We start from the raw sequence: 72,089 nt of genomic DNA on the forward strand, positions 1-72,089 counted from the left end.
ATGTAAGAAATGAAAATTGTATTTTCAGTAATTAAATGCTAAATGTGGGTTGACCTATTTTATAGGAATATATATGAATTTTATTGTTAAATTGTGTGGCATGAGATTCTGTACAAATATATGTTAAATGTATGAGATGCAGGTTAAGTAAGTAATGCATTGAGAATAAAGTATGATATGAACTATGTTGCTTGTGTGTGTCAACCATGTAAACAACTGAAAGATGCTGAGTAAAACAACTGAAAAATGCTGGGTAAAATAACTGAAAAATGTTAGGTAAAACTGTAATGACCCGAATAATAATGAGATTTAAATAATAAAAATAAAGGGAAATGGAAACCGAAAACAAAAGGAGGAAGTCGACAACATTGCATGTTGGAAGGAAAAACTAAAGGGGATCATTAGGGCTTCGTCGACGAATCCCCTGTATTCGTTGACGAAGGCTTAAGAAAATTCATCGACGAAGACAAAATTTCGTCGACGAGAAAATACTGAGTGGGGTTTTGGCCATTCTGAATTTCGTCGACGAATACAGGGTTTCGTCGACGAATTTAATGAAGGATTCGTCGACGAGGTGATGTGTCTCATCGACGAAATCCCCTGTCTATAAATAGAAAAATCTGGATTTTTAACTTACAAATGAAGCTACCTCTTCCCTCTCTCTCTCCCCTTCGGTTTTCTCTCTCTCTCTCTCTCTCTCTCTCTCTCTCTCTCTCTCTCTCTTTCTCTCTCTCTCTCATCATTTTTGGGCCAAATCTTCGTCGGATCGACATTCCCAAGCTACCACAACGCTCCTGGTGAAGTTCTCCACAAGTTTGCCAGAGCGGATCGTCAGTGGGGCTAAAGTGGAAACCATTCCAAATCCAGGGTAAGGCTTTTTACTCAATATTTGGATTTGTGATAGTTGTAAAAAGTGTTATACGCTTAGAAATATTGAACTTTAATTCTAGGCAATGTCGTTTTCAGGGTGTTGAGTTTGAAACCCTGCGGGTGTGGCGCAGATTTCTTAGGGGCTTTTTTTTTCAGGAATCAGATAAGGTGATAAACTAAGCTAGTCTTTATGAGAAAATGTATGTATATATGTATAGCATCTAATTTTTGAAAAATAAATATGTTTATATGAATCTATGATTTATGTTTTAGGATGATACTGTTGAAATAACGATATGTTGAATATGCGGAAAATCAATTTAGTGTGGCATGAGTATAAATGTTGTGAAATACTGTTTTCTGGGATGAGATTATGATATGGGTTTATAATGGAAAACCGACATATAGGCCGAGATTTTATATATGTGGTTGTCGGTGTACGGGCCGTGCTATGTTGTGATTTGCCAGCGTATGGGCTGTGCTATGATGTGGTTTGCCGCCGTATGGGTTGTGCTATGTTGTGATTTTCCGGCATACGGGCCGTGCTATGATATGATTTGTCAACGTATGACCTGTACTATGATGTGATTTTTTGGCGTACGGGTCGTGCTATGATAAATGTGTAATTCCGGCGTATGGGTCGATGATTTTCATGAGATATGTATATATGAAAAATGATATGTTTGATGTGGAAATTAATGATATAAAATATCCATGTATCACAGTTTCAATATACCTTATATGATATCAGAACTTTGTTGGTTTGGTCTAGGCTAGCACTTGCGCGGTACCATTGCTATGTGTCCATGGTCTTCGCGATCATGATATTTGTGTTAACGCTGCTGTATGGAGTGGTGTGAGATTGGATGGTCGATGTGACTTTTAAGAAGTGTGTGTGATCACCCCTGGTGTACGGACTAGGTCAGGCAGGCCCATCAGACTTACAGACTGTATGTTTGACTTGGCAGTGATCGGCCAACCATTGTCAGGTCCCGCCTTCGGGCCACACAACCCAGTCATGTGGGGGTAATACATGACAACAGCTAGCTAACCTATCAGGAATGTTTTTATGTTATTATTATCATACGAGATGAGATTTGTTTATGAAAATGCAATATGTTCTACCATGATTTAATATATGTATGTTTTCCCAGATTTGACAAAACAGTTATTGAATATAAATATGTATGGTATATATATGACACGGAATACTCATGTTGCCACACATTGGTATTAATTTATTTCCCTTACTGAAAAATACTGGATAAAACAGTTGAAAGATGTTAGGTAAAATAGCTGAAAGATGTTGGGTATGTAATGAAATGAAATAAAAATGGAAACGAATGAAACGAAAATGAAATCTGAAATGTGAACAACGAAAAATGGGAAAGAGTCACTTAAAGTGAAATGAAATGGAATGTTAAAGTTATGAATATGAACGTATGTGAATGGTTGAGTAATGACAAAAAGAACAATGTATTATGATACTAGAAGTATCTATGCTTGTAGAACATGTTACGATTAGGCGGGGCATACTCTTCGCCTAAGGGTTTGCTGAGAAAGGCGAGTGCGCTAGTAACTTCAGATGTGGCAATAACTGCATAACGTACTAGGGCAGAGGGAACCTACTTGTATGGGCGGGTAGATTTCCCTATTCTTGGGAGTCTTCACTGGTAAACTTTTGTATGAACTGTGTGAGTACGAGATTAATTTCTCACTTGATGGCTTACTGAGTAAGGTGAGTGCCCTGGTATGCTTTAGCTGTGACCTTTGGGTTGCCTAAGTATCAGAGCAGAGGGGTGCTACTTGTATGGGCAGGTAATCACCCCTATCTTTGGGTAATCTTGTGGGTTAAACATGTGCATATGATTGTTTAAATTCAGAGAATGATTTCAATGTTTAAAAAAATGCTTTACAAATGTTATTAAAATGATATTTATACACCTCATGTTAGCCACACATTGTTTTAATATATTGTTTCTTCCCTTACTGAGATGTGTCTCATCTGAATATGAATTTATCTTTTTCAGGATTTCCTCGATATCGAGCTTAGGGAGCTCGAGGGTTTTAGTCTTTTTGAGAATCATAAAAGAAAAATGGTATATAATGATAATAATTTGGGAAATGTAAATATTTATGTTTTATGTCTTTATGTTTTAAGTCTGTTGAGAAAGGAATGATTGTGAATACTGAAATGTTTTGGGAGTTATGTAGATTTATGGAAATGCAGGTGATATATGATTACTATGAATTATAGATAGGAATTAGTAAATTCTGGTATTATGATATTATATGTATGAAAATTATATTTATGTTTTCGACTGCGTATATATTAATTATGGATTATCAGGTATAACACGCCGGACACAGGTTTAAGGGTTCGGGGCGTTACAAAGTTGGAGTTCAAGAATTTGAACTTGCAGCTTGATGCAGAAGACTAGAATCAGAGCAGAATTGAAGGATTGACGACTAGCTTGAAGAAAGAAAGAGTTTGAAGACAAAGGTTGGTGTTTATCATTTTCAAATTTTGTCTAATTTTGTCTCAAATTGCAAAAGTTAAGGAAAAGTCAAAGTCTCGTGGCTGATAAAGATTTAATTTAGTTTAAATCAGGATTTTGACCTGAACCCAATCCATTAATCTGGCCCATTGACTCGAATCCAATCCATTGAATTGGATTTGACTCGTTGACTCAATGACCGGAAAGCCCAGATCCGCTAACTTTTGGTCTAAGGACCCAAGACCCAAGTCAATTTGGATCAAGGTCCATTGACCATTAACATAACACTTAGCCCAATACCCAAATTGAGTTGGGCCCAACCCAGTTAATTAGCCTAAGCTCAATATCCCAAACTGAGTTGAATCCGTCCACTTAATTAGTTCAAGCCCAATACCCAAATTAAGTTTAGTTCAGCCCAATTAGCTAACACCCACTAAATAAAAAAAGCCCAAGTCCATTTGGATGAAGTTCATTCGATTGAGCTAGTTAGAGCCCATTTTAAGCCCTGTTCATTAGGCCCAATTAATTGGCTTTGGGGTTAAATCCAAATTCAAATTAAATTCATGTCTTTTATGTATTGAAATACACAATTGATTTTTTATAAATCCAATTTTACTCTTTAGAAACTAAAGACATACAATTATTTATAACTAGACTCCTTAAAGTAAAGTGTAATTTTATTTTTATTTTTACATAAAAAAACTAATGGTCTGTTTGGTATTGTTTCAATTTTTTTTTCCATTTTCATTATTGTAAAGTAATATATATATATATATATATATATATATTATGTTTTCTCTTCTTTGGCAACCTGTTGCCAAAATATTTTAGTATCCATAACTAACTTTTTTTATTAGATAATTAATTTTATCTATAAATTTTTAATTAAAATTAAAATAAAATTATCGTATGAATTTAAAATATGACTAAAATAATAAATGTCCATAATTTTTTTTAAATAATGAAATTCATTTACAAAATATTTTTACTATATTTTAGTTGTCATATACAACAATATTGTTCCTTTAAAGTGAAGTTTGAGATATAGTAATTAAAAAAATAATATAATAATTTATACCTTTTTTAAATTTATATTATTTTGTACTTTTATCATTTTAATCATATTCTGTAATTGTTCTTTGATTCAAAAAATGAAAATTAACACTTGTTTAATCAAATTATAAGTTGTTTTAGTTTTGCAAATATTTACCAAACAAGCTTTTAGTTTTCAATTTTTAGCTACCATGTCTAGTTTTTAGTTTTCATTTTTGATTTTTGGTTTCATAAATTTTGACAATTATGCTTGAAAAAAAATCATAATTTAGCAAGTTAAATAGTAATTAGGGCAATAGTTGCATCTTTTTCAATTATAACTTTAATAAGTTATCTACAACACCAAATTGTCAAAAAATAAAGTTATTAGGATGTATGATCCATAATTTAAAGGCTCCTTTTCTGTAGGCTAACAAAATGCAACATGAGAAACAAACTCTCACATAAAAATAACTTCTAATTATGAATATGAGGGTCTAAGCATCTTGATGTGAGTTTGGACAAGGCCACTCCTTATGATATATCCCTACATAATCACTTTCACATTTGCTCCTTGAAGATAGGGGTGAGCATAATTAGGTGAAAACCGAATTAACCGGCCGAAATTAGCCAGTTCGGTTTGGGTAAAAATCCTGAGTCGGTCAGTTCAGTTATAATTCTACAAAATTTCGGTTAATCGGTTTCGGTTCGGTTAAGGGTAAAAAAAATTTTGGTTAACCGAGTAACCGAATTACTAATTAATTAGATTTTAAATATAAATTTTGCTTATGCAAGTGCATTAAGGAGTTTAATTAAGCTTGCTTATACTCGACATTATTATTATTATTTTTTGTCGTTGTTTTTCTTGTTTTGGATTCTTTGTTTTATGGTAAAATATTATTTTCATTAATAAAATTAATATATAAGGTATTTAATTAAGCTGGATTTAGTTTTAATTTTTTTTTTATATTTGTATTCTGCTTCTAGCAATTAATTTTAAATGATTTCGGTTAAAATCGGTTAAACTTATTATCCAAATGGGCAATTTAGTCGGAGTCGATTCGGTGTCCTTCGTCAATTCGGTTAATTCGGTTAGTTCGGTTAGTGGTATTATTTAACCGAATTTTTCGATTAATTCGGTTAATTACCCGAATTTAACCAAACCGACCATTTGCTCACCCCTACTTGAAACCACTATGGGGAGGTGAAACAATGATATCTTGCTCCATCGTTGATGCCTCCTTAAGCGCCTCCACTCCCATCTACATTTTCTTGATCATTCTCCTCTTTTCATACAATTCTCTCAAGAAAACTTTTTGACTTTTTAGAGCTTCCATTTTTATTTTTTTTTGTGTCTATTCCCCCATATCTCTTAAAATTCCACCAAGTTTCAATCTATCATGGATGTTTTTCAATTGAATTGCCAACTTTGGACCTATATATCCAAAGAAGGCCATTGTCAGGATATACTGAGTGACATTTCTTACAAACGTTGATCATTACAAGTTCTATTTGGGTATGACAGATAAGCTATGGAATCAACTAGACAATTATATAAAAAGAAAGTAAGAATCTATTTGGGTTGCCTTTAATCTTCATTTAATATGTTAAGAGCATGAGGCATTAGCTCACATAAGTATCACAATTACACTATTGATATCATAAATGTATTTTAGAAATTGATGGCTTATGTCTTTAAAATTTGTAATGATTCATTTGATGGTAGTGAGATATTATATATATTTATGTATGATAAATTATTAAAAATGCTTATACTGTGATTGTTTTAGTTTGAGGGTATTGTGTAATTGAGTTAGTTTCTTGCATTAACCGTTGGGTTTTCAAAATTAAAATCATATACTATATTTGTACGTATGCTCTCAATATTTAAATACACAAACCCATTGCTTTCTACAATAAAGTGCTAAATAATACATCTTAAAACAATGATATCGGTTTTTGGGAAATGAGTTTAATTAGTTGGTGCATAATTTTGGATCATGCATGAACCACTCATTTAGGTTGATTAATTGACAAATTATGTCATGCCATTATTTTCATTGTCACTTGCTATACCTACAACTCTTTTTATTGATTTATTTTATTTTATTTAATTTGATTAATTGACACACTATGTTATGCCATTAGTCTCATTGTCAGCTGCATTCCTCTTTCAATATCAAATAAAAATTTTAGTCACTCAAACAATATTGTCTGTATCTTTATGCCTCTCTTAGTTAAATTTTATTAACCAATGCATGATAAGAAACCTTCTTTTTTTCTCTACTTATAAGCAGGAACATGAATTTTCGATATTGAATTTAAATTTGTATAAATTTGGATAAAATTAGTATATTTTTAAATTATATTTTATTTAAATTCACATAAATTAATATTTTTGAATTATATATATATATATTTATTGGAGATTATATCCGTAAAAATAAAACAAAATTTTCATTTCATTTCATTTATGCTTGACCTAAGGCGCGAATGGGTACGCCCGAATCGGATCGCTGTTTTGGGGGAGATGGAGACCCGGGTAACTGTGAGTCAAACACGGCTTTTTCAAGTATTTATCATAAGGGAAACTTTGTTGTTTCTGAGTGCTCTCCGACGGAGACGGAGGCTAAGCTCTCAACTTGAAAAAGCGATCATCGCCGGTGCATTCGTTGCTGTGTTAAGCCTCTGATCTTCTCCGATACCAGTCGTTTTCACGACCTCGAATTTCGCAGGTTAGTACTAGGACATTTATTTTATTTCCTCGTTTATCAGGTTCATCTTGTTTTACTTTCTATGTAAATCCATGTTCACTCGAGGTAGATAGAGCAGCCTTTAATTTAATCGTCTGAGTTTGTATTTCGAAAGTTTGATTCTTTCGGGATGTTGTATTTAACACCTTTCCATGTAATTTTTCTTTTTCTTTTTTTATTTTGAATCAGTTTACGCACCAACAAACGCGTTAGAAAAAAAAACCTAGAAAAATTAGAAATATGCTGTGGAAGATCATCTGTTTATTTTTTGCTCGACCGGGTCTGAACACATTTATCCATGCGTCTTTGTTATAAATTCGTCCTTGTTTGAATTAACTGGGCCTGAAAACAGAACAACATAAACAAAAACAGCAAGGTGCACAAGCGCTTTTCATATTTCTGATTTGTCAGTGTACAAAAACAAAAATAGAAAATAGAAATAGATGATCCGTATGATGTCTCCTCTATTGACAAAAACTTCAGAGAGTTAGCCTTAGGTAATATTTGGATGCATGGATTTGGAACTGACTTGGAATTACAAATACATGAATTTGTATTTGAATTCCGCAGAATTCCAAATTCATGGTTTGGTCAAATTTTAGGATGAAAATGGAATTTCAAAGCAAATCCAAATATATTGTTTGGATCAACTTAAGCATGAGATTTGGATTTTGATATGTATAACTTAATTTCTAACCATCTTGCGATGTACACATAACTGTTGGTTCTTACCATGTAACAAATGTTGAAAATAACCACCATATTTTGGCATTTTAATAATGGTTTTTCTTGTAATTATTATATATGCATTATAATTAGTACTAACGACCACTAGTATACTCTTCGATGATGTTTTGAATTTTTAGGTGTTCTATATACTAACAGCTAATATTTTTCTGTCGCTACAACACCAACAACAATAATAACAAGCCTTAAGTTTCATTAGGTGGGGTTGGCTACATGAATTGTTTTTTGTCAATTCACTCAATTTAGAGCATTTTCCTATATTAGATTAAGTGCTATTAAATCTTTCCTCACTACTTCATGTATTTTAGGCCTACCCCTATGGTCCTATCCCTTTTCATGTTAGAAATCATAACTAACTCACTCCTCTTTATGGGTGCTTTACTAGGCTTACGTTTCTAATGCCCAAATCATCGAAGTAGCCTCTCCCTTATATTGTTCTCAATTGGTGCTTGCCTAAATTTTTCGCATGTGCTTATTTTTTACTTTATCTTTTAATGTTAAACCACGTATCTATCTTAACTTACGCATCTTAGCAACTTTCATTTTTTGTATATGTTGTTTCTTAGTTGCTTAGCACTTTGAATCATAAAGCATAATTGACCTTATAGTCGTCGTATGACATTTTCCTTTTAATTTTAAGGGTATTTTACGATCACACAACACACCTGACTCACATTCCATTGTACCCAACCTGCCTTGATTTTATGTACTACATCTTTTTCAATTTCTCCTTCACCTTACATAATAGATCCAAGATATTTAAATCTATCCGTGCTATTAATTTCTTGATTATTCAATTTAATCTTCTCTCTGTTGCTACTTCTTATATTACTGAAGTTACGTTTCATATATTTTATCTTATTCCTCCTTATCCTAAAACCTTTAGACTCTGATGTAGCTCTCCAAAGTTCTAGCTTAGATTCCATTCTGCTTCTACTATCATCAATTAACACGATATCATCTGCAAACAACATACACCAAGGGATCTTATTTTGGATATTTCTAGTAATTTCATAAATTACTGATGTAGGACGGGAGAGGGTGGCCTAATCCTACTGATTCAACCCTCACAAGCAGGCATACACACTCAAAACACTTTAAATTAAGAATTCATTTATCCAAGCATAAACACAATAAATCATGCTATATTTCATGTTGTTAAATTTTTAAACGGTGTATGATGCTGTCCATAAAATAAGGTCCAAGAGTTCTTTCACAAAGGAATCAAGTTAAATGCGAAAAAGATGATATTTCAATATTTCAAGAATGAAAGTTCTATGTTTAGCACAATATTATTCCCATAATTGATTTTAAAACTAGCAAGTAATAATATTGCAATCAATGGATTCAAATGCTATTCAAGTTTTGGAATTTAGAATTTCAGGCAAAGGGTTTATTGAATATGAAAGTGCAGAATTTGAAACTAAGGTTTAGTAATAGCAGGGGTTGTAAGATATAACAGGGGTTCGAACAGAAATTGAAGTTACCACGAGAATATATGGATGCTTGATGTTGTTCAACACAAGTCTTAGACCACGCTAGAAAATTCCTTGGAATAAGCTTTGAAACACCGAGATGAACGCAACAATGTAATGGAGGGGAAGTGGCCGTGTGGGGGGTTATTTTGGTGTGGCCGTGTGGATGATAGTGAGAACTCGTCTAAAGTTCTTCGTGCACACTTTGAAATATGGATATGTATGCAACAAATGAAATGATGGATTGGCGGCCTTGGGGTGTAACTTGGTGATCGCGAAGTAGTGAAGGTGGGACAGGGATGGAGTCGCTGGATAGAATAATGGTCTCTCACCACCTGATCTGTAAGGAGAACGACGTAGCCTCTCACTACACAATCACGAGGATTGGACAAAGCTTAACAAGTTTCAACAAAGGAATTTCCTTTCAATATCAATACTTTTCCTCTACATAGTTCTTACAGTGAAGGGGTATGTATATAACTAGCATGGGGGGACAAAACATTAATAAGCTTAGCTAGCATGGGGGGATAAAGACATTAAACAACTAACAATTTCCACACAAGCATCGGGAGGTTGTCCACGTGTCACAACATCTGAAAATGACATAGGTAGGGCATGTTGATCCCCATCATCTCTCCGAGGCTCAAAAGAATTCTTCTCTGAAGAATTAAAAGTGTTGTACTGGGAATATAGTCCCGGGTTAAGATGAAGGAGGTCTTCTTTAAAATTCCAGCTCCTCTCGGGAATTGGCTTACCTCTCCACTTGACCATGAACTTCCGGTATGATCCTGCTTGTGTGAACTTGGCCTTGTCATCCAAGATTACATTAAGGTTCTTGGGCATGGGTAAGGGTAGAGGCAAAGATAATTTCAGTTTTTTAGGTTCAAGAGGAGTGGGAATTGGAGTGGGGTCACCTATAGGGATAGAATTTGAAGGTTCTACAAAAGAAGATGGTACAAGAAATGGGGTTAGATTTTCAACATTAAAAACATTGCTTATGCTAAAATCAACAGGAATATTAAGTATGTAAGTATTAGAACTAGTTTTCTTTAAAATTTTGAAATGATCCATCTTGTTAGCATGTAACTTCCTTACCTTTCCTACAGGAATCTGCCTAGGACGAATAAGGACTATAACCATATCATCCTTTAAAAATTCTTTCAACATGCAATGTATATCAGCATGAGATTTACAATGTTCAAAATTCAAATTAACTTTCATTCTTATTTCAGAGTGTAGATTGTGTATATGCTTTGCAAAAGCATCAGTCGGCTCGCTCACTCTAGATTTAAGTGATAGTGGAATAAGATATACTTGCTTCCTAAGACTATATCATGTGATAACTTGAAATGGGCTCAGTATTGCGGTCCTATCCATTGAACTACTGAATGAAAAATTGACCACATGAAGACATAAATCCCAAGTTAGGATATTCTCAACTACCTTACCTCTCAATAGGTCCCTAAGGCTCCTATTCACTACTTCAACTTGCCAAGCAGTCTACGGATGATATGCACAAAAATACGAGCCTAACATTGTCCACAAGGCTTTCAAGAAGTAACCTATGAGCTGTACATCTCTATTGGAAACAATGGTTTTGAGAAACCTATTTTCGATGACAATCTTGTTGGTTGCTCTATTATCGATGCATGTGCTATAAGTGTAATCTTCCTTGGGATTAGGGAAAGTAGGGCAGGCAAGTGGACCTAAAATCTTCTGAACAAAGTCATGTTCCTTCAATTCATTCACTTATTTCAGCTCCTTACGTTTTATCGGGTTCACTCTATGATGTAGTAAATGAGGCACAGATGAATAAGGAACAAGGTCAGTGACATGTTGATTGTCTCTCATGGAAAATGACTAACTAGGTGGCTCTGAGATGACATCCTTAAACTCAGAAGGTAAGGATGATACTTCTAGGGGTGTTTCTTTATCAGGAAGGGGTATTTCAGTCTCCTTAGTAACAACCTCATTCATTACCTGAGCATCTTGACTCTCTTGTTCAAATTGATTTTTACTTATGATAGTCAAGGATTCTCCACTAATTTATTTCTTTTCCTTCTTTTTCGCACCATCTTCCCTATCAAGCGCCAAGTTCCTGGTGGGACATTGTTTGGAAAAGTGTCCTTGTTTATGGCACCTAAAGTACGCTGCACTGCCAGAACTCTAGTGAGAGGATCCAGTCATGGGTGCTTTTCCTTTGTCCATAGGTAGTTGGACTGTGGAATTGCTCTCTCGAGAGGTAACTTGACTTGATTGCGTTGGTCGGGACTTGTCATAACTCTGTTTCTTTCGAGAGTATGACTCATTTGAAGAGGTATCAAATCGTTTTCCCATGGACCCTTTAGTCATTTGCTCAAAGTCATGAGCTAAATTATAGGTTTGTTCAAAGGACTTAATGTGATGGGGGAACAATTTTCTCCTTAGTTTAGGCTTTAATCTTAAGCGAAATCGGGAGATTTGTTGACTAACAGTCTCATAGACATCACATCTTATATACAACTCATCGAATTGACTCATGCATTCTGAAACAGTCATGCTACCTTGACGCAAGCTGTAAAGTTGATCTATAAGTTGTTCTCTATAACTAACGGGTACATACTTCTCCCTTAACCTATCCTTCATTAGATCCCAATGCTCAATGGGTCTATGATCTAACCTTGCTTTCTGCCTCTTGACAATCATCCAATGGAGCTTGGCTTGCCCCGTTAACTTCATTTTTGCAAACTTAACCCGATAAGGGTCAGTCATCTTACACCAATCAAAATAGGAATCCATTCCAGTCAACCAATCTTGGAAGACTTTAGGATCCATCTGCCCATCATAGGTTGGGGCTTCTATCCTCATTACAACCTTGTAAGGATCACGATGGTCCCTTCGGAAAGATTTCCTAACATGAAGTTCATCAACGTCATAGTCCTCATCATTCCAACGTTGGGCACAGGGCTCAGGATGTGAGGATTTCCTAACAGAGTTATCTTGGCGATTCACTCGCCTTTGTGGAGGGAGGGAAGGTCTTTCTCTAGGAGGCATAGGTGGCTCTCTCTCAACATTAATCCTATGACCTCGTTAAGGATTCCTGACTTGAGTAGACATCCTAGAGGTTGGGGAAGGATTCGGACACACTAGGGAAGCCCTTGGAATGGTGTTTGGTCACACAAAGTAGGGTCAAGTGTAAACCTAACCAAACTAAGTTCCAAATATCGAAAATTCAGAATATAAGTGGGCTGTTCTGGGCAAAATCCTGCGGCTGTTTCAGTCTGAAACTAAAATCCTGCTGGCTAAGGAAATGGGACTTTGAGGGTTTAGCCTATTCTAACCTAGGCTTTGATAACAAGATGATGTAGGACGGGAGAGGGTGGCCTAGTCCTACTGATTCAACCCTTACAAGCAAGCATACACGCTCAAACACTTTAAATTAAGAATTTAGTTATTTTTAACATAAACACAATAAATCATGCTATATTTCATATTGTTAAATTTTTAAACGGTATATAATGCTGTCTAGAAAATAAGTTCCAAGAGTTCTTTCACAAAGGAATCAAGTTAAATGCAGAAAAGATGATATTTCAATATTTCAAGAATGAAAGTTCTATGTATAGCACACCAATATTCCCAGAATTTATTTTAAAACTAGCAAGTAATAATATTGCAATCAATGGATTCAAATGCTATTCAAGTTTTGGAATTCAGAATTTCAGGCAAAGGATTTATTGAATGTGAAAGTGCAGATTTTGAAACTAAGGTTTAGTAATAGCAGGGGCTGTAAGATATAACAGGGGTTCGAACAGAAACTGAAGTTATCACGAGAATCTATGGATGCTTGATATTGTTCAACACAAGTCTTAGACCACGCTAGAAAATTCCTTGGAACAAGCTTTGAAATACCGAGACAAACGCAGCAATGTAATGGAGGGGAATTGGCCGTGTGGGGGGGGGGGGGGTGGTATTTTGGTGTGGTTGTGTTGATGCGTTGGAGGATAGTTAGAACTCATTTGAAGTTCTTCGTGCACACTTTGAAATATGGATATGTATGCAACAAATGAAATGATGGATTGGCGGCCTTGGGGTGTAACTTGGTGATGGCCGTGTGGGTGATGGAGGGAAGTCGTGAAGGTGGGATAAGGATGGAATCGCTGGATAGAATAGTGGTCTCTCACCACCTGATCTCCGAGGAGAACGACGTAGTCTCTCACTACACAATCACAAGGATTGGACAAAGCTTAACAAGTTTCAACAAAGGAATTTCCTTTCAAGATCAATACTTTTCTCTCTACATAGTTCTTACAATGAAGGGGCATATATATAACTAGCATGGGGGGACAAAGCATTAATAAGCTTAGCTAGCATGGGGGGACAAAGACATTAAACAACTAACAATTTCCACACAAGCATGGGAGACACAAATAATAAAAACACCAACTTACTAGACACATTAATTACTCTTACAAGTTATTGACACAATAAATATTAAGCACAACTTATTAACACTCCAACTCACTAGACATACTCACACAATATCCTAACATACATATGCAAGCAAGTTGTCTTGCATGTTTACAAATTAAATACAAACAAAAGTCAAAGGGAGGCCTAGTTTGTGTGGGCCCAATGGAGCATTTTGGGGCCCACAAGATTGTGTGGGGCCCACATGGGTCTTGAACTTGGACTTGCTTCGGCATCTCTGGTCGGGTCTTTCTCACATTGAAACGTCTTCAAAACAAGTCTTCAAATAATCCTTTCAAAATCTACAAACAATTATGAACCGATGTGGACATTGGGAGGTCATCCACGTGTCATCATGTCGGCAAAGGAAATGTGGACATCAGGAGGCCGTCCACGTGTCACAACATCTGAAAATGACATAGGTAGGGCATGTTGATCCCCATCAATTACTCAAGTAAAAAGATAAAAACTCAAAGTAGAACCTTGATGTACACCTATTGTGATTGGAAACTCTCTAGAATCTCCTCCTATAGTCCTAGCTTTAGTCACTACTCTATCATACATATCCTTAATGACCTCCGTATATCTACTGTAAACTCACTTATTTTCTAATACGTAGCAAAGTACTTCCCTAACTACTCTATCATAAGCTAACAACATACACCAAGGGATCTTATTTTCTATATTCCTAGTAATTTCATAAATTACTAAAGTTAAAAGATAAAAACTCAAAGTAGAACCTTGATGTACACCTATTGCAATTGGAAGCTCTCTAGAATCTACTCCTATAGTCCTAATGTTAGTCACTATTCTATCATACATATCCTTAATGACCTCCATATATCTACTACAAACTCCCTTCTTTTCTACTACCTAGCAAAGCACTTCTCTAAGTACTCTATCATAAGCTTTTTAGGTCAATAAGAATCATATGCAAGTCCTTTTTTCTAAACTTTTTCATTAAATTTCTTAAAAGATAAATAGCTTTTATTGTTGCTTTCCTAAGCATAAAACCAAATTGATTTTTTGAAATATTCGTTTCTAATCTTATTCTATGTTCAATTACCCTTTCCCATAATTTTATCGTATGACTCGTAATCTTAATTCCACGATAGTTTTTACAGTTTTGAATATCGCCTTTGTTTTTATACAAAGGCACTAACATACTTTTCCTCTATTCTTTTGGAATTTTCTTTTATAATATTATTGAATAGATTAGTTAACCAAATAATTCCTTTATCCTTTAAACATTTCCAAACTTCAATTCGTAATTTACCTGGTCCTATAGATTTCTTACTCTTCATTTTTTTTAATGTTATTTTAACTTCAAGGACTCTAATTTTGCGAATAAATCTCCTATTTTTAATCTACTCTTCATTTATCACTTCTAAGTTCAATCTACATTTTTTTTTTTAAACAACTTATCAAAGTATCTCCAACACCTCTATTTTATGTCTTATTCTCTAATTAAGATATTATCATTCTTGTCCTTATACATTGTACATCACCTAATTCTTTGCATTTTCTTTCTTTAGCCCTAGTAAACCTATATATATATTTTTCTCCTTCTTTTGTATCTAGTTTAGTATATAAAGTATCATAAGCTTTATGTTTAGCTTCATTGATTGTATTTTTTGCATTTTTTCTCGCTTCTTTATATTTTGCAAGATTTTTTATATTTCTACAATTTTGCCATATTTTATACCAATTTCTTTTTGTCTTAACAGTTTTTTGGATTTCTTGATCCCACCAGCAACTTTCTTTACTACCCATGTATCTTCCTTGAGACTCATCTAAAACCTTTTTTGCTATCCTTACGATGGAATTTACCATTTTATTCCAAACAATATTTGCTGAAACCTTATCCCCTAGTGTCCAATCACACTCTTTGTTCATTTTATATTTAAATTTTACTATATTATTTCCCTTCAAGTTTCACCATCTAGTCCTCCTGTGTTGATTTGTACTACTACTTCTTTTCTATTTTTTAATATGTATATCGAATACTAAGACTTGATGTTGTGTTGCCAAAATTTTGCCTAGACTAACTTTACAGTCCTTACAAGATATACCGTCCTTGTTCTTAGTTAAGAAGAAATCTATTTGGCTTTTGTTGTACCCACTCTTGAAAGTTGTTAAGTGTTCTGTTCTTTTTATAAAGCAAGTATTCAATATAACCAAATCGTAAGACAACAAAATCTAAAATTGTATCACTAGCCTCATTTTTATCTCCAAAGTGACCATTCAAATCAGCTCCTATGAATGCCTTTTTAGACATTGGTATACGTTGTAAAATACTACCCATACCTTCCCAAAATTATCTTTTCAGATTTTCTGCAAAGCCTATTTGGGTAGCAGGTAGCATATGGGTAGCATATGTGCTAATGATGTTCACTATCTCCGGGCCTAAAACTATCGTGGTTTTAATGATCCTATCCCCCATTCTTTTAACATCCACTACATTATCTTTTAGGTCACTAAAAATACATAATAACAATAAATAATATTTGTCTTTATCAATAAAATAATTCAATTTTAAATTTGCGTTGATGTTATATATACAAATTTCATGCATGGTTCTCTCTTTTCATATTGACATGAACACACTGATAAAAAACAACTGTCAAAAAATTAATTTTAAATATAATGAGTTAAATAACTAAGAATCATTATTCTATCCATAATAATAATTATTCAAGTTCATATCATAATCAAATCATACACATTTATTTAAAAAAAATTACAACTCATATAACTAATACTGTTTACAATAAATCCCAAATGTATCCATTAATTGCTGACATCGTCATACAAAACTTTCATCCATAATTGCTGCCCCAACTGAAAATTGCATAAAAAAGCTAATAAATAATCATAATAAATATATATTATAAATAATAAAAAAATACATGACTTTATACTAAAAAACTATAACAGCAAGAAAACGTTAGGGCTCAAAAGAAGAACCTTAATCTAATCATATGTGCATAGAAAAAGGAAAGAAAAGAACATTAGAGTCCTCTTGTGTTGATTTATACTACTTCTTTCCATTTTTTAATATGTATATTGAATACTAAGACTCCATGTTGTGTAACCAAACTTTCGCCTGGAACAACTTTACAATCCTTACAAGATAGACAATTTCCATTCTTAGTTAAGAAGAAATCTATTTGACTTTTATTATACTCACTTTTGAAAGTTATTAAGTGTTCTTCTCTTTTTATAAAGCAAGTATTCAATATAACCAAATCATAAGACATGATAAAATCTAAAATTGTATCACCTGCCTCATTTTTATTTCCATATCCATGGCCTCCATGTATCCTCTCATATCCTATATTATTCTTGCTAATGTTACCATTCAAATCAGTTCATATGAATGTCTTTTTTGACATTGGTATCCCTTCTAAAATACTACCCATATCTCAAAATTGTCTTTTTAGACTTTCTGCTAAGTGTCACGGACCCCCAAAATGGGACTCAAGCAAGGGCCGTGTGGCACTCGTTGAGAGCTCTACCTCGACAAGTCAGCCAACTCTCACACGTTCAAGCCTGCAAGCACGAGCACCAGGTGAGTCTCAATACTCAAGGAAAACAAGAAACAATAGGATTTCACATGAGCAATATATTCTTATACACCGAATAAGACTATAACAATCAGAGACATCATAATCCAAGGCAACAGAACACCACAATGAAAAGAACTACTTGTATTATTCATCTACAAGAGAATCACCATACAAGCGATAACACAGATATTCATATATTCATTCCAAATCCCTGAAGAATACAATTATAGTAGTATCTCACTCCCCCATTTTCCCCATTACATTGTCACACCCTAACATCCTCCCCCACTCAATTTATCGACGTCCTCGTCGATGTGTTGTAGACGGCCTTCTCACTCTTCTGATGTCGATGTAGATGTCGTTGACTACGAATTTCTGAAATCTTCGATCTTCTGTATGGCATGCTGAAGGTTGTCTGCTGTTTCCCAACTATTCTTTTCTTCCCCCAGTCCTAACCACTGAACCAGAAATTGTTGTTGTTGACGACCTTCTAGATTGACGACTCTGTCTGCAATGATCTCCTGGACTTCTTTGGTGACAGGATGCCTTCTGGAAATTGTTGATCTCCTCAATTTTTGTCGGTGCTGATCTGCTTCATCTATGTGGAATGGCTTTAAATTGCTTACATGAAACACGGGATGAACTGGACGTCTGTGGCTTTTCATCCACTCGGGTTGCTCAAGCCGATAAGATGCATGTCCCACCTTTTCGATTACTCTGATTGGACCTTCGTAACGACGTAACAGCCTTTTATCCTTGCCACGAAGAAAGCGAAATGTCTCCGGCGGCACTTTTACAAGAACCAGATCTCCAGCTTCAAATTGTTGTGGTCGTCTCCCTTTGTCAGCCCATTTCTTCATGCGCTTGGATGCTTTTCTAACTGAGCTCGAGTGACTTCGATGTTTTGCAACCAATTTTTCGTGAATTGGTAGGCTTTTGGGCAATTTCCTTTGTATGGACCATCCAGAGTGTGTGGAAGAGTCGGTTGTTGACTTGTCACAATCTCAAAAGGGCTTTTATTAGTTGCAGAAGATTTCATAGAGTTAAAACAGAATTGTGCCGTGTCTAGTAAAGTAACCCAATTCTTCTGATTGGAGTGAACAAAATGTCGCAAGTATTCTTCCAGCATCCCATTAAAACGTTCAGTTTGACCATCTGTCTGTGGGTGATAGCTCGTGGAAAGATTAAGGTTTGAACCCATCAAGCGAAAGAGTTCACCCCAAAATCCCCCCGTGAATCTAACATCCCTATCACTAATTAAGCTTTCTGGAACACCCCAATATTTCACCACATGCTTGAAGAATAACTGAGCTGTCTTCTCTGCTGAACACGGCTTCGAGACTGGTACGAAAGTTGCATACTTTGAGAACCGATCAATCACCACCAAAATTGTGTCAAACTCCTCTACTTTTGGCAACGAGGAAATAAAATCCAAAGAGACACTGTCCCATGGCCTAGCAGGAACTAGCAATGGCTCCAATAAACCTGAGGTCTTCTTTCTTTCTACCTTGTCTTGTTGACAGATCAAGCACGTTTTAGTATAACTCATCACATCATCTTGCATATTTGGCCAATAGTACCCCTGTGTAATCAAAGCATGAGTTCTTCGCCATCCCGGATGACCAGCCCACAACGTATCATGACACTCTTTCAGTAAGGTTTTCCTCGAGTTTCCAGCTTTAGGCACATAGACTCTTCTGCCTTTAGTCATTATCAGTCCATCTTCTACCCAGAATTGTCGTGTCTTCCCTTCGTCTATTAGTTTGCTTAGTGACTGCGCCTGCTGGTCTGTACTTAAATGTTCCTTGATAAGATTCTTCAAAGGTAGCGCCACCCTACTAGTTGATAGATGACTGATGATTTTCAATGCTGCCAATTCAGTTTTTCTACTTAAAGCGTCGGCCACTTCATTCGTCTTCCCCACTATATATTCAAAAGCAAAATCAAATTCAGCTAGCTTCTCCTGCCAACGGGCTTGTTTTGACGTTAGTCCAGGTTGTGACAAAAAATGAGTAACTGCTACATTATCGGTTTTTACCACAAATTTGGACCCCAAAAGATAGTGCCTCCACACCCGAAGACAATGTACCACTGCGAGAAGCTCCTTTTCTTGTGCTGTATAGCTCCGTTCGGCACCCGATAATTTTCTACTTTCAAAAGCAACTGGATGCCCTTCCTGCAAGAGAACTCCCCCTAATGCAAAGTCTGAGGCATCTACTTGCACTTCAAACGGTTTTGTCACATCAGGAAAGATTAGCACAGGATCTCCTACAATCTTTTCCTTTAATTCAACAAATGCTGATTGGCACTCTTCTGACCACCCCCATGGTACCCCCTTCCTCAATAAATTCGTTAACAATACAACTCTTCTAGAGTACCCCTCTATAAACTTTCGGTAGTAGTTGGCTAGACCCAAGAAAGATCGCAGTTCTCTAACAGATGTAGGTGCTCGCCACTCCTTGATAGTTTTTACTTTAGCTGAATCCATCCGAATCTGGCCCTCCTCAATGATATGCCCCAAGAATTTGATACGCTTTTGAGCGAAAGCACACTTCTCCCCTTTTACATATAACTGATTTTCTTTGAGTTTTTGAAAAACCTTTCGAAGATGAACTTTATGTTCTTCTAAGGATGCGTTGAAAACCAGTATGTCATCAAGGTAAACAACCACAAACTGATCAAGGTAGTCTCGAAAAACCTGATTCATTAGAGAACAAAAGGTAGCGGGTGCATTTGTTAGCCCAAAAGGCATGACAAGGAATTCAAATGCTCCATACCGTGTGACACAAGTGGTCTTGGGTTCATCTCCCTCAACAATGCGCACTTGATGATATCCCGACCTCAAGTCCAGTTTCGTGAAATATCTAGCTGTACTTAACTGGTCAAAAATATCAGCAATCAGTGGAATAGGATACTTGTTGCGCACGGTCACCTTATTAAGAGCCCGATAATCTATACACAAGCGCAAACTACCATCTTGTTTCTTCTGAAATAACACTGGGGCCCCAAAAGGTGCTTTTGAAGGCCGGATGAACCCTGCTGCAATAAGATCATTCAGTTGCCTTCTAAGTTCAGCTAACTTAGGCGGCGCCATTCGATAAGGGGCACGTGCTGGCGGCTTTACTCCTGGCAAAAGTTCAATTTCGTGGTCAATCTGTCGTCGAGGTGGTAAAACCCTGGGTAGCTGTTCCGGGATCACCTCCTTGAACTTTTCTAGAACTTCCTTAATCTCAAGTGGATATTTCCCTACTTCTGCATCTTCTGAGACTATTGGTAGAACCACGAAAGAAGATTCTCCCCTTTTTACTCCCTTTTTGAATTGGAGGGCTGAGAGCAACTTCCTCTCATCAAAATTGTTGTAGGCTGCGGGGACCGCACAAGGTGCACTTCCCATTATCACAAGACAATCCGCAGCTGGGATCGGCATTGAGCGTGTCACTTTAAGAAAATCCATCCCCAATACCACATCAAAGTCGTCAAGGGGTGCCACAGTGAAATCAACTGTTCCAGACCATGATCCCATTTGGCATGCCACTTTAGGTACCACCCCCACCGTGGTTAATGCTGGAGAATTCACTGCTTTTATCTTGCCCACGTCTTTATCTACTTGCAATTCTAACCGTTGAGCTTCAGAATCAGCAATGAAATTATGGGTGGCCCCTGTATCAATCATGGCCCTGATTTTCTTTCCATTCAAAAGTAGATCCACATACATTAGTCCCTTCTCCTGAGACTTGTTGTGAATTACTTGACGCTCTAATGTTCCCAAAAATCTCAAGGCTTCCACCATATTTGGTTGTTCTTCTGGGATTGCTGTCGAGGTTTCGGTTTCCCCTCGAAGGGCCTTCATAGCATTCAAAGCCTTACGATCGGGGCACTCCGCCACTCGATGTGGTCCATTGCAAAGAAAACAAGAGATCGGTCGACGCTCTCCACCCCCTGTTCGTCCGCCCCTCCACTCCCTATTCATGGGCGCTCTTTTATCTTTCCAAGAACTATTTGTCTCCTTATCCCTTCCCCCATTTGTGGGCTTATACACTTTGTTGGGACGGGAATCATTATTTGCGAATGTAGGGAAATTTCGCTTCCCAGAAGTATCTGAAAAATCATCCAACCGTTCAGCAGCAGCGAGGGCGGAAGAGAGATCACCAGCACCTTGCCGACGTATTTCATTTCTTGGCCATGTCTTCAAACCCCGAAGAAAATGAATCAGTTTATCCGATTCAGTCATGTCTACAATGTCCAACATCAAGGCTTGGTATTCCCTTACATAACTCCTTAACGAGCCCGTCTGTTGCAATTCCATTACTTTACACTTTGCTATATACTCCACATTTTCTGGATAGAATTGGGCCTTCAACGCATGTTTCAACCCCTCCCATGTGTTAATGACACATCTATTGTGTTGAATATCATTCCATTTAGTTCTCCACCACAATTTTGCATCCCCAACCAGGTATACCGTTGCCATATTGACCCGGTCCACTTCTAAATCCACTCGGGAGCACGTGAAGTAGTGTTCCATATCAAAGAAGAAATTGTCTAGCTCCTTTGCATCTCGTGTACCCCCAAAACTTTTAGGTTCCGGTACCTTCCATCGAGAAGTCTCATTTGGATGTGCAACTGGCCATCGGGCTAACTGTGCCACTGCATTCACTTTCGCAGTGATCTCTTGTAAATCCCTCTGGACTTGGACCACCGCACTTTGGACATTGCCCATCTCCTTCAAATCTCCCTTCAAAGCAGTAATGGACACTTTAACATCTTCTGTAAGGAAATCAAGATTATCCGTTAGCTCCCGTAAGGAGGCCTCAAGCTCTATTGGCTCTCCCCGTTGGGACGAAAGAGATGGCAATATGCCCTCAATATGTTGTAGCCTACTCTCAAAGGCTTCCAACTGCTCGATACTCTTCTGGAAGGCCTCAAGCTCTCTTGGCCGTTTCTCCAGGGATTTCACACTTGGAATGAATTTTTCAAGTTCCTCAAGTCTCTCTACGACTTTTGATACCCCATAGAGATTTTCTCTAGGGTTTTCTTCGGCGGCCTCAAGCTCTGTTGACTCGCCTTTCTCTTTTATCAATGTTGCCACCAACCCTTGGAGGTCACCGCACGTTGTCTCCAGGGTTGCGAGTTTTGTCTCAAGCGCCTCAATGCGCTTCACTCTTCCTGACTTATTTCTCCTAATCCCACGCATGGTGCTCGCACACACTGTGCTCTGATACCAACTGTCACGGACCCCCAAAATGGGACTCAAGCAAGGGCCGTGTGGCACTCGTTGAGAGCTCTCCCTCGACAAGTCAGCCAACTCTCACACGTTCAAGCCTGCAAGCACGAGCACCAGGTGAGTCTCAATACTCAAGGAAAACAAGAAACAATAGGATTTCACATGAGCAATATATTCTTATACACCGAATAAGACTATAACAATCAGAGACATCATAATCCAAGGCAACAGAACACCACAATGAAAAGAACTACTTGTATTATTCATCTACAAGAGAATCACCATACAAGCGATAACACAGATATTCATATATTCATTCCAAATCCCTGAAGAATACAATTATAGTAGTATCTCACTCCCCCATTTTCCCCATTACATTGTCACACCCTAACACTAAGCCTATTTGGATAGCATATGTACTAATGCACTATCTCCAAGCCTAAAACTATACTGATTTTAATGATCCTATCTCTTATTCTTTTAACATCTACTACATTATCTTTTAGGACACTAAAAATACGTAATAACAATAAATAATATTTGTCCTTATCAATAAAATAATTCAATTTTAAATTTGAGTTGATGTTATACAAACAAATTTCGTGCATAATTCTCTCTTTTCATATTTACATGAACACATTGATAAAAAACAACTGTCAAAAAATTAATTTTAAATACAATGAGTTAAATAACTAAGAATTAATACTTTATTCTATCCATAATAATCATTTTTCAAATCTACAAATTATTCAAGTTCATATCATAATCAAATCTACACATTTATTTAAAACAAAAATTACAACTCATATAACTAACATTGTTTACGATAAATCCCAAATGTATCCAATAAAATAGCTTCTAGTAAGTGCTGACATCGTCATACAAAACTTTCATCCATAATTGCTGCTCCAACTGAAAATTGCATAAAAGCTAGTAAATAATCATAATAAATATATATTATAAATAATAAAAAAATACATGACTTTATATTAAAAAAATATAACAGCAAGAAAACGTTAGGGCTCAAAGGCAGATCCTTTATCTAACTATGTGTGAATTATAATTGTTATCTGCACAGCATAAGGAAAGAAAAAAACATTGAGATACAAATGTCAAGATGTTCAGATATATGAGTTGCACATGCATTAAATGAAAGGATTTTGATGTTTTGTATTTGAAGTATCTGAGATATTAATTTAAGCAACAAGTAGAATGTTAGGTTTCAAAGTAAGAGTAAGAAAATCTTTGAAAGCCGCCTTTTAACTATCAACAGAGAAAACTAGGGAATAAACTAGAAAAAACTCAAAAAATCTAACCATTTGCATCTGTTATAAAAATCCACCAGCCCATCTCAATGTAATTAGAAACAAAGGGGAATGTTGATGCATCTTATGAAATCAGTCTTTGAAGTTTAATTAAGTCCTAATTTATAACTACAATTGAAATCCTAGTTTACAAACCAAGCGTTTGGATTGGTTTAACTTTCGTGAAATTACTAGAATCATAGCCAAAGGCCCAAAGCTACAATTATCAATCTGTTCACAAAATGAATTATGAACTGCCTCTGAAAATTCCACATCTTTCCCAGCAAATCCGGCAAAACAGCATATACTTCTTGCCTAAATGCATTAAATTTTCTATCAACTCAATATCACTTTCATATTTTCCACCACCCACTCCCAACATTTTGATTTCTGACCAACTAAATCTCATCATTTTCACAAGCTGTCCGACATTTAAATTAGTTTTATAGTCAAATTTTAAATTATGAACCGTTCTTGAATCCCAAATCACAGTAAGTGACAAAGTGGCAATACAAAAAGGGAGCATCCATGATTCAGAGATCCTCTTGAGACCTAACCTTCTTGCCATTACCAACACAAAACCTCACTTGAGGAAAAGATAAAAAAATCTGAGAAATAACTTCCAAGGGTGCACAGGAGTGGCACACATGCCAGCTTAGGCATCCTAATGGATCCCATACATGCTGTCAATGACTTAATGCTAAAGGAAAAAATTATAATCACTTACCAACTAATGCAACATTCTTGGACACTGAATTTTCCAGACCTAAACCATCCCCACACTTCAGCTTGCCCAATTTATCCAAAAAACCATGTGATCCCTCTTACTCTCCCACCCCTGACCATGAGAAATCTCTCATCAAAATTTCCTCTTTTGATCAATCTGCACAAGAACTCTAATGGTTAAGAGATCTTCTTATTCTGTGGTAATTGGCATTAGTTCCATAGATACGAATTTTATATTATTCAAGAATCGGTTCTTTCTTTAGATGCTAAAGTTGCTGATTCAGTTCTGTCTAGTAAGGCTTGGTATTTGGTGCCCTCTGATGCGGCTACACTTAAGGATCTGCATAATAATACACCAGTTCTGCTTTTACCAAAATCTTCTACTGCTAATCAAGTTTACGGGGATGCAAATCCTACTCAAATACTTCAACCATTTGGGAATTTTTTTGAGTTAAAACCCCCGTGTCAATTGGTTTAAAGGTATTTGGTTCAAAAAAACAATTGTACCAAAACATGCTTTTATCTCTTTTTACATCTTTTACAGGACTCAATTTCTACATTGGTAACCTCATTAGATGAATACACAGGGTTCTACCTTCCGCATTCTGTGTAGTGATCCCCACCATGAAACCAGAAATCATCTCATCTTTAATTGCAGCTCCTCTGAGGAAATACAATTGGACATATGCACTGAGTCAAGAATTCAAGGTTGCCTGAATTTCAAAATAAACAATAAGCCATGCCTCTTTATGGTTATGTACATATTGCATTTATCTATTATCAATATCAACAGTACCAACATCATAAACATAAAACCAGTTTAATGGAGTTGGTTACCAAATTCATTTTATTTGATTACATTTTAGTTATTCACCATCTTCTGTCAAATCATGAGCCTGAAAAACATTTTACCAAAAACAACAGTTAGCACCCTTCTTCCATCCATAAAAAGAATCAGGATAGGGAAAATGCTTTCACAAGAAGTGATAAAGAAAGGTGTCTATCAGAAAGGGTGTTTTGGATAGTCCAAATCATTGCTTCCAACTCCCTGCTAAATGGCATTTATATGGCTCCATTGAACAAGAAGTATAGTTAAATAGCTGAAAATAAAATCATACCTGGAAATTGATCTCTGTAACGTGGAAGATTATTCTGAATTGGTAACTTAGGCCTCTCAAACCCAAGCAAACCCAGGTATACTCAATCTATAGAACAAACAAGGAAAATAAAATACATCACTAAAATTAATAGGATAAAAAATCTAAGGATGCATGCAAGTTGTTCCGAAATAATTTGCAATCCATCATTAACGCAGAGCTGGTTAGATGTTTAATGATAAGATCAAGACGAAAGGGGATTAAAAATGCAGTACTTCAGCAGGCTGAAATTGCTGAAAAGTCTCCTGCCGTTTTGTAGTTCTGCTAATCACTTGCTAGACATCACTGAAAAACCCATCAATCCTTACAATAAATACTTGCAAGATAGCTTAAAAAATTCATCAATCCTGTTAATATTAAAAGGAAATTGCTAAAACGAAAATCATCATGTTCTTGGGCAGGAATTTGAAATGAAATCATGAGAAAGAGGAAGAGAGAGAAAGAGAGAGATTACTGAGCAGAAAAAGAAGCTTGCCACAGCAAGATTTTGGAGCGACACACACAATTGGGAAGGAGAGAGGAGTGGAGAGGGAGATTGGAAAATTAACAGCCTTACCTCAGATGGCTGGGAAGTTCTCACTTTGCGGAGGAAGTAGATGCCCGATTTTTTCGAGGGAGCAAGAAGTTGAAGAAGCAGGTGTCAGGGGCGTCCGGGTCAAGGGTTAGAATAAAATCCAATTGGATTTGGATTTGTAAAATCCAGGCCTGGGCTTGGATTTGATTTCATGGATTTCGGCTCGCTAGGATTTGTAGTTAAAGTCCAAACTCGTCTTGTAATCCCAAACAAAGGATTTGGAACTGGGCCTCCAAATCCAAATCCAAATCCAAACCTCCAAATCCAAGGATTCAAACAGTCCCTTAGGTAGTGTGTAGGAGCATAGATTTTGGGCTTTCAATTTAGATTTGTGTGGGTTTGGACAAAATTTAATATAATTTTGTACTACTCTTTATCTAACTCTAAATAAATCCAAATCCAAGGCTTGAAACCCATGCTCCCAAACACAGGGTAAACCTTTTTTGACGAGCCCAAGCCTCCTTTATCTTGAAACCATTAACATAAATGAGATCGAAGGTTTCTGTTTGGACTTGCAACACGGCCCTAGTCCTCATTTGCTCCTCCCTTTTACCTAATGTTGAACATGATAGGAAAAGCTTTTACCCTATGTTTGGGAAACGTCTTGGATTTGGATTTGTGTGGATTTGGATAAAATGTAATATAAAATTATATTGAATTTTGTCCAAATCCACCCAAATTCAAATTCAAGACCTGAAATCCATACTCCCAAATGTAGAATTAGGGGTTGCTTCAACTCCGTTATTATTAATTATAACAAAGGTATGATGGTTGTAGAGCATTCTAGTTTGGGCCATTTTGTTTTCTGGTTTCGGGGAAGGCGCTTCTTGTTGGGGTTTTGGAGTTAATGTGATATTTGATGAATATATTGCATTGTATGTAAGTATATAAAGAATATATGGAAAAAGCAGGGTAAGGGGATAATGGTGCTAGTTGAACTTAGTTGAACCCTTATCTTGCAGGAAATGGGTCTATGGACACTACTGGAGGGCTGCCTGCTTCTTGCAAATGCATTTGCAATATTAAATGAGGACCGCTTTCTTGGGCCTAGAGGGTGGAGCTTCTCAGAATTCTCAGGGGGCAGGACAACATCAAAATCATTCAAGGGACAGTTAATGGGTATCATTTATGCAACTCAGTACATGAGAGTTCCTCTTATACTTCTAAACACCATCTGCATCGTCATAAAGTTGGTGTTTGGGTGATTTTATGTGGGGTATCTCTCTCTCTCTCTCTCTCTCTCTCAGGTGCTGTCCTGCATGCAGACATGCATGAAAGTGCTAGTTTTTTTTTCCCACCTATGTTTTTGACTGCCCTTGTCTTCCTTTTCTTTTCAGTTGGTAAAAAAATTCCTGTTGCATGTGTCTGGTTGAGTTAATGATTCAGTTTTCCCCAGCTCCGGTTAGTTCAGTGGATATGTGGTTTCACACAAAATTCACCAAATGGTTGGAGTCTGCAAAAAAGAAGGTTATTTTGAGGGTGGAAGAGTGTGGTTCTCAATATTAAGAAACTCTTGTTGTGTCATTTAGTTTTGTAAGATTGTAGTTTTAGCTGTGCAGCCTGTAGTGATTTATTTAGTGGGGATTGGCAATGTTTTGAAATTGGTCCAGTTCGATATTGGGCTTTGTATTGTAGTTTTAGCTGTGCAGCCTGTAGTGATTTATTTAGTGGGAATTTGCAATGTTTTGAATTTGGTCCAGTTTGATCTTGGGCTTTGTATTGTAGTTTTAGCTGTGCAGCCTGTAGTGATTTATTTAGTGGGGATTGGCAATGTTGTGAATTTGGTCCAGTTTGATCTTGGGCTTTGTATTGTTGAGACATGAGATAATTTGTCAATGTGCTTTCTAAAAGTTATAATTAATATATTTTTTCTGCATTTTGAACTCAAAAGACATGGATTTTTTTTTATTTTTAGATTTTGGTATGAAAGTTGATTTATTGGATTTTTATTATGTGTTTAACTGTGACACTTCAATGCAGGCAACTTTATATTCCTTGATGCATCTCGAAAATACATCTGTCCTCCATGTAAAGCATGGGAAGATTGGAATATATCTTCTTGTTTGTTGAAGCATAGTCAATTTGTTCATTATAAAATGAATCTGAGGCTACGGCCATTTGTTTCTTTTCTAATATGAAACTTGATATATTGGCTTTTTTATATTGTATATTTAGCTTTAGCATATAAATATTCAAGACTTTACATTCCTTGATTCTGATGCATCATGTTTTGCACTTTGAACTTGATGTAATTAGGGTATATATATGTGTATGTATGTATGTATGTATGTATGTACGTATTTCCTCTTGATCAATGTCATGCCCTAGTTTGAGGGTTTTGTCATGCTACTGCCGGAAGTAGACTGTCATGCACAATCCCGTGATGGATTGTGATAAATGCATTTTCATATGGCTGACATAATTTGTGATCTTGAATTGATCAGGGAATGTGTATTTCCTCTTGATAAATGTGCCACGACATGTCGATCATGTCATACTCTCAAAAGGAATATTGAATATGGGAATTGGGCTAGTGTAGCAAAGGCTGGGCATCTAATGTAACAAAGAAGGGAAAAAAATGTGTGCTTTTAAAATCATTACTAAGGGCGCACTATAACATGGATCCTTATTGAATTGAGTAGATGGATTCACGAGTCAAATTCAAATAGTTGGATAAGTATTGGAAAATTCTCTGCTATACACCATGGGTTTTTGTATGTTGCAGGTGGTTGAATTTTGAAATCAACAGGGGCTAGCAATGGATGTTAACTGCTTAGTTACTATCCAGGTCTTTATTATCATTATTATTATTTTTTAAATGTATAGTCCCTTAATTTAAAATAATTTTTGGTAATATTTGTGGATCTGCTTCAAATAGTTGGACAACAGTAAAGTAGTAATTGTTTAAACATAAATGTGATATTTTGTTACACTTTTGGCAATGTTAGCTTGTCATGAGAGCCTGAGAGGTTTCGTGAGGAACTCAAGTGGGATGCTGTTTTTGGAGTCCTTTTAGGGCACATAATGCATATTAAAGCATACATGTTTAGCCTCCATTAAATTTAATTAGATGACTTGTAATAATATGTGCATCACTAAATTTTTTGGTCTACAGAGGATATATTAGGTTACAATTTGAGTATGGTCGTATGGAGGTCTCAAATTTTAATCTTGGGAAGAGTGGGAAAAAAAGAAATTTTTTTTTTAAAATTTATTTTTGTGTTTTTTCTCGAATTTCCCTTTTCCATTTTTTTCAACACAACCCTCTCTACACCACAGAAAAAGAGGAAAAAATTATATCCACTACTTCAAATGTAGTTCTGAATTCATTTTAAGAAACACTGAGCATTTTAACTAGTAATAGGAGAGAGGGAGAACTAAAAATAAGCTGGCTAGGAGTCTTTATTGAGAGATTGAAGTCCGAATGGAAGGATGTCATTTAACAAAAAGTCAGGCATCCATCACAAATCAGCAAAGAGGCTGTAACTTTTTGAATCCACAACTATAAGCCTTAAGGCTGCAATTGCTGCTGCTACAGAGAGGAGAGCAAAGAAGCCAATGTTGAACCAGTGCCAGAGCCGCTGCACGTAAGTGAGTTTATTCTGTTTTGCCATCAGGTACATGTGGTTGCCAAGGATAAATGTGAGAGGGAATGTGCTGATTGCTCCCCCCAGGCTCATGAAGTCTCCCAAAAATGGAAGAGCAGCTGCCACCAATGTGGTTGTCGCAAGGTAACCCCCTCTTAGGATCACTCTGAATGACAAATTCTTTATGGCTACTGCACTCCCTTTGATCCCATACTTGGTGTCCAAGTACTCATACATTGGACTTGCAAATATCTGTGAATGTCCAGGGTGATTAAGCTTCATAGCTTAGCTTAGAGGAACAACAATGATCAATAATGCTGTAGAAAATTAAATTTTGAAAGCATTGAACTAATGGTAAAGAATTGAAGTAATGAATTAAGGAAAGTTACGTGCAAAGCAATGGCGGATTGAAGGAATGCAGCAAGATTGGCAGTTGTCTTAATCCACATGGGACCGGAGACGCTGCTGAGCAAATAGGAAGAGGACGATGACCCAAAAGCCCAATACCCTACAAATGTCACGGCATACATTGGCAAAACTCCTCCTGTGAACTGAAGGTGTAGAGCTTTCAGCATGTTCTCTACCACTGGCTGCTTCACTGTCGCCTGATTGATGCCAAAAGCCACATCTGAGGATGGAAGATTGAAGGGAAAACTAGAAAATGAACTAATAAAACAAACCCCCCCTCCCTCCCTTTTTCTAAATCTGGAACACCCAGTCAAGCAATTTCTTGCTGCAGGCGTGTACTAGAACACAAATTTGATATTATGAAAAAATAAAACTTAAAATGCCTCAAGTGTTCGTTTCAGGAGTCATGGGCATATATACCAATGGCTGCCCAGGCCATTCTGGCCCATGCTTTGCTGTTGGAGGGGCTATAGATTTAACTGCTGGTTTGGTATTTGCAATAATGGAATGGAATGGAATGGGATGTAATATATAATCTGTCATCATAATCTTATGTGTATCATTTAACTTTTCATTTCATTCCACTCTTATTCTGTTGCAAGAATTAGGCAAGTTTCTCCTAATTATATTCATACCTGTATCTCTGGAATCATTCCAGTATTGAAGGCGAAAAAGAGGTCGGCAATTGTCCCAATCGTTCTGAAGATTTTGCTAGTGTTGGAGCCTGGGATGCTGTAGTCCCTGGCAGGAGCTTTGATTCCTGCAAGCGCAATTAAACATAATTAATTTGTGAATGCAAATGTATTGATAGAGAGAGAGAGAGAGAGAGAGAGAGAGAGAGAGAGAGAGGAATTATTTATATATGATATTGAGAGCTTCAACTATATAATTGGGAAAATTACCGGTTTGAAAGGACAGAAGGACTGCTGAGGTGATGTATACAAGACTGAGGAATGTGGAAACTCCAAGCCAAATTCTTAGAGCAGACAAATGGGGTGTGCTGATTGCAAACAACAAGCATACGATCCCCCCCATCACTGTGAAGTACGGCAGCTTCATGGCGTCATCATCCCTGAACAGAAGATACACAGCCTGCGCACATAAAAAATTTGGTCAAAATTAATAGAAGACTCCCAAGCCAAAACAAAAGTACTAAAGGGCAATTACTACATCCATATTAATATAACCACGCAAGAGATTTTAATTGTTGATAAATATATCCATCTTATGTTTGGAAGAGATGACTGAATGTGAATTTAGATAAAATAAAATATAAATTTATATTGACTTTTATTTAAATTCATTTAAATTTGAATCCACAAAAAGTTAAGCTATAATATTTAATGGGTTAAAAAAAAGGACTTTACCTTTAGGGCCTCACCAGCCAAAATGACAAACCCAGTGTTAATTATGAAAAGATTGACGTATTGCAATGCCCAAGTAAGCCAATATGCTCTCCTACCTGCAACGGCAATACAACTCCATTACACCCAAAAATATTTATGTCTAGAACATAACTTCCCTAAAAAATAACATAACAATTTTTTCCAATAAGTTAAATACTAAAAATGTGTTAAAACCCCAAAATTATTAAAAAAAAATGTTTAAATCTACAAAACTATACCTAATTTATCTATTATTTATCAAGAAAATTACACAAACTACCTATATAGTTTGACTCAAAAATAATAGAGATACTTGCCGTAACCACTAAACTCGCTAATATCTTTTGAAGCTATATTAAATCATGATGTCATTAATTTTTATTGAAGAATGTGCTAAAAAGACCAAAATATCCACACAACAATTAATTAAATTAAGGTATTAATTAGTTTAATTAATATTCATGAAAAGTTGAAGGCTTACTTCCTCCTCACCAATTACAAACACATGAGAAATTATTACTTGATTTATATAGGCAACTTCCAAACTCATATTATGGTTAATTAAACCATAAACTTTGTATAAATTTTTTTAATTAATTTATTAATATATATACTTTTTAATAATTCGGAGGCTTCGACCACCATCTCGCCACTTTGAATACTATGGTGTGTTACAAAACCAGGGAGTCAAAGCCGCCCCTCATTTCACCCCCCTCCATTAACACATCCCTGGTAATTCACCGAGTAATGCCTTAAGGAGGAATTGATCCCGTGACCTTATAGTTTAATTAATTATTTTGTGGATATTTTGGTATTTTCATCCCTGCTTATTCATAGAAAAATAATATACTTATTATTTTATATATTTTTAAAAAATATAAGAAGGTTTTGTGATGATAATAAAATCACAACTCACAAGTACCTCCTTAATTATTTTGAAAGAATTGCAACCTGTAGAAACTGTACTGATGGAGTTTTTAGGGAGATATATGAATGCTCGTACCGTAGATGTGCCCAGCAAGGTCTCTGTATCTGATATGCCTCTTTCCCCCAACCTCATGGAGGGTGGCGATAAGGCAGTTGATGTAGAGGGATATGGCGGTGGCGGCAACTAAGCCTACAACGCCGGCCACCCAGCCTAGAGGAACCATGATCGCCGACGAATATCCCAGCACATACGCACTGTTGATCCCCGTCGTCAGCAGAAAGCCCACTTGAAACCATGTATCTGTATGAATGCAGTTCTTATTTAAAATTATATATAAAAACTCATTTTTTTAATTAGCCGACCCATCTAGCGATGTGAAAATTAATGGGGAATGATCTCAAATCTTTTCCTTCTCACGTGTTTCTTCAAATTAATGAAAACGAAACAAAGACAGAAACATTTTCTTCTTCCTCCTCCTTTCAATTTTTTTTTTTTTTCAAAACTCATTTTTTAATTGCATCGATATAAAATCAGTACGTTGTTTTGTTAGCTCTGCAGATGTTGGAGTAATTAAAATAAATATTAACAGAAGGGTAATTAAATGGAGAACCCAGTAAGTAATTATTAATGAGTAATTAATTATTATTTGATGTTACGTGTAAAAATTATGCATGGTGGGGTAGTTTTAACTGATTGTGACCTGGGCAGTCATCATGTGCACCCCAAGACGAAACAAGGTCACAGAAGCAAGGTAATATAAAAAACTTCCATGGCGTGAATTAAAAGTATTAAAAATGGTGATCCTAAACTATTTATATTAATTAAAATTCGTGACTCAGGAATCCAACATCTCACCTACTTTAAAAGAAATGAATAAAAAAAAAAAAATGAGACTACTAATTATATATATAGTTCAAACTCAATATACCTTTCAGTATATACTCAATCTGCATACCAGGGTATTATTTTTCATGCAAATAAAGACTCACTTAATTAGCCTTAGGTTTAGTAGGTTAGATTGAAAGAAAATAAAATAAAAAATTATATACAAAATTTTTTAAACTTATAAAAATTAATTTTATTTTATATCGTCCTACAGGCTACATGAAACTAATAGTTAAGCTAGAAGAGTTGCCTGAGTTTGATGCGACCAATGAAAATGATCTTTTCTGTCCACGTCATAATAATTTGCCAAAAATAATCGGTCCTTTAAAGAAAAAGGAAATTTCCTCCTATTACCAAACCCAATTAAATTAAAAGGAATCTTGCCCTCGGGAAAAAACTCCACAGCAATTAAAACAGCCTGAAAAAATGCAAATAGATCTGGAAACGAAACGAAGATCGATCGACTAGTGACTACCGCACCTTTGCTGATTTGATGAGCGGTGTCGGGAACATCGATGGCGAGCTGCAGCTCATCGTGGACCTTATGAGCACCGCCGGAATCCGTCGCGCGCCCCGACTCTGCACCTTCCATGGTTGAATCTCCACCTCCGCCGCCCAGGAGCCTCCCGGCCTCCTCCTCCTCCTCTCCAGCTTCCGATATCCATGTCGACACCGCCAGCTTCTATTTATATCTAATAAAAAAGCCTCCTGGATATATATGGATCAATCGACCAGCTGAATCAATCCCAACCAGGAAAAAATGGCAACACGAATCGTCTACCACAAATTTGGAGAATACGATGCCTTCTGCACCGACGGTCGAGCAATTAGATAGATAGATAGATGGATTTATCTTACGCTAATGGCGAATATCGGAATATCGAATCGAAGCCACCGATTTTTTCTAATCTCTCTCTCGTTTTCCTTCCTCCTCAGTCGATCAGAAAACCGTCGCAGTCGCCATGGTTGCAACCTCGCAATCCTCCACATTTAAATATAAAGATAATATAATATAATATGACTAATGGATGTATGGTTTGCTCTGGTTTTGGGTTCCATACTTGGAAGACAACGATTCGTGGAGAGTGGAGACTTTTTGCTTTTGCGGTGATGGATATTATTGGGATGGGACGGTGGAGTGATGTTCACGGGATTGCCCGCGCGTGATCATGATCGTGATCAGGGGAGCGAAGGCGATGATCTTGCGATCGGACGGATCGTGAGATGCCACGCTGGCTATTGAATGTTTGACTGGTCAGTACGGCCATTACTTCTAGCTACACTTTCAGTTACCATGAGTGGTAATAGGGCTGCAAATAAAATGAGCGCGCGCATTTTTTTTTGTTGTCTGCGAACTTTACCTATTAATTGTTTATTTTAGTTTGTTTATTAAAATATTTATTGATGAATTTGAATATTATAAATTAAAATTTATATAGTTTTAAGAAAATACATTTATTTAAAATTTAAATTTATCAAAATTTAAATTCAAAGTCTGAAATTCATGCTCTCAAATGTAGTTTAAAGGAAAATATAAATATTAAGATCACCTAATAAGAAAATTATACAAACAACCTTTCTCTCCATATTTTTTATGTGTTATTTTTTGAAATGTTAAATTTATACAAAATGGGTTCGAGTCTTTATGTTCGATATTAACAAATGTAGAACTCATTCGTCAAATGTTTAATAGCCTAAAAAAAGGTACAAGAACACATAGAGAGACAAATTCCCTCTATAATGTCTACATTTGAGGGAGGCGTTATTGACACTTTGAAAAATATTATTTGTACTTTACACATTTTCTAATGTGCTAAAATAACAGTTGTATTTTTCGATATTTGCTTTTTATACTTTGGTTTTACTTCATAAGAGGGGACAAATTTATCATTTCATTGTCTAAAAAAAAAAAATGACAGAGTATCAATAGTAATTTTTTGAGTGCCAATAATCTCATTATAAGATGAGGTTCTGTTCATAGCATATTTTAAATTGTTTAATAGTGTGATGTCTTAAAATATATCATTCTTGTATTAAATATTATACTCATTCTCATTTTGAGAATGAAGTTTAATTTATGGCACTTTTATCTTAGAAAATGACATCATGAAATTGTTGGAAATAACTTTAATTCATAAATCTAATAACCCAAAATCATCATATTATTCAATTAAGAAAACTAAAAGTGGAATAAATACTTGGATCATACTAAATGCGGAAAAAATACCTGGATCCATGGATGTGTCTGATTTGATTGTCCAACAACCTTTAACGGAGAGTTTTGATCTTCCACAGTCAAATCTTGAAGTGCCTCACTTGTGTTCTTCTCTTTAGCTGGGGAAAGAAAGAATGTGAAAAATTGTTTTTGATTTGACTTGGGGACCATAATTCTATAAAGTCTTCTTTATATATTAGGTTAAGTTGAGAAGCCCTAAGTCCTAAATTAACTTACTATTGGGCTTCTACATATTGCAAAGTTTATACCCAATAAATGTTAAAATAGCCTAATAAAATAATTTTTCTTAAATATGCGAGCCCACAATAGGAAATTAAAATTTCCTAACAATCTCCAACTTGGGCGACACATAAATATCGAAAACAATTATATTACCCAAACCTTAAGTGTATACAATATGACTATTATGTCCTTATAACATCTCCTTAATTCAATCTTGTTCATCTCATATACTAGCATGGGATCAAAGCGGCATTCGTTACACTCATATTCATAACCAAACCCATCAATGGTCACCACACTAATATACTCAATGACATAGATCGAGTATGGATGTGTAGCATGGTAATATGCATGCTCCTTAACCTTAACATGCATATCCCAACTGGTCCTACCTTAGTTTCTTAGTCCTTAACTCTTCCAAAAGGAAGATAACATTCGGAGTCACGAATACATAAAAAATGCATTCCTTTATTACTTTATTTCTGCAGAAAATAATCCGAAACAAATGTCTACAAGAAGGAACATAAAAAACAAATACAAACTCTCACTAAACCACAACATTGTCAAACAAGATGACACTCATACGAGCAGTGTGCTCATGAAACACCTTGGGCAGTAAACCCTTGGTGAGTGGATTTGCAACCATGGAGTTTGTCCCAATACGTTCTATCAGCACTTGACAACTCTAAAGCCTTTCCTTAACCACCATAAACTTGATGTCAATATGCTTTGACTTGGTCGAGCTTCTATTGTTGTTTGAATACAACACCGCAGACTTATTGTCACATTAGATCTTGAGCGATTTTTCAATCCCATCCAAGATATGCAGCCCAGTGACAAAATTCTGCAACCAAATTCCTTGATTAGATGCCTTGTAGCATGCTATAAATTATGCTACCATGGTCGAAGGTGCTAGCCTTGGTGGCTACACCATCATTGTTTAAAGTATTTTTATGATATTAACCTATATATTGTTCCTAATATTTTCTAATCTTTGCAGATCATGTTTAGTACAGAAGTGTTGGATCGAAGGCAAATATCAGACTAAGTAGACGTCAAGAAGAAAAGATCAAATGGACACGTACTCGGAAGAACCCAAGCATGACCAAAGGAAGCTTAATATAGTTTTATATGTATTTGGGGAGTGTTTGAGGTAGTCTATGTTGTAACTCTTGCAGGTGTGTTTCTTGCATGATTTTTGAGTAAGAGTTGAGCATTGCATATGCATACTAGGACACTTGATTTTATAGGATTGCATTAAAGTCACAAACTCACATTCATGGTTTTCAAAGTTAAATTCAAAGAGTTTGTAAAAAACAATCCTAAACTCAAAATATGTTTTCAAAGGGACAAGTTTTTAACATCCTAATTTTAAGAATATTTTTATACTTGGTCCCGATTTTTTCAAAGCATGGTTAATGTCCTAAAGCTTTAATAAAGTTAAGTATATTTTTGTAAAAGAACATTCTAAGTATATATAAGATACCAAATGATCTTTCAAATTGTATTTTCATAAATCAAGATATCTTATATTTGAGGAAAAGCTCACTTGGATAAGTTTTAATCTTTATTAGACTTTATATATTTTATATACTTTTGTCCAAGAATGTTTTAAGTGATTAAAAGGCTTTTTGGTTAGGTTTAAAACCTCAGTTATGCACCAATCAAATTTCCTGAACACCTTTCAGTATTTGGGGCATAACTTTTTCTAGAAAAATCCAAAAAGCACAATCTTGATGTCTATGGAAAGTTAAGAAAATATCTCACACCTTTTATGTTGATGACTTTGATGGTTTTGGAAATCCGTCAACGGTTTGCGTCAAGATCTCCGCCCCAACGGCTATAAACGACTAGTTTGCATAGTTTTTTATTATTTTAAATGTCCAATGACCATAAAATGGCTAGTAGCCCACTTTGCCTATAAATACAAGTCCTTAGACTTGTTTAACAATGGTTTTGATGATTTAAACAGGCTTATAGTGAAAAATATCCTTGATTCTAAAACCCAGCACATTACATCTTAGTTTATATTCACAAGTGTTTATCTCTCTTGTTCTCCAATCTTGTTTGATACAATTCTTGAGAGAGAAGTGTAAGGTTTGCTTTGTATTTAATATTTGCTCATTCAAGGAGCGTTCTCATTGTAATCATCTACTTTGTATAAGGTTCTTTGTGAACTATTGTGAGGGTTCTTGGTGAACCGCTTGGTAAAGGCTCTTTGTGAGCAAGTAGGGATTTGTTCCCAAGTATAGGGTTGTGTACCCGAGTTGTAAAGCTTGCTCCGCCAGAGAAGGAACTTTGATACTGGATTGTTGAATCCTTGTCTTGGTGCTAAGGCGTGGACGTAGGCTTGGAGCCGAACCACATAAAAATACCAGTATTGATTTTCTCTCCCTACTTTTTATTTTATTGTCTTGTGCATGATTTATATTTTGTATATTGTGATATAATTGCTTGCCATCTTGCCAAGACTATTGTTTTGTAGAGAGAATTTTTTAATACGCAAAAAAGAGTCAATCACCCCCCTCTGACTCTACATTGTACATTCGCTGCGGGGCATACGTATATACTCTCGGGCTACGACGTCTAACAGAAGGAGCTATGAGAGTTTGCTTAACACTCTTCCAGGAAATAGCACCTCCAACCAGTAGACACTACAAAACAAAAGGTTTTTAGTGATGAATTCAATTTCGTCACTAAAAGTGGGTATGACGATTTCAGCAACCGTCACTAATACAACACTATTAGTGACAGTTTCAACAACCGTCACTAATACAACACTATTAGTGATGGTTTTAAAATCGTCACTAATACTTTCGTCACCAAAAACTTGTTTCCTCATTCAAACTATCGCGGAAAACCATTTTTCGCGGGAAAATTATTCTGGGAAAATATTAGCGACAATTCTGGACTATTTGTGATGAATTCAATCCGTCACTAAAAGTCACTTATTAGTGACGATTAAATAAGCATCACTAATAGTATATTAATAAATAAAAATAATATAGTTAACTCTATTAGTGGCGGTTAGGGAGATTAGTCACTAATAATGCCACTAATAATATGGTATTATTGACGGTTTATATTTGTCAGTTTTAGATTTTTTTATTAAAAAAATATAGTTAACACTATTAGTCACTAATAATATGGTATTAGTGACGATTTAGATTCGTCAATAATAGATTTTTTAGTAAAAAAATATTAAAATAATATAATTAACACTATTACTGACGGTTGGGGAGATTCATCACTAATAATCTGGTATTAGTGATGGTTTAGATTCGTCAGTAATAATTTTTTTATTAAAAAAAATATAAAAATAATAAAGTTAACACTATTAGTGACGGTTGTAGAGATTCGTCACTAATAATCTAGTATTAGTGATGATTTAGATTCGTCACTAATACCCATAAATATGTTTACTCGCGCCGCTTGGTTTTCTTCGAATCTCCCTCATTTCCCTATCTGTTTCTCGCTCCTCCCCTCCCAATCCTCCTTCTTTCCCTCCTTCCTTTTCCTGATCTCTTTCCCTCCTCCCCTCCTGATCCTCCTCTCTCCGTTGCAGCCCCAGCCCCTCGCCGTCGCTGTTCATTGTAGCCCCTCACCCGTCTATTCGCAGAGCCCCTTAGCCATTGCCGTCGCAACCCCTCGTCGTTGCCGTCGTAGCCTCTCGCCGGAGATTTCAGTGCCAAACGATTCCCACAAGGTTCTTATTCCTTTTCTGCCTTTGATTTGTGCCACAAAAAAAAAGTCCTGACATTTGATTTGTGAAATACTTACACTCTTCCCCAAACTTGTCTTCTTACCAAATCTATAAGGGTCGAGTGTTTTGGCAATAAGGTCTGTAAATTTTTTAAAATTTTAGATGAGGTTTGTGTCTTTTTCTCATTAGGGAGAGGTACTGCTCATTTCTTTTGTCCTCAAACTTAATATACACAAGACAAAAAATCCTTCTAATCGCTAATGTACGGGATTTTTTTGAAAAAAAAAAGAGGGGGGGGGGGGGTGGGGTTCAATTTTGAAATAATTTCTAGAACGTATTGATGTTGTATTGTTATTGGAGCATTTGGCCTTTCTTTTGCTTTTGTTATTATTTCTCATGTATAGATTCAAATCATTACAGAAAAAAAAAAAACAAGGAATCATCGTAAATATGGAACAATAAAGAATAAATTTTAACAATTAACATTAAAATTTATGTAATAATCCTAAAAAAAATTAAAATTAAATAAAATTTAAAATTTAAAATTTTTAAATAATAAGAATAATACAAAATATTAATTAATTAATTAATTAAATAATATAATATAATAATAATAATAATAATAATATAATATTATAAATATATGTATATATATAATAACCTGAAGGATCCTGAGATCCTTCAGGATTAAGAAGAGAAATAGAGGCAGTGAACGGCGTCTCTCACGTCTCCGTCTCCTCGTCCCCTCTCTTCCACTCTCCTCCATCTCGTCTTCATTATTCGGTTGATCAAAAATCCGAAAATATCGTTGGGTTCTACTCGCCATCACCGACATTTCTACTGGAGCAGATATGTCGTAGGAGCTGCGTAGACATATCTCCTGGGGGTAAGGCCAAATCTCAAATTTACCTCAATTTCTCTTAAATTATAAGTCTCATTAACGAATGGAAATTGTCAGGAGACTCGTGGGGAGATTCTCTACAATCTAGCAGGAGCAAGTTTTCGAATTGGAGTTCTGGGGTACCAATCCTAAATTGGGGGTAAGTTTGATAATTTAGGATTTTATTAGGCTATTTAGGGTATTCAAAACCTAAGAGAATTTTAGGGAAAGTTGCTCTAGGAATTGTGACGAATAATATAGTGAAATTTGAATTTTAGGATTCATGGGTTTTTGAACATCTAGGGCGTAGGCCAGGGTGTTATTGGGCTTTTTCAAGAATCAGGTAAGCGGATTAAGTTAAATCAATAATTTTATGAAATTTGAATCAATTAAATTGTTATGTTTGTATAAATTTATTTATTTATTTATTTGGGAATTTAAAGACTATTTTAGAAGCCAACCGTTCAAAATGAATTTTACAAATTTAGGATATATAGTATGGTATTTTTGAATAAAATGAACGATGGAAAGCTTGTTTGTTTATATGGATTTTTTAAAATGTGGAAAAACGTGTGGCAGATGATTTAATTTGTATGGATTATGGTATATCTGGATTTGGGATTTTGAAACACTGAATTGTCTGTGGAATACAAAATTGTTCGAGAAATACTAGAAATGCTTGTGAAAATACTCGAACTGTTTATGAAATGCAGGAGTTTGAACTAACGGCCAATGACCGGATGTTATTTGATTGGCTAAGGGCCAGGATTATTATTTGATGGTTGAGGGCTGAGTTTTAATTGATAGCTATAAGTTGGATTGTGTTTTCTGGCTGGAGGCTAGGTTTTTGGAATAACAGGAAATATATGTGAATTAACGTTTTAAATGGTGATTTCTCTTATCTAAATTGCATGATATGCTTTAGGAACCCGGGGGACCAGTGTATTGTGAGCATGATACCGTTGCTAGTTAGACCATGTGCACCCACACTGTCTGGATATAAGTGTAAGGGGTCCAACCGACTGCCTGCGTGGGGTTGAAATAAGGGCGTCGGACCTGCAACTTTGCTGTGGATGCCTGCAGATGTGTTTGCAAAGAATGTTGTTTTTAACTTTGTTTGCGCTGATCACCCAGGCTTAGTCCAGCCTTCGGGCCGCACAACCTATGCCATGGGGATGTAAATGACGTGTTTTTCACAAAGAGTGTCTTATATGCATATCTGTTAATTTATGTGAATACGGTTAATTAATAAGATAACTTCAAGGGCTTACTAAGAAAGGTGAGTGCCCTGGTAGCAGTAATGATACTAGAGTAGAGGGAAGCTACTTGTATGGGCAAGTAATCTCCCCTATCCTCGACTAATTGTGTGTGTGAGTGTAAATTAAGAATGTTTTCATAAATGTGATTATCTGTTTAGTGAACTGATTATTTTCTATACACTAAATGCATGCTGGCCACACACTGACATTAACTTAGTTTTTCCCTTATTGAGCTGTGTCTCACCTACTTTACAAACTATCTTTTCAGGAAATCCTAGAGATCGGGTCTAGTAGGTTAGAGGAGCCGGACTAGTGGTGTAAATTTTATGTAGGTAGTGTGTAGATAGAGATTTTATTTTTGTTTAGTTTTATGAGATGTAGTTATGTGGAAATGGATATATTCGTGTATAAAGATAGTTAGAATTCTGGTAATGTAATTTGAGGATTTTATATTTTATTTCCGTTGCGTTTGTGTTTTTTTAAATTCGATGAATAAGTTATCAGGTACACTGACGTTACTAAAGTAGCACTCCGAGCCCACGTGGTGGGTCGGGGTCGTTACAATTTATGTGCCTTGTAAAGATCCGAAAAATTAAAATAATTAAAATAATTAGAAAAAAATGAATAAAATAACAGATAAATAAATAAAATGAATGGCGTGGGAAAAAGAAGAAAAAAAATTAAAATTAAATAAATTAAATTAAATTAAAATGAATTAAATAATTAAATAATTAGTTATTAAATTAAATATTTTTACATTGGATTTAAATTATATATATATATATATAATAATAAGTATAAGTTAAAGATATATATAAAGTAAAAGATAAACTAAAGAAGAAAGAAGAAAGAAGAAGAAGAAGAAGAAGTCAGTGGAGTCTGGCACGCCCCGCCCCCTCTCTACAAATTTTCTGTGTGCCGCGCCTCTCCGTCTCTGTCTCTCTCCTTTTCTCAATTTCTCAACGAGTTTATGGCGGATTAAAAAATGCAAGGTGCCGTTGGATTTCTGATTCCGCTATCGACATTTCTACTGGAGCAGATTTGTCGTGGGAACAACTTAGGCATTGCTCATGGGGAAAGGTAATTTTTCCCCATTTTCTTAATTTTGCTTTAAATATGCGGTTAAATCGACAATCGGCCACCACCACGTGGTCTTAGTCGTCGTCATCATCATTTTGGCATAGGTAATTTTCCAATTGGGGTTTTCTAGGCCCTACTCCAAAGCGAGAGTGAGATTTAGAAAATTTGGCTAAATTTAAGGAGATAATTATTTATTGGGTATTTAAGGGCCTAAGAAGTATTAAATAAATATTTTATTTAGGATTAATTTAATAGAATTAGGATTTTTGATTTAGGGTCTGGGTGAGTGCTGCAGGTATTTTTCGGAGTCCCTATTGGCGTAGTTCAAGAAACCAGGTAAGGGGAAAAATATATATTAAATCAGAATTTTTATGAATTTAATGAAAAATAAATTGTGTTATGTGTATGTGTATATGTTTTGGTATGAGTAAAATGCCAACTATTTAAATTATATTTTTTCGAGTTTAGGGTTGTTTATTAGATATGTATATGCGAATATGCGAAAATGAACTGATGAAAGTGAGAAATATTTTCAGGATAATTATATAAGAAATGAAAGGTATTTTCAGTATATAAACATTAAATGTTGGTTGACTTATTTTATAGGCAGTGTATGAATTTTATTGCTAAATTGTGTGGCATGAGTAAATAGAATGTTGTGTGGAAATATATGTTAAATGTATGAGATACAGGTTAAGTACGTAATGCATTATGAATAAAACATGACATGGACTATGTTTGTAACGACCCAGAAAATATTGATATTCAAATATTAAAGAGAGAGGAAAATAGATACAGAAACAGAAGGAGGCCGTAGACTGATGATTGTGAGCAGAGTTTTCAAGAGTTAAAGCAACGGTTAGTTTCAGCTCTAGTACTGGTTATTCCATCAGGAGAGGATGGTTTTATGATATATAGTGATGCCTCTTTGAAGGGTCTTGGATGCGTGTTGATGCAGCACGACAGGGTTATTGCATATGCGTCGAGGCAGCTTAAAGAATATGAGAAGATTATCCTGTCCATGACTTAGAGTTTGCTGCAGTGGTTTATGCTCTCAAAATCTGGAGGCATTATTTATATGGTGGGAAATGCGAAATTTTCAAGGACCACAAGAGCCTGAAATATTTCTTCACTCAGAAAGAATTAAATATGAGACAAAGAAGGTGGTTAGAGCTTATTAAAGACTATGACTGCACGATTAGCTACAACTCAGGAAAAGCGAACGTAGTAACAGATGCTTTAAGCAGGAAATCAGGGGGATCCGTGCTGCCTGGTATGGAGATTCAGCACTTGATTTTAGTGGACTTGGAGAGGATCAGTATAGAATTGGTGGAGCAGAGTCCTCAGGCAGTTATTGCCATCTTGGTGGTTCAGCCTACACTTTACGAGAGGATTAAGGCAGCTCAGGGTGATGACGTAGAGTTGGCAGCAGTGATGGCCAGAGTACGTGATGGTCAGGCTGAGGAGTTCAGCATATCAGATGACGGAGCTCTGCGATTTCGTTCTAGGCTATGTGTTCCTGCAGATATCGATATCAGGATGACTATACTGGAGGAGACTCACAGATCCCTATACACGATCCATCTCGGCAGCACTAAAATGTACAGGGATCTGCGAGAGTATTTCTGGTGGAGTGGAATGAAGAGGGAGATAGCTGAGTTTGTTCAGCAGTGCTTGACGTGTTAGCAGGTTAAAGTTGAACACTAGAGACCAGCGGGACAGTTGCAGCCATTATTTATTCCGGAGTGGAAGTGGGACCACGTTTTGATGGATTTTGTTACGGGATTACCATCGGTGCGGTAGGGATTGAATGCAATTTGAGTAGTTGTTGATCGTTTGATGAAGACTGCTCATTTCATCCCTATTAAAATTGGTTATTCCATGGACAGATTGACAGAGATATATGTTCAGGAGATAGTTCATGTTCATGGAGTACCAGTATCCATAGTCTCAGACCAAGATCCTCGGTTTACTTCACAATTCTGGAAAAGTTTTCAGGAGGCTATGGGTACGCAACTAGCTTTTAGCATTGCTTTCCATCCCCAGACTGATGGTCAGACGGAGAGGACCATTCAGATATTAGAAGATATGCTTCGTGCCTGTACGCTTGATTTTGGGGACAATTGGATTCAGTTTATGTTGTTGGTTGAGTTCGCTTACAATAATAGCTATTAGGCTAGTATCGGCATGGCTCCATACGAAGCATTGTATGGCAGGAGATGTCGTTCTCCTCTTTTCTCGGATGAGGTAGGTGAAAGGCAAGTTTTGGGTCTAGATATAGTACAATTGGCGTCCGACAAAGTTCGATTAATTAGAGAAAGAATTAAAACAACACAAAGTCGGCAGAAAAGTTATCCAGACACTCGCCGCAGAGAATTGGAATTTGATGTGGGAGATCGAGTATTTTTAAAGATAGCTCCTCTAAAAGGAGTTATGAGGTTTGGAAAGAAAGGCAAGTTGAGCCGTAGGTTTATTGGCCCTTTTGAGATACTTGAGAGAATAGGGTCAGTTGCCTACAGGCTAGCTTTGCCTCATATTCATGACGTGTTTCATGTTGTCATGTTACGAAAATACGTCCCAGACCCATCCCACATCATTAGTTATGCAGAGATAGAGCTCAAGGATTCCTTGGCATATGAAGAGGTACCGGTACAGATTTTGGACAGAAAGGCTCAGACTTTACGCACTAAAGAAATACAGTTAGTTAAAGTTTTGTGGAAGAATCATGCTATAGAGGAAGCTTCTTGGGAGCTTGAGGAGCAGATTAGACATAGATACCCGTAGTTATTCCCAGAGGTATAGAGGTACTCAGGTAAGTATAATAGTTAGATAGATTTCCTTTTTGCAGGTACATGTATAAGATTTTAGCTAGTAGATAGTTTTTAATTTTATATATGTAATCTCCCAGAACATAATATGTAACCACGGTTTTCCTCTATCACAAGTGAGGGAAGATAATAAAATAAGTAGACCCTTTTCTTCTACGAAATGATAGAGTGTACTGGTAGGGATACAAATAGTAAATTTCGAGAACGAAATTTTTTAAGGAGGGGAGAATGTAATGACTCAGAAAATATTGATATTCAAATATTAAAGAGAGGAGAAAATAGATATAGAAATAGAAGGAGGCCGTAGACTTCGTCGACGACATTGCATTTTGGAGATAATAGTAAATAATTATAGTTGCGGGAATATTGCCAAGCTTCTTCGATGAACACAGGGTCTCGTCGACGAAAGTCTTCAGAATTTCGTCGACGAACACAGGGCTTCGTCGATGAGAAAATACAGAGAGGGGTTCTGAGACAGCCTGAATTTTGTCGACGAATACAGGGTCTTGTCGATGAAATTTGTGAAGGACTTGTCAACGAAGAATGGGCTCGTCGACGAAATCCCCTGTTTATATATACAAAAATCTAGGAAATTGTTTCATTTTTAAGAAATCTCTCTCTCTCTCTCTCTCCTCTCCCTCTCTGCGACTCTCTCTCCCTTCTCTCTTCGTTTCCAGCCCCATCAGTCGCTGGATCGACGATCCGAAACTACCACGACGCTTCTAGTGGAATTCTCTAGAAGTTTGCAGGAGCGGATCGTCGAGAAAACGAAGTTGGATTTCATCCCAAATTTAGGGTAAGGTCTTTTATTGAGTTTTTGACTTCCTGAAAGTAGTAGGAAATGATGTAGACTAAAAAATACTGATATTTTGTTCTGGGATATTGTGTTTTCAGGATGTTGAGTTAGGAATCCCGCGGGTATAGAGCCAGATTTTTATAGGAGCTTTTCAAAGTTGAGGTAAGGAAAATATGTTATGTTAGGTGTAAAAACCCCAAAAATAGAGATATAAAAAATTAGTGGATTGATTTCCAAAAAATAATAATAATAATAATAAAATAAAAATAAAAAAATAATAAAAAATAAATAAATAAAAATAAAATAAAAATTTAAAAAAATTAAATTAATTAATTAATTAAACGAATTTAAAAAGAAAAAGAAAAAAAAATTAATTAAATTTTATTTTTATTTTATTTATAAAATATATTATTATTAATATTAATTAAATATATTATTATTATTATTATATTAATATATATATATATATATATATATATTTTTTTAAACCACCTGAAGCTTCTTTGAAGCTTCAGGTGGATTCCTATTTGAATTCACGCCCCCCCCCCTCTGCATTATCTTCTCCTTCTTCTTTTCTGTTCTTTTCTTTTCTTTTCTTTTAACTCTCTGCAATCTCTCTCTCTCTCCTCACATTCTCTCTCCCTCACTCCTCGATTTCGTGACGGATTTTCATCCGATCGAAAATCTGAAAATACCACTAGACTCCATTCGTTGCTGCCGTCATTTCTACCGGAGCGGATCGGTGGTAGGAGCGACGTAAGCGTATTCCCTGGGGTAAGCCATTTCCCCCTTTTTCTTTAATTTCTTGCAAAATATAAGCCCAATTGACGAACGGACACCACCACGAGAATCTTGGGATGATTCTCTACAAGTCTAGTGGGACGGAATTCTCGTGGGGGTGTCGGATCAAAACTCCAAATTTGGGGTGCGGCGATTATTAAGGGGCTTATTTTTAATTAATTAGCATTAATTTAAAAATGCTAAAATATTAAGCATCTGAGACTGAAGTAAGATTTCTGAAATTTAGGGTTCAGGTGAGCGCCGCGGGTATAATTTTAGGGCCCGCAGGAAAAATTTGAAAAATTAAGTATGGATATTAAATAATAGTTTAAATATTAATTTGAGGTATATGGAGCCTAAGGAAGGCTAGATGAGTATTATTTTGGAGAAATAGATTATTTAATCTGGAGAAAATGTAAATTGCAGGAATTAGATTTCGGGCGCCAAGGGCGTGAAATTTTGGGTCCTAAGGAATTTCTCAATAGCCAGGTTAGGGAATAAACTAAAGCAGTAATTTTTCATACAAATTATTATTGATTATTTCTAAATTTATTTTTAGAAAAGCATATGTTATATTGTGTATTACAAATAAAATGTACGATTGGGAAAATACTGCTATGATGATTAAAATGTATATGTATGTATGAGATGTAAGTAATTCACGATTTTAGAATATGAAGTATGACTTTTAACAGCATATGTGTGGCATGAATATTATTTTGTGTGAAATGTATTATGATGTGAAAGATTTTACGAACAACGCATGATTTCAGGTATTATGAAAATATGAGTTATGTTGTGATGGTTTTGACGATTATGTGATAAATGTTGTATTTTCAGTATATATATACCTGAAACGATTTTGGCGCGAGGCCATATATTTATGTTATCGGCACGAGACCGTATCTATGTTTTTGGCGCGAGGCCATATTTACTATGATTTTGGCGCGAGGCCATATGTATGATTTCGGCGCGAGGCCGTATTTATGTTTTCGGCACGAGGCCGTAATGATATTATGTATGATCATGTATTATATGTTTTCACAACCAGGATGTTAGTTTAGTTCAGACCAGGAGCTCGGTACCGTAGCTATGGGTTCATTTTGGCACGAGGCCTTATTAGTGCTACCGTCCCACGAGGGGATGGGAGATGGATAGTCGATGTGGCTTTCAGTAGAGTGTGGACGTCCACCTGGCAGTCCAGACCAGGGTGTGGCGGGCTCATCGTACTTACAGACATATTTGATTCGGCAGTGGTCGGCCAGCCATTGTCGGGTCCCGCCTTCGGGCTGCACAACCCGTCATGGGGGGTAATACATGACACCAGCTAGGTAGTCATCCTGGGTTTGTTTTCAGTACTACAGTTATAACAGATGATTTTATGTATGATATGATTTATTAACAGATGTGAAAATATATGTTTACCCAGTACGATATGATTATGTTTATAGAATTATGAAATGTACTGTATACGTACAAATGCATTAAATATTCATGTTGCCACACAGCTGTATTTAGTTTATTTTCCTTTACTGAGAAGTGTCTCATCCCCAAACTTAATTAATTTTTCAGGAGCTCCTGAGAGACGGGCGGGTCAAGGCCGCCTTTGAGCTAGTGAGATTATCCTGTGAGAAGGGTAAGATTTTGTAATAGCGTCAGAGTTATTTTGTGTTTAACCCTAGAGATATTTGGATGTATGTGAGGATGTATAGAATGCTCTGGTATTATATTTTATGACTGGATGTTTGAGATTTTATGTGTACTGCTGCTAGGTTTTCCGCTGTGTATGACAGGTGTCCCCGCTACCCACGGGTTCGGGTTGACCATTTTATTTATTATGTGATATTTTATATTAAGAAATTGAGGGACGTTACATTTGGTATCAGAGACTAGGATACTAGGTTTTGTAGACTCTAGAGTGCAGCAGTATTAATACCAGAGTATAGGATAGGGGAACTTGAGGTTTGGTTTTGTAGTCTAGATGCAGGACTTCCGTGGTGGTTTGTATGATTTTCCTGGGGTGACGATTTTAGGAAATTCATTGTAAACTATCATCGAGTTGGGTATCTAGATTTCAGGATTGAACCTTGAATTAAGATCAAGAGTGACGAGTTAATTAGGAAAATATACCATATGAGCTGAGTGATATGTATAGAGAATGAGGTTTTGAGTTAAGTTATTTCTTCTTTTAGGATGGACCATGGTGGAAATAGTGCCCACGCCAGTGGGAGTGAGGGTGCTGGACCCTCAGGCGCTGCGGGTAGTGATTCAGATGCAGTCTTACGTAGCGTAGCACAGCAGGTTATGGCAGAAATTGCCAAGAGTTCGAGAGAACAGGGTGGTCCGTCTGTAGGCCACGGTTGTACGATTGAGAAGTTCATAAAGATGAATCCTCCAGCTTTCTCAAGAGGAACGGACACTGCAGTTGCTGAGAATTGGGTGCAGGAGATGGAGAAAATATTTGCAGTACTGCAGTGTTCAGAGGAGCAGAAGGTGCTGTTTGCCACCTACAGACTGACTGGAGAGGCCGAGAGGTGGTGGTCAGCGATGAGAGTATTAGAGCAGCAGAGGACTATACCTGTAGAGATGACTTGGGAGCGATTTAGAGAAATATTCTTCAACAGGTATTTTCCAGCCTCTTCCAGGGAGGCTAAGATTACGGAGTTCCTGAATCTGAAGCAGGGACAGCTGTCAGTACAGCAGTACGCGGCGAGGTTCATCGAGCTATCTCGCTTCGCCCCGTACATTATTCCATATGAGATGAAGAAGGTACGACAGTTTGAAAGAGGCTTGAGGAGAGAAATTTACAAGCAGGTATCGATATTGAAGTTGCAGGACTTCACCGAGTTGGTCGATCGAGCCACTATAGCAGAGATTGGTGAGCGATTGGAGGCTGAGGAGCAGAGGCAGAAGAAGAGATCCATACCTTCTGATTTCTAGCAGGGAGCCGACCGTGCCGCGTGGAAGAAAGGTGGCTATTATAGGGACCGGAGACAGAGGACAGGGAATCGCGGTTTCCAGGGTGCACAGCCATCTCCCGCTTGCCCTTCTTGTAGGAAGAGACACCTGGGAGAGTGTCGTGCTGGGCGAGGTGTCTGCTACAGGTGCGGGGAGTCAGGACATATGATGAGGGAGTGTCCGACACAGATTGGTACTGTTCCTAGACTTGCACGAGGAGGTTACCAGGCACCACGAGGAGGCCAGCAGAGGAATACGGCCCCAGCCAGAGTTTTTGCTTTGACACCGGGCGATGCTGAGGCGGTAGGAGATGTGGTGATAGGTACTGTTTCAATACTGTCATTTAAAGCTACTGTTTTGTTTGATTCTGGGGCGACGCATTCATTTATTGCCTGGGATTATGTTAAATTGTGTGGGTTTAAGCCTCAGCAGTTAGAAATTAGTTTGTCTGTTGCTACGCCAACTGGGACCGTAGGTGTATGTAGGAAGGTACTCAGGGACTATCCAGTGGATATTCTAGGGAGGTATTTGTTAGCTAATTTAGTGATTTTAGACATGCATGGGTCTGAGATAATCTTGGGCATGGATTGGCTAGCTGCCCACTATGCTAGCATTGATTGCCATCAGAGAGTGGTAGTGTTTAGACCTCCAGAGGGACAGGAGTACAGATTCGTGGGATCACGTGTGCGCACCCCACCTCAGTTATTATCTGCTATTCAGGCGTGTAGATTGCTATCAGAAGGTTGTCAGGGATATTTAACCTATGTGAAGGCTATATTAGAAAGGGAATTGAGGGTGGAGGATATCCCAGTGGTGAGAGATTTTCCTTATGTATTTCCAGAGGATTTGCCGGGACTACCTCCTGATCGTGAGGTAGAGTTCGTTATTGATCTGGTTCCGGGGACAGCACCGATTTCGAAGGCCCCGTATAGAATGGCACCGGCAGAGCTGAAAGAATTGAAAGAGCAATTGCAGGAGCTGTTAGATAAGGGGTTCATTCGGCCTAGTGTGTCACCCTGGGGAGCACTAGTTTTGTTTGTGAGGAAGAAGGATGGCTCGATGAGATTATGCATCGACTATCGAGAAATCAATAAAGTAAGTATCAAGAATAAATATCCGCTCCCGCGTATTGATGATTTGTTTGACCAGTTACAGGGGAGACAGATCTTTTTGAAGATAGATTTACGCTCCGGGTATCATCAGGTGAAAGTCAGGGCCGAAGATGTTCTGAAGACGGCATTTAGAACACGGTATGGTCACTATGAATTTCTAGTTATGCCGTTTGGGTTGACGAATGCTCCTGCGGTATTTATGGATCTTATGAACAGGGTTTTTCACCAGTACTTGGATCGGTTTGTGGTAGTATTTATTGATGATATATTAGTGTATTCAAAGAGTCTAGAGGAGCATGAGGAGCATCTGAGTATAGTGTTGCAGGTATTGCGATAGAAGAAGCTATATGCGAAGCTTAAGAAGTGTGAGTTTTGGCTGGAACAGGTTACCTTCCTTGGACATGTTATATCCAAGGGTGGTATTTCTGTTGATCCGAGTAAAATTGAGGCGGTGGTTGATTGGGTACAACCAAAGAACGTGCATGAGATTAGGAGTTTCCTGGGATTGGCTGGGTACTACCGCAGGTTTGTTGAGGGCTTTTCTCGATTGTCAGGCCCATTGACCAGATTGATCAGGAAAGGAGCAAAGTTTGAGTGGTCTGATGAATGTGAGCAGAGCTGAGCCAGTCAAGTGAATGAAATAGTATTGTAGTTTTTATTTGTATAGTGTAACGTGAGATAGATAGAGTTTTTAGTTTTGAAACGTGAATGGTTTTGAGAGAATTTTGAATAGTTGTAATTTCTCAGAGCCCTCGTTGTAACCACGGTATTCCTCCGCCATAAGTGAGGGTAATCAATAAAAATTGGAAGTGTTTCGCTAAGGAAGGAAAATAGGGGAATGACAAATTTTGAGGACGAACTTTTTATAAGGAGGGGAGAATGTAAAAACCCCAAAAATAGAGATATAAAAAATTAGTGGATTGATTTCAAAAAAAAAATAATAATAAAATAAAATAAAATAAAATAAAATAAAAATAAAAAAATAATAAAAAATAAATAAATAAAAATAAAAAAAATTAAATTAATTAAAAAATATATATTAATTAATTAATTAAACGAATTTACAAAGAAAAAGAAAAAAATTAATTAAATTTTATTTTTATTTTTTTTTTATTAAATAAATATTTATTATTATTTTTATATATATATATATATATATATATATATATATATATATATATATATATTGTTAAACCACCTGAAGCTTCAAAGAAGCTTCAGGTGGATTCCTATTTGAATTCACGCCCCCCCCCCCCCCTCTGCATTATCTTCTCATTCTTCTTTTCTGTTCTTTTCTTTTCTTTTCTCTTAACTCTCTACAATCTCTCTCTCTCTCCTCACGTTCTCTCTCCCTCACTCCTCGATTTCGTGACGGATTTTCACCCGATCGAAAATCCAAAAATACCACTAGACTCCATTCGTTGTTGCCGTCATTTCTACCAGAACGGATCGGTGGTAGGAGCGACGTAAGCGTATTCCCTGGGGTAAGCCATTTCCCTCTTTTTCTTTAATTTCTTGCAAAATATAAGCCTAATTGACGAACGGACACCACCACGAGAATCTAGGGATGATTCTCTACAAGTCTAGTGGGACGGAATTCTCGTGGGGGTGTCGGGCCAAAACTCCAAATTTGGGGTGCGGCGATTATTAAGGGGCTTATTTTTAATTAATTAGCATTAATTTAAAAATGCTAAAATATTAAGCATCTGAGATTGAAGTAAGATTTCTGAAATTTAGGGTTCGGGTGAGCGCCGCGGGTATAATTTTAGGACCCGCAGGCAAAATTTGAAAAATTAAGTATGGATATTAAATAATAGTTTAAATATTAATTTGAGGTATATGGAGCCTAAGGAAGGCTAGATGAGTATTATTTTGGAGAAATAGATTATTTAATCTAGAGAAAATGTAAATTGCAGGAATTAGATTTCGGGCGCCAAGGGCGTGAAATTTTGGGTCTTAAGGAATTTCTCAATAGCCAGGTTAGGGAATAAACTAAAGCAGTAATTTTTCATACAAATTATTATTGATTATTTCTAAATTTATTATTAGAAAAGCATATGTTATATTGTGTATTACAAATAAAATGTACGATTGGGAAAATACTGCTATGATGATTAAAATGTATATGTATGTATGAGATGTAAGTAATTCACGATTTTAGAATATGAAGTATGACTTTTAACAGCATATGTGTGGCATGAATATTATTTTGTGTGAAATGTATTATGATGTGAAAGATTTTACGAACAACGCATGATTTCAGGTATTATGAAAATATGAGTTATGTTGTGATGGTTTTGACGATTATGTGATAAATGTTGTATTTTCAGTATATATATACCTGAAACGATTTTGGCGCGAGGCCATATATTTATGTTATCGGCACGAGACCGTATCTATGTTTTTGGCGCGAGGCCATATTTACTATGATTTTGGCGCGAGGCCATATGTATGATTTCGGCGCGAGGCCGTATTTATGTTTTCGGCACGAGGCCGTAATGATGTTATGTATGATCATGTATTATATGTTTTCACAACCAGGATGTTAGTTTAGTTCAGACCAGGAGCTCGGTACCGTAGCTATGGGTTCATTTTGGCACGAGGCCTTATTAGTGCTACCGTCCCACGAGGGGATGGGAGATGGATAGTCGATGTGGCTTTCAGTAGAGTGTGGACGTCCACCTGGCAGTCCGGACCAGGGTGTGGCGGGCTCATCGTACTTACAGACATATTTGATTCGGCAGTGGTCGGCCAGCCATTGTCGGGTCCCGCCTTCGGGCTGCACAACCCGTCATGGGGGGTAATACATGACACCAGCTAGGTAGTCATCCTGGGTTTGTTTTCAGTACTACAGTTATAACAGATGATTTTATGTATGATATGATTTATTAACAGATGTGAAAATATATGTTTACCCAGTACGATATGATTATGTTTATAGAATTATGAAATGTACTGTATACGTACAAATGCATTAAATATTCATGTTGCCACACAGCTGTATTTAGTTTATTTTCCCTTACTGAGAAGTGTCTCATCCCCAAACTTAATTAATTTTTCAGGAGTTCCTGAGAGACGGGCGGGTCAGGGCCGCCGTTGAGCTAGTGAGATTATCCTGTGAGAAGGGTAAGATTTTGTAATAGCGTCAGAGTTATTTTGTGTTTAACCCTAGAGATATTTGGATGTATGTGAGGATGTATAGAATGCTCTGGTATTATATTTTATGACTGGATGTTTGAGATTTTATGTGTACTGCTGCTAGGTTTTCCGCTGTGTATGACAGGTGTCCCCGCTACCCACGGGTTCGGGTTGACCATTTTATTTATTATGTGATATTTTATATTAAGAAATTGAGAGACGTTACATTAGGAATTTTTATAAAGTTATTAGAGAATTTATAAACATATATTCATATCAGTTTATTATACAGCTTGTATAGAATATGGGTTAAATGCTTGTGTGGCCTGAGTAGATTTTCATGAGATAAAAAATTTATATAGTTTTGTGATGTATCATACTATACTGAATACACAGTTATTGACAGTACATACAATTTACATAGTTTTTCCAGTATATAGATTTACACAAAATATATAGATATAAATTTATATTTACAGAGAAATTTGCATGCTTATACTGCATTTATGTGAATGGTTTCATGAAATAGATATATACATATATCCATATACATGTATATAGATATTCAGAACAGTATATATATATACAGTGTTATAGTATGCCACGTTTTCCTATTACCATAACATATAGAACATACAGCCAGAGTACATATATAGAATACATAGATAGATATATAGAGGTAGCATGAAGATGCTACAGATACAGTACACAGAGATACAGTATTTACAGTACAGAAAGATAGAGTTATGGTAATTTTGGAAACATGATGAAAAAAGTAAAAGAGTATATATGTATATAGAATCAGATTCCTGAGGAAAGATACACAGACAGATACAGATTACAGAGCACGGTACCGTTGCTAGAAACAGATAGAGTGCAACCACATATCTCAGATAGTATGTGGGTACCGTCAGCCGTGCTCAGAGAGTATGCAGCTCCCCAGTACACTGGGTTGAGGGGGCCGGTTTGACGAGGTAGTAGCCAGTCCCGAGCTTAGGAGATGATGCAGTTTGGCCGGGCTGAGGTAGTGTAGAGTATAATGACTTATCTGGAGGGCCGACCAGATAAAGTCTCACCTACGGGCCGCACAACCCTGTCATGAGGGATCAAATCATGACGTACAGAGTCCCAGGGATAAAAGCACAGTTTTATATATATATATATATATATATATATATATATATATGTTTACAGTTTTACAGTATATGATGAGTATAGTATGATATTACCAATATGAAAAGTAGAAAAACAGACGATACAATATGTTTTAAATTGTGAAAGAAAGATATGTTTTACAAATGATTTATTACATTGCAGTTCCGTTATTATTTTTAAAAGTATCCTTAACTTAGTTGCCACATACTAGTAATAGCATATTTCTACTTACTGAGCGTCGACTCACCCCATTACTCTAACATTTTTCAGGTGAGCCAGTAAGGTGAGCAAATCAGGCTCGCGAATAGAGTGTAGCTCAGATCACCCTGGTTATAAGGGTGAGTTTTTGTCATAGTAGTGTATGTTTTGGATAGATGACATTGGAGGGATATTTTTGTATGGTCTGTATATTCTGGAATCTGGTATTGTACAGTTTATGTATAAATGGTTTTATGATTTGTGTTTTCGCTGCGTAGGAATGTTTATTATATATATATTTTAAAAATAATAATAAGAATTTTGAGGTCGTTACAATGTTACTTGTGTGTGTTAATGCAACCATGTAAACAGCTGAAAGATGTTGAGTAAATGTACGACAGCTAAAAGTTGGGTTAGCAGATTCTAGCGCATTTTTATGTGGACTAACTGATGACGGCTAAAGAGCGGCTGTAGTACAAATGAATGAAATGAAATGTGAAACGTGAATGATACGAATGGGAAAAAGTCACTTAAAGTGAAATGCAATGCAATGTTAAGTTATGAATATGAACAAATGTGTATGATTGAATAATGATAGAAAGAATGAGGTATTATGATATTAAAAGTATGTATGTACGTAGAACATGTTACAATTGGGCGAGGCGTACCTTTCGCCTGAGGGCTTGTTGAGTAAGGCGAGTACACTAGTAGCTACAGATGTGGCAGTAGCCGCATAACGTACTAGGGCAGAAGGAACCTACTTGTATGAGCGGGTAGATTTCCCTATCCTTAGAGCCTTTGCCGGTAAACTTTTATATGAATTGTGTGAGTACGAGATCAATTTATCACTTGAGGGCTTACTGGGTAAGGTGAGTGCCCTGGTATGCTTTAACTGCGACCTTTGGGTTGCCTAATTATCAGAGTAGAGGGGTGCTACTTGTATGGGCGGGTAATCTGTTGGGAATTAAGAACAAATTCCCGAAACCTGTGAGAAACAAAATAGAGAAAGAATACACGCCAAAGAAAAATCAATCTCACGCACAAGACAATATTTACGTGGTTCTGCAATTTTGCCTACGTCTATGGAGTTGCAGGGATTTCAATATTATTAGGAAGAAAACACAGAGAGTGCGGCGATACAATGCTCTCCCTTTCGCTCTCTCGCAAGTACAACCACAGACCCTAATCACCTAAGAGCAATCCTTTTATATGTTGCGCATAGGGTTCCGTTCCTTACGGCCCAAGCCTTCGCTCCATGGACTAAGCCTTAGGATAGAAATCTCTTATTAAATAAAGGTCGGGTCATCCTCCAAATTTAACACAACTAGGCTCCACAAAAGCCTAACGCAATCATCCCTATCCTCGGGTAATCTCGTTCGTTAAACATTTGCATGTGTTTGATTAGGTTCAGGGAATGATTTAAGAAATTATGTTAACGATTTTCAAATGTTAAATAATATGTCATATATAAACTCATGTTGGTCACACACTGTTTTAATATATTATTTCTTCCCTTACTGAGATGTGTCTCACCCGAATATGAATTTATCTTTTTCAGAATTTCCTCAAGATCGAGCTTTAAGAGCTCGAGGTTTTTATAGCATTATTGGGAGATATAAGAAAAAGGGTATAAACATTTTAATGATGTTTTTGGAGAATGTAAATATTTAAGTTTTATGTCTTTATGTTTTAAGACTATTGAGTAAGGAATGATTGTGAAAATACTAAATTGTTTTGAGAATTATGTAGATTTATGGAAATGCAAGTGATGGATAATTTATTATGGTTGTTGGTTAGAATTAGTAAACTCTTGTATTATGTTATATGAAGATTATGATTATATTTTTCGCTGCGTATGTTATGAATTATGTTTATTAGGATATTATCAGGTATAACGCGCCGGACCCAGGTTTAAGGGTTCGGGGTGTTACATGCTTTGTCTATTAACTTACAAATATCAAATAGTTGTTACAAAGACTAAAGTAGAATCATTTCATACTCTATAAAAAACAACCGATTTCAGTTTCTCGAGACATTTGAGTTCCAATTGGGTCCTTTGTATATTGGATTTAAACAATTATTTTCTAGCTATAAAAAAGAGAATACGAGCTGCTATTTTAGTTCTTTTACTCGACACTTTTTTTAATTAAGTAGTCATAAGTTCTTACCTCATATAAAGAATTGAGAGCTAGAAATGAAGATTCCTGATACATTATTCCACTTTAGTGTTGAAGAACCAAACTTCTCAGCCAGGGCAGGACACATGCTGACACTGCACCCAATATGGTTAATATTCAACAAAAAAACATATTATTGTCTATAATCCAAAAACTCAGGCTTCAAAGTTTAATAGACTAATTGTTTTTTTATTTTTAACACCAAAAATAACACAATAGATTGGGGGTAACATAACATAGTATGACATATATTTTTTTTAGGGGGATGGGGAGATTAAATTTATTTTTCGCTTTTTATGCAGGACTTTTTTCCTGGATAATATCTTTAAGATTTCAAGATATTTTTATTTATGAAATTAGTATTTTAGTCTATTTAGGTTTCTAAAATTATTATTTTTGTTTATTTTGTCATAAAGGCCAAAGATTATGTCTCCTAATTGATGAAAGAAAATGACAATTTTTTTTTCTTCGAACCATAATACGGTATGAACTCTTTTATTTTTTATTTATTTTTTTAAAGTTTCCCCTAAATATGTGCTTGAACAATGGTGTTTGTTCAATTCAATTATTTGAAGGTTTGCTAGCCTTAGTTATATGATGAATGCTTTTGTTATTTTGTATTTTATTTCTATTTTTTTTAAGGCTTTTTTTGAAGCTTGGAAAATGTGAGGGAAATGAAAAGAAATTATGGAGGAATCTACTTTTCAGGTTTGGTTATGAAGAAAAGTATGAAAGAAAATTAAAAAAAAAACCAAATATATGAATACAATTTTAATTTTAGTAAGATTTAATTTTTTTTCAACTTCTCATTTTTAGTATTATTTTTTCTAAAAAAATAATAGAAAATAAATTTTCTACCTATTTTCCTTTTCTTTTTCCATAAAAATTCTCCATCCAAACGGATTATAAAAGAAAAGCAAGTCAAGATTTCAACTTATTTTTAAATTTCAAAAATAACTTGACGCACTATTTATTAAATTATTAATGAACTATTATGTCTCGATAATCTAACTTATAAAAAAAAGTACAAAATGGAATTAAAAATAAGTTTGTCATAAATACTGGTCTTCTATGCATGTCCATAAATCATATATATATATATATATATATATATATATATATATATATATATATCAGGGATTAATAATGGATCAATCCTCCATCAATCACATATAAAATAACTTCAATAATTGTTCACTACTCTAATATCTTCTTTCTTTTTTCTTTTCCATTCATTTTCTTTTTCTTTTTAGGTTAAACAATTAAGTACGCAATGAAGATTCCGTTATAATAAATTACATTATTATTGGTCACTATCTATCACTCAATAATATTATATATATAATATTTGACGCCCCCCTCAGAAACAAGATCATTATTTTTTTATTTTGTAACAAAGTGTTGCTCATGTTTCTCAAATTTCACTAGTGTTTCATTTAAGGAAGTACTGATAGACTCTAAATGATGTAAATGATTTCTTGAACCAAATTTTTAGTTTTAGAGAAAGATAAATTATGGGGGATTTTTCATATAAAATAGGAACTTTTTATTTTTAGAAAAAGTATTCATGAAATTATGGACCCACATGTTAGTTTTGATAGAATGCATTTACGATTCACCCACAAGGGAATGACTCACTATTTGGAAGATCCATATTGGACATAAATTCAATAAATCATAATGTTGTGCTTTGGGTATGAATTCTGGAGTTTGAATTTGAATTTACATGGATTTGGATAAATTTTAATGTAAATTTTATATTACATTTTATTTAAATTCTATACAAATCTAAATACTATACCTCCCCAAACATAGAGTCAATGTATTTCTCAACTAATAAAAAAATCAATATAAGTTTATTCTTTATCTTTTGTTTACAATATTTTAAACATATGTCTTTTATTTCTTTTACAAATTATTTAGATGTGTAAAAGAGATTAAAACAACAACTGAATTGAAGTAAAAAATTTCTATTCCCAAACTGTTGATTCTATTGTTTTCAGTGAAATTTATTTTCATTTTTCCTTTGATCTCCCCAACTCTTTAAATAATTAATTATCTTATTTTATTTTTTTGCATAAGCATGGTCTCCACCCAATCCTGCATTAACCTAGTAGTAGGCTTACGCCTTACACTCCCACCATACAATTCAATCATTCCTAGTTGTAGGTTTATGCTATCAACAACCATATTGATTTCTTTTTTTAAGGAATTATTATTAATTAGATGGCGAGACTATTTTTTCTTTGGACAAGTTGTATCATTATAGGAAAAATTTAGATTGTGTTTGATATGCTCTAAATATATCAGCTTATAAAAGGAAATTAAAATTCAATAATTACTATTTAAGTCAAATCCTCTGGTAAAAGTAATTAACTCTAATCCAATAATGAAGGGAGAGATTCAGGCTGGCGCTTTAAACTTCCGGAGTGATCCACGCCCCCGCATCATAATGACGGATCACCCTAAGGGTCAAATTTCATCACTATAAAGAAGGGTGATGCAAACAAGTCAAGGTAACTCACTCTTAACTTACTTTACTATTGCATTCAACCTCTTTGAAGCGTTCCCTCACTTAGGCATCAGAGTGATCCCTCGGAGTACACCTCAGGTCCTCCTAATCTGCTGTGTTTCCATCCTTTTCAGGTCATTGGAAGTCGGAAAGCAATGTCGCAAGTCATCACCAATTTTATCTTGCGACAATGTTATAGATTGAATTTATTTATAAAATTTATATTAAAATTTTAACATAAATTTTAAGATTTGGGATGACAATTCAAGTATTTTATAGACATTTACTCAACTTTGTATTGTGTCTAAAACCCTAAATAGCTTCATCTTGACTTGAAATATATAATAACGAATTTACTTTAAGATTAAATCATGTACTGTAATTTTTTGTCAATAAGTTCATGTTATTTTAGAACTTGAATTGAGCCAATTTGTTATATTTGGGTTTAGACAGGCCCTCTTTAGGGTTCTACACAAATTCGTATTTTGGAATCCATGTTTTTTCAATTTTCACACTTCTCTAAAGAAATAAATTTAAATTTAAAATTTTAATTGACTAATACCAAACATTAACAAACATCTTCATGAAAAATAAATCCTAAGATGATTTAGGATAGAAATGATTGTTGGTGTTAAAATTTGTTTGAGGAATTACGAGTTCAATCACCTATCAAGAATGACAAAAAAAAATGGCTTACAATATTTAGTGCTCTTTAGGGACTACTTCGATGCCTAAGTTAGGAAATTTTGAAGTATTATATAATCATAATAATGAAATAGTGAGTGAGAATAAAATGAGATGTATCTTCCTTAGAGAGTCATTTTCTATAGGTAATCAGGATAACTCCTTATTGATTTTTTTATTAATGGATATTTATTTATATTGTAGGACTCACAGTTTAGTTATAAATATGTTATTAGAGAGTAAAGATACTTCTTACTTTAATTAATGCATATTATACTTTTTTTATTTTATTGATTTTTCAATGCTTTTTGTTTGTTTTTTATATTTTTATATAAGTTAATATTAAATTTAATGATTATATATATATATATATATATATATATATATAAGTGATAATGCTTCAGTTTTAATATTCAAAAGAGCACTTTGAAATAGAAGTCATCCCCTACCTACAAGACTTGTGACAAAATAAGATATGCTTTAAAAAGGAGACTAAAACAGAGAGTTGATTGGTGAACAGAATTTGGCAGAGATGGGAAGAATGGCCATAAAATTTCAGAATGCCCCTTTTCCACTCCAGCATAAAGCTGGTCAATACTATTACCATTCATTGAATCATCATACAAATATATATATATATATATATATATATATATATATATTCCCTTTGTCAACAGCTTTATCTTTTCCTTGTTTTCTAAGCAGCATGACTTCATCTTTGCTTCCAATCCCAATTTGCGAATAATATATGTATCTTTTATTCCTATAAATGGCACAATGACAGGAGGAGGATGGACTTCGGCCTCATACTTTTAATTAATGTAACCAAAAGAAGAAAAAAGAGGATCAAGTAGTATTACATTATTTTGATTCAATGCTTGCCGCTCTTTGAGTTCTTTTCTTAAAGAGGAAATCTTTTGTGCCCACTACCTCGTCTTTGCAGTCTACCTATTTTGTTTTGCTTTATTTTTCTTCTTCTTCTTATATATTTTTGTGAGTCAAAAAATAAAGAATGGTTAAATAATCGGTTCTCATTTAACTATTTGATGATAAAATAACAAAGTTAGATATAATCTATGAGTGTCATAGAAATCAAATAATTAATAATACTTATATATATATATTTATTTATTTGAAATTTTAAGGGAGATAATTGTTTTTCCTCACTTCTTGAATCGGTTGACCAATTCAGAAAAATTTAGAAAAAAATTGGAAAAAAATTAGGAAAAATATTTTAAAGGTCAAAAAAATACAATATATATATATATATATATATATATATATATATATATATTAGGCTATTTCAAGCTAGGATAAATGAGAAAAAAGTCTTTAAAATCCTAAAAATTTTTAGAAATGTGTTGGAAAATTCCAGAAAATTTCTACAAAAATTTTTAAAAATTCTGGGATGTTTTTAAAGGTTCTTTTCTTTATAATTTGACATTTTCTTTTTTAGTTTTTGCCTGTGTGTGTTCATATGATTTGAAAAAGCGAAATAAGTTATTTTAGACCTCATTTGTATTAGCTCTGAGTGAGGTTTATCTAACAAGATCCCCTTCGTTTGGAGATCTTATTAGACATTCTTAAATCATATTGAGATTTTAAATCTCCTGTTAATTAATTAGGTATCATTCATTGAACAGGTGTGTAAGGGGTGTGAATACCTTCCCTTGCATAACTGAACTCCCGATTCCGATTCTGGTAAAAACATATCGAGATTACTGGTTCATTGGCCTAATTTTAGTCTAATGACCAATCAAATGAATAGTAATTAGATGTTCTAACCGAACAAAAAAAGGGAAGGGGGGGGGGGGTTAGCAGCGACTCTATCAAAATTTTCAATATTATTACTTCCTCACCGTTTTGAGCCCCTCTCCGAGATATCGTGACATCTTGGCAACTCCACTGGAGATTTTACAAAGTCAAGCCATTAATTAGTTAGGAATTATCCCAAATGTCAATTTAATGAGTTTTTAATTACTCCATGATATTTTGTGAATATTCATTGTATAATTGTGAATATTTTATTGTATATATGTTTAAATAAGCATGTATAAATGTGCATGACATGTGGGGTTTAGGGGAATAATATGAATAGATGACCACACACTTTCACAAGCTTCCCACCTGGGCTTTACCTTCTAGGATTAGATGGGGGTATAGTTGCTAGCTCTCATGAGATAAGGTCTTTGGGGGTGCGTGAACCACTCCGCTCAGTTTGTACTTTGTCAAAGCCCATTGGATAAGGATAAAGGACATGCTGGGAACCTTTAGTTAATAAAGATTAGAGCTTGAACTACACATGCTTAAACAATAGTTCCCATTTTTAAGATAGAGCTCTGGTAAAAACCTTAAAGTGATAAATCTACTCGAGATTGGGACAAGAGCTTCATCATTCTCCATATAATTTAGTCTAGTCTTTTGTATATATTTTTGAGTTCCTTTGTGTTGCATTCTACATCCATTTTAGACATGCGTACTGTTTGGTCAAAATTTTGGAAGGCCCAAATCACCTTATGAACAACCCATTTTGTCAAGGGGCTAAATATAACAAAAGAAAATGCATTATTATTATTCTGTTTGGTAATGACTTCTAGGGAACTTTTATGTTATTATTATTATTATTATTATTATTATTATTATTATTATTACGCACTGGGTTTCCACGTGTCTGTTTTACGGTCCATGTGACTAATCCCGCTCCCCTTGAAGCCAACCCCACAACTCCAAAGGGAGGTAAATTTCAAGAATCCAGGGGCAGAAACGAACTTGGGAGGTTTGAACACCTGACATCGTGAGAGGCACTCTCGTAGCCCGCACTACCACCTGAACCACAACCTGAGGGTATTATTATTATTATTACATTGCGTGTACAGTAGAGAAAAAAAAATGCAAAAATGGAAATACATCAGAAAAATATAAAAAAGAATACATATGAGAAAAATGCAAAAAAATAAATAAATTAATACAACAAAAATAAATGCAAAAGGGGGAGAAGGTAGGATTCTTGAAACATTGCCCGCATGCTTGCACAAGGGGAAATGGTCAAAATTAAATTAATAGGTGGGAAGTTAGCAATTAATATATGGATAGTGGTTTAAAATTAAATGCATCCTCGAACCTACAAATTGAAGCTCACAGGGAGAAATAGGGGCATAGAATGAGAGATACAGAGATAGAAAGATAAAATGGAGAAAAAAGGTGAAATAAAAAAAAAATAAAAATGGAGAGATTGTGATGGGGTAAGAGCAATATAGTTACAAAGATAGTATTATAGAATATCAGAGAAAAAGAAAAAGCACAGAGCATTCTAGAAGCACAAGAGCATCATATAAAGGAAAACACTACAAAAAATAAGGCTTTTAACGACAGATTCAAATCGTCACAAATAATAGCAAACCGTCACTAATACTTATTAGTAACAGTTTAGTGATGCTTATGGAGTGCTGACTATAGTGGCGGTCTCAACTAACTATTTGTAAGAACCCGATCCGTGAAATATGGAATAAATAAAATATGAAAAGGGTAGAATAGTAATTTGAGCAGGCTTCGTCGACGAATCCAGAGTTTCGTCAACGAAGGCCCTTCTATTGTTCGGCGACAAAATTCAGAAGTTTGTCGACGGGGAGAAGCCGAGAGGTTTTGGGAAATCCGAAAATCTCAAGCTCGTCAACGAGACCACCACTAGGTCAACAAACTTCCTTCGCTGGCTCGTCGACAAAGACGCCGCCTCATCGACGAGGTTGGTCGAGTCAAAGATGTTATAAATATCCTTTTGGGTTGCTTAGAAGTTAAGATATCAAATTTCTCTCTCTCTCTCTAGAACTTGAAACCACACTCTCTCTTTAGATTTTTTTGTTGATCGTTGTTAGAATCGACAAACCAACGTTACTATGAGGATCATGAAAGAAATCTCTACGTGTTTTGTGGAACGGATCTTCATTTTTGGGGTTTTCAGGTTTCGACCCAAAAATCGAGGTAAGACTTGGTTTTCATTTCTGTTTTGATAAATCTATAGAAAATGGAATTGTAATTATGTATGGTACTATGATTTATAGGTTTTGGGAACTCGGTTCGTTGTTTAGAAGCCATAGAGTTCGAGTTGGATTTTCGCGAAAAGGTAAGGGGATTATGTTTATGTCGGATATTTTTGAAATTGGATTTGATAGAACTGTAGTTCACGGTCCTGTGTGTATTTTGGCTACTTATTTGAGAAAATCTAACGGGTAAAATTATGAGGTTTTCATATTACAATTTTGGGAAAAAGGGGGCATCAGGTTGTATCGCTAGTTTCGTTGGAAAATCGTAGATATATTGTGTTATATATTGTGTTATAGAGATGGTCGTACCTTGACTTGTTTAAACTGTATTTTGAAAATCATGATTTTGAGATTACCAAATGAGTGTGGAATGAACTGTTATATGAACATGCATTGAGTTATGATTTGTTGAAATGAGATATAGGAACGTGAGTTCCGAATTGTTCTAGGTTTCGAAAGAGTGTCCGGCTCTATATCTGAGGGCGTGAAATATCGCTTCTTACCGGCTGATCACCGAAGGGTGTAGATCCACTAGTTGTACCGGTACGATGTCATGGGAGCCTGGGGCTTCACCATGTGTCGGGGACGCCGTGTAATGCGTGCCGATTTCGTGCCGAAGGGTGTGACGACACCGAGTTACTTGATCATGTGTGTGTGGGTGTTGAGAACTATACTAGAATTATTTTGTGAAAATGCTGAAATTGTATTGAACTATGTATGTTATATGTCATGATAACACTCATATGCCACACACCGATATAACCTGATTATTCCTTACTGCGAGTTGTCTCACCCCTATCGTACGTACATGTTTTTAGGTCTTTCGAGTAACCGGAACTAGCGTCCTTGTGTGGGAGCGTGGTGGTCGGTTTACTGCGTAGGGTACTAGTGTAAGTACTTGGACTGTAACATGGTTGTCGTTTTGGGTATTTGCGGGCACCCTGGGTTATGTTTTGTATTATGGAGCTTAGACTCTATTTGTATAAACTCTGGTATGGTACTATGTATGTATAGAATGAACTTTTCTGTTGCATATATGTCATGTATGTGAATGTGTATATGGTGTTCGGGAACCCTACGGAGTTGGACCCTCATTCATTATAGTATCATTGGTGTTTTGTATGATACAAAGACAGGTTAGGTTACTACATCACATCCTAGGTCCTATTGCCGGGTTCGGGGCGTGACACTATTAGTGACGGTTCCATTCTATCACTAAAAACCTAAAAACCTAAAAATCGTCACTATAACTAACACGTTTTCTTGGCTGAAAATCGTCACTAAAGATATACTATTAGTGACGGATTTCGAAATTATCACTAAAAGTCATACTATTAGTGACAGATTCGAAATCGTCATTAAAGAGTCACTACTAGTAATGGTCCTCTAAACCGTCACTAAAGATACAATATTAGAGACGTTTTAGAACTATCACTAATAATTACTATTTTTTAACTTTTAGTGACAGTTTTCTAAACTATCACTAATAGTCACTATCTCAACTTTTAGTGACGATTATAAAATCGTCACTAAAAGTTTAAAATAATTTAATTTTTTTAAATCAACCATTAATCCTTGCAAAAATCTGTAATTATTTGTATGTTTTTTTAAAAAAAAAAATTATTTATTAAAGCACAGAGCACACACGATTATATAGTATATATATTTATTTTTTAAGAAATTTTTTTTCATACTTTCAAAAAATAAGTACATTTTTGTTCATGAAATGATTTGCACTATTCATAATTTTATATATAGTATAGATTATTAATTATTTCTATTCTTGTTTGTCCATTATGTAATTTAAATAATTTCCATTTTTTTCTAACGTTAACTTTCTATTCTATTATTGGTTATATATTATGAATCGGTGAAAAAAATGCAATCAAACAATTATAATTTTTTTTTGTTTAAGCTTATCATTTGAATAGATGTATTAAAAGTTCACTAAAAAAAGAGTTGTATTAAGTAATTAATTATTAATATTTAAACTAAAATAAAAAATTTTCATGCGTATAGAAAATGCACAGATATTAATCCATAAATATTTTGAATGATGATAATAATATTTGATGTAATTTAAATACAGCAAATATTATACTCAAACCGTACAAATATATACATTATTCTAAATACAAGACCTAAATTGTGCTCGATGTTGACCATTTTCTTCAATCAAATATGGTGTGATTAGAGTTTGACTTGCCCTTTGGTGAGTTTTGAAAATGAAATCTGAAAAATGAACTAGTGAAAAGAAGCAACTATATGCCATAAAAACTTTTCTATCACCTTGCTAGAATGAATTGGATTGAACTGATTATGATTATTAATATTTGATCCTACCCCATTTTTGGTCGAGGACACACATTAAATAAGATAATCATTCAAAAGATTAAAATACCTTCAAATTTAATTTTTTTATTAAACATTTTTTAAATTAAAGATTAATAAAACAATAAAAAGGTCTTTTAATACAAAATGTTTATTCCATAACCGAACATTATAGGCAAATAATATATAGCCTTATATTTTTCTTTAAATACTTGTGAATAATTCATTTTTATTTAAATCTAACATTACAAAAGTAATAGATATGTAGCATATATTTTCTTTAACGTAATATATTCATCCCTTGTGGAAATATTATATTTGCACCTGACACCAGTCAAACAAAGGTAACAAGATGTTTATTAGGAATCATTATATCGGTGATGGCTCTATAGTAATGCTACTGTTACAATGAACAATACAAGTTTCTGTAATATAAAGCTCAAGTAAAACCAAACCTTGAAATGTGAAACATGGACGCCAACGAGCAATATAAAGAATACAGAGGTTGAAGTTTCATCATAAATCGGCGAAGAGATGATAAGTTCGGGAATCGACTGCAATAAGCCGGAGGGCTGAAACTGCAGCTGCAACTGACATGAAACTGAAGAAACCCACATTGAGCCAGTGCCAGAGCTTCTGCAGAGAAGTCAGATTTTTCTTCTTTGCGAGTAGGTACATGTGGTTTGCAAGGATGAACGTGAGAGGGAACGTGCTAATGGCTCCAGTGAGGCTCATGAAGTCTCCCAGGAATGGTAAAAGAGCGGCCACAAGTGTGTTCACAACTAGGTATCCTCCCCTTACTGTAATTCTGAATGACAAATTTTTCAATGACAGTGCACTCCCCTTAATCCCATACTTGGTGTCCAGGTACTCATACATTGGACTTGCAAATATCTGCAAATTGGAGATGTTCTTGGGTTAGTGCAGCAATAAAGATAATGGAAAAGCAACTACGACTGTAACTCGGAGATAAAATATTAGGATTTTTTAAATGAACAACAAAGTTAAACTCTTTTTTTATTTTATTTTAAAAGAACCAATTTATTCCTCACATCGTTCTGATTAAAATGAAACGACTGGAATGTGCCACCGATATGTTGTTTCAACTACATCAACATTATTGTCAGCATAAGTTCATGAACAAGATGGGAGAACTATAAACTATGACATTCAAACATTGAGATGATGGGGTAAATATATGACATACAAATAATGCGACCAAGGGAAAAGGAAATTTTATCTTTGTACATCCTGACAAGTTAATTACTCTTTATGGAAATAAGGAATGTAAGAAGTATGGAGAAGTACATGTAAAGCTATGACTGTTTGCAGGAATGCTGTAATATTGGCTACTGCCTTCACCCAAACAGGACCAGAAACATTGTTGAGCAAATAGGTTGATGTTGAGGACCCATAAGCCCAATACCCCACAAAAGTAACGGCATATAAAGGTACGACTCCAGCTGAGAACTGAAAGTAAAGAGCTTTCAGCATGTTCTTCACTACGGGCGGTTTTACTGTTGCCTGTAATAAAAATTAACGCCAAAAACTGTGAGGATTTAAGGCATTCAAGGCAGCTGTAGAAAATAAAATACATAAAGAAACAGATTTTCATAATGCGACTTTTGTACAGTTTCCATTAGAAGTGCAAGTAGGATCAGCCCCAATTATTTCCAGGCTATTAGAGGTGACTCAAGAGGTTTCAGTATTTTTCTAAGCAATTCTAGCTTCAAGATCTATGTGCTATTATCCATTGCTCGGTGGAGCAAAGAATTCAATAATTTCTTTTCACGGTTCATAGGAATGTTAAAAAGGAAATCGACCTTGAAAACGAGTTATTTTTTCAAAAAAGTATTTTTTTTTTCATTATCTTGGCAGGTAGTTAGACCTTGAACTGAACTCGCGACAGAAAGCTAACTAGACCAAATATCGAGTTGGTCAAGTATTGCTCCTATCCATCTACCAAACTAGAAATTAGTTGCAAATTTGTGAGGAGTCCATGAAACAATTAGGTATAGTGAGCACTGAGCAGCCCCCAGAAGCAACTTTGCTCCATTCATAACCTACCAAAAGAGAGGCTCATAATAGAACACCTCTACGATTACTAAAGCTATGGATTTGGATTTGCTGGGTGTACCTGTATCTCAGGAAGCATTCCTGTATTGAACGCAAAAACCAGATTGGCAGCTGCTCCAATAGTTTTAAAGATTTTGTCTACGCTTGATCCTGGGATACTGTAATCACTCGCTGGAGCTTTGATTCCTACAACAAAAGAGATATTGTTATTCCAAATTTATTACAGCAGAAATATTAAATTGAATCAGCTATGTCAGTAAAAGAACATAAAATATGAGTGCTTGTGATTGAAATCAAGAAGAACACTTGACTAATAAAGAGAAATTTCGAATCTGACCAGTTGGATCATGTATTTTCAAGAAAGAAGTAGCTGTGATTTTGTGTTAAGCTCTTTGTTGGGAATGTGGCTCATATTTAGAACAGATCACATGTACCGGAGAGAGCTACGTGAAGTGAGGGACAATTGCATGAAAAGAGGATGCAGACAATACGCAGGAGGACCTTGGCTCAGCACAAAACCGTCAACGATTTGGTCAAACCGTCGACGATTTCTGTTGGCGTAATTCACGTATTTTGAATTCGGGGGCTTGTAGATTGGGCTTATCTGGAGGTTTTATCTATGGGGGATCACTATAGATGTAGTTTAGTTTTATTAAAACTCTTTTATAGGCATTAGATGGTTATATAAACATCATTATGTAATCTAGAAAGGTTTAGGCTTGGTGTAAGCTTCAAGTAAGCTTCAAAGTTGTAAGTTTTGACATTTGATCATAGTGAAAACCCAAGTGCTGCTCCCGTGGACGTAAGCTATTGCCATACCGCATAAATCTTGTGTGTTCTAGTTGTGTTTTTGCTTCTTCTTATTATTCTTTGATTGCCTCTTGAGCATAGTTCATTATCGAATGTTTGCATTAGTGGTTGTTTGTTCGTTCAAAATTGATTGTGTGCTTCTGTTGCATGCGTTCGAGTTGAATAGGAACTAGAATTCTAGGTGAACTAAAATTCAAGTTGAACTTGAACTAGAATTCAACTTGAACTGGGAACTAGAATCAACAAGTGGTATCGGAGCTTTTGTTTACAGCAATTGGAATCTGAACCGGATACTTGTTGCTTGTTTCGTGGGAATCAAATAAACAAGCGGTATCAAAGCTATTGGTTCTATAATGGCTGGAGTCTCTCCCATTAAGTTCGATGTGAACAAGTTCGACGGAATTGATAATTTCGGGTTTTGGCAACAAAGGGTTCAGATCTACTAGTGCAACAAGAGATGGTGAAGGCGTTATACGGAAAGAAGCCGGACGACATGAATGACGCAAGTTGGAAGGAGTTTGAAGCAAAGGCAGTTTCTATGACCAGGTTATGTCTGGCCGATGACGTGTTGTATCACGTCATGGATGAGGACTCGCCGGTGGAGCGCCGATACATGTCCAAGTCAATTTTGAACAAGTTGTATCTTAAGCAAAAACTTTATGGGCTTAAGATGGCAGAGGGTTCAGACTTGACTCAGCACATCAACACATTTAATCAGATCACTAGTGATCTAGGGCGAGTTGATGAGAAGTTCGAGGGGGGCAAAGTGTTAATGTTGCTAAATTCCCTACCTACGTCGCCTACATACGAGAATCTGGTTACGACACTAAGTTGGGGGAAAGAAACCTTGGAGTTGGAGGGCATCAGGAGTACATTGCTGGGGTTCCATCAAAGGAAAAAGGTCAGCGAAGAGGGTTCACATGGTGAAGGGCTCGTAGCAAAGGGTAATCAGGCTCATGGGAGAGGCAAGTCCTGGAGTGGACTGAGTGGTAATAAAACTCAGTCCAGGAGGAAGAAGGATGTTCATTGTTTTAAGTGCGGGAAACCAAGGGCACATAAAATCAGAATGTCCGTAGTGGGAGAAGGGAAAGGCAAAAACTCAAGAGGGTTTGTCAGAATTTGTGAATGTAGTTGAAGATGGGGACTCGGGGAGCAGTGATGGTGAGATACTGTTTCATCAGGTTCAAAACACCTCACGGGTCCTTGGATCTTAGACTTAGGATGTTCTTTTCACATGACTCCTAACAAAGTCTAGTTCACCTTTTACAGGTTGGTGAATCCTGGTTCTGTTCTAATGGGAAACGGTATGGTTTGCAAAGTTATCAGAATGGGGGATAATAGGATCAAGATGTACGATAATATGGTAAGGACGTTATGTGGGGTAAGACATGTACCCGATCTATGGAAGAACATGATATCATTGGTGCATTGGATTGCAACGGGTATGGTTACAAGTCCAAAAGTGGGACGATAATGGTGTGTGATGGCGTATTAATGGTGATAAAAGGACAGAGGATAGCAGGAAATCTCTATGCACGGTAGGATA

At 35.7% G+C, this 72,089-nt stretch overlaps 3 protein-coding genes across 10 annotated transcripts in view; 1 reads left to right on the forward strand and 2 right to left on the reverse strand.

Moving 5' to 3' along the window:
- Positions 1–6,875: 6,875 nt before the first annotated feature.
- Positions 6,876–30,948, forward strand: LOC131167030 (uncharacterized). Of its 7 annotated transcripts, none has more exons than XR_009139959.1 (4): positions 6,876–7,135; positions 17,265–17,392; positions 27,338–30,106; positions 30,229–30,948. XR_009139959.1 is itself a non-coding variant. In XM_058125761.1 (3 exons), the coding sequence occupies exon 3, from the start codon at positions 27,341–27,343 to the stop codon at positions 27,578–27,580; it is 240 nt and encodes a 79-aa protein (XP_057981744.1). In that variant the 5' UTR covers positions 6,881–7,135; positions 17,265–17,392; positions 27,338–27,340; the 3' UTR covers positions 27,581–28,265. The 7 variants fall into 7 exon arrangements, 4 of the variants coding, with proteins under 4 accessions (XP_057981744.1, XP_057981746.1, XP_057981745.1 ...); XR_009139958.1 differs by lacking the exon at positions 17,265–17,392 and having other exon boundaries at positions 27,338–27,591; positions 28,356–30,106; XR_009139960.1 differs by lacking the exons at positions 17,265–17,392; positions 30,229–30,948 and having other exon boundaries at positions 6,879–7,135; positions 27,338–27,494; positions 27,713–28,265.
- Positions 29,754–34,708, reverse strand: LOC131167029 (proline transporter 1-like). Of its 2 annotated transcripts, XM_058125759.1 has the most exons (7): positions 34,049–34,708; positions 32,759–32,983; positions 31,738–31,832; positions 31,273–31,462; positions 31,006–31,130; positions 30,352–30,567; positions 29,754–30,214 (listed from the first exon to the last, which is right to left on the reverse strand). In XM_058125759.1, exons 1-7 carry the CDS (start codon positions 34,158–34,160, stop codon positions 29,837–29,839), a joined length of 1,341 nt encoding a protein of 446 aa, XP_057981742.1. In that variant the 5' UTR covers positions 34,161–34,708; the 3' UTR covers positions 29,754–29,836. The 2 variants fall into 2 exon arrangements, with proteins under 2 accessions (XP_057981742.1, XP_057981743.1); XM_058125760.1 differs by lacking the exon at positions 32,759–32,983 and having other exon boundaries at positions 34,049–34,647.
- A 33,286-nt stretch (positions 34,709–67,994) lies between these two features.
- Positions 67,995–72,089, reverse strand: part of LOC131167031 (proline transporter 1-like) — a 9,587-nt gene continuing 5,492 nt past the window's right edge. Inside the window, exons 5-7 of the mRNA XM_058125765.1 lie at positions 69,795–69,919; positions 68,966–69,181; positions 67,995–68,551 (exon numbers count right to left, since the gene is read on the reverse strand). Coding sequence (XP_057981748.1) covers positions 68,174–68,551; positions 68,966–69,181; positions 69,795–69,919 — 719 coding nt within the window. The 3' untranslated portion in view covers positions 67,995–68,173. The remainder of the gene's footprint in view (positions 68,552–68,965; positions 69,182–69,794; positions 69,920–72,089) is intronic.

This window comes from Malania oleifera, chromosome 10 (genome assembly GCF_029873635.1).
Source record: "Malania oleifera isolate guangnan ecotype guangnan chromosome 10, ASM2987363v1, whole genome shotgun sequence".
NCBI classification, from domain to species: Eukaryota; Viridiplantae; Streptophyta; class Magnoliopsida; order Santalales; family Ximeniaceae; genus Malania; species Malania oleifera.

Excerpts from the sequence above, each read along its gene's own strand:
- LOC131167030 (XM_058125761.1), top strand. The coding sequence starts at position 27,341 with ATGGGTCTATGGACACTACTGGAGGGCTGCCTGCTTCTTGCAAATGCA.
- LOC131167029 (XM_058125759.1), bottom strand. The coding sequence starts at position 34,160 with ATGGAAGGTGCAGAGTCGGGGCGCGCGACGGATTCCGGCGGTGCTCAT. Across the intron at positions 30,568-31,005 it reads GAATGATTCCAGAGATACAG|GCGACAGTGAAGCAGCCAGT; the intron begins GTATGAATATAA and ends GGCATCAATCAG. Across the intron at positions 30,215-30,351 it reads AATCCGCCATTGCTTTGCAC|ATATTTGCAAGTCCAATGTA; the intron begins GTAACTTTCCTT and ends GGACATTCACAG.